The sequence below is a fragment of the Falco rusticolus genome, chromosome 3, assembly GCF_015220075.1.
Source record: "Falco rusticolus isolate bFalRus1 chromosome 3, bFalRus1.pri, whole genome shotgun sequence".
NCBI classification, from domain to species: Eukaryota; Metazoa; Chordata; class Aves; order Falconiformes; family Falconidae; genus Falco; species Falco rusticolus.
Genome location: NC_051189.1, coordinates 10,613,946 through 10,675,453, shown reverse-complemented (window position 1 = coordinate 10,675,453; position 61,508 = coordinate 10,613,946). Strand labels below are relative to the sequence as shown.

Genomic DNA, 61,508 nt, shown 5'->3' with positions numbered 1-61,508 from the left:
ACTAGATGTCCTCCCACAGATCCTTCCAGCTTGAATTGTTGTCTGTGATTCATTCTATGAATATTTTAAAACTACCTTGAACTTCCAGCTAAATTTATTTGTGATCTATTTGTATCCTTGAGTTCTTGTGCTTCTTAGGCTTGTTCTTTGCCTAAAATAAATTTTATTCTGCAATATATTAACTGAGAACAAGGCATGCTCTTCTAATTTCCTCATGTGAAATACAGTCACTACTCCTTTTTCATCCTGACATCCCCTCTCTGCACCTGTTCTGATTTGAATTCATCTATCTTGCATGTAGCTGATCAAAGTACTGCAGAACTGCACAAATCCAAACACAAGGTCATTGAAGAAATACTCATATACTGCACTAGGCACTCTTGCTACTGAAAACATTCTCCAGGAAAATACAGCCATAGATTTCATTTTCTTTTTTACAGCTGCACCCTGCCCGTGCTAATCCTGTCACTGTTGATCATTTCCTGATCTTGCTTTCTACATACAGAAACATGTAAATGCAGACACATGCAAAACTATTGGGCCATAGAAATGATTAATGATAAACCAATTCAACTATAAAAAAGGCTTTTCTGATATTTGCCCTAAGCATTTTTCTCACTACCGATTTTCATTACTCTGAACGGGACCATTTTTTTTCCCTCAAAAGCTGCTAAGTGTTCTAGACCCCTGTGTCTTTCACATATTTGTACATAGAGATCTTGTCCTCTCTTAAATTACATATATTGATCTTTTCTGGTGAGTCATTTTTTTCCAACACACTAATTATTTGGATGTGAATGAAAAAGATTTCTTTACAACAGAATGTTTTCGTATAATTCTCAATTTTCGTTTTAGGATGCTGTAAAAAGACCACAGAAACACTCTTTAAATCCCAGAGATCACAAGTATCTAAAAGGCATGAAGCATAACCTTTTAATGATATTGATCACAGAACGGTTTATTCTCCTTGTGTTTCAAGTGCTTTTTGAGATACTAACTCTGATCTCAATTTAGTCATGTGGAGTTGTGGTCATTCTGGGAAAGAAGGCTTCATTTAAGTAGTAATTAAGAACAATTAATTCCCAGTAATACAGCCGGTTTCCCCAGTCACAGTTTCTCTCATGTGTTTCTCCACACATTCCTCCTTTAAGGCAATCTAGAAGTGAATTCTCATAATTTCTCAATGAGATTGCTTGTCCTATATTGGTAATTTGCTGTGCAGGAGATAAACTGGTAAACTGGCTTTTTTTTTTTTTTTTTTGGAGACAGTATTTTGTTGTTCATGGCTTATGTACCTGCTTTTCACATTAATTGTTTAAAGAGCAGAAAGTCATCTGTAGATTTAGTAAGTGTAAATTTGAGCTTGTGAGACTGCAATGCAGAACGCTGGGCCCTGTGTAGAGTTCATTGGCTAAATGTTTATGAATATATAAAGAGCTCTTAGCACCAATGCTTAAATTATTTCTCTCATTTCCAAGTATAGTTACAGAAGCCTCCCGTGTCTGGTGTTGGCATGTGAGCCTTGTATAAAGAGAAGGCATGCCCTGATTCCAGCACCAGCCTGTTGACCCCTGAGAGGGAATTTTCTAGCCACAGCACTCCAGCTACTGCACAAAATAACTCTGAAATATTTCAGCCATTGGTTGCAACTTATTTTGAAACAGAAAAACTAATTGCATATGGGGTGCAGGTGCCCAGGCAGGTGGAGGCAGGAGCTGCAGGGGCAGCCTTTCTGTGCCAGACACAGCTGCTCCCGAGCAGTTTTCCTTGTGACTCTGGAGAGATGCTGGTATAGCAAGTATTTCCTTGTAGCCTCTGGAGGGAGCATGGTGGAGCAGGTATCTCCTGCAGCCCAAGGAGAGGACCATGCTGCAGGTGATATCCAAACGGCAGCCCCTGGAGGACCCCACACCACCGCAGGTGGACATGCCCTGAAGGAACTGTGGCCCATAGAGAGCCTACGCTGGAGCAGGTTTATTCTGAAGGACTGCAGCCCACGGGAAGGCCCCATGCTGGAGCAGGGAAAAGTGTGAGGAGGAAGGAGTGGCAGACAAGAGTTGATATGGACTGGCCACAGTCTCCTTTCTCCACCCTCCTGCACTGCCTGGGGGGAGGAGGCGGAGGAGCTGGGAGTGAAGGGGTGAAGCTGAGCCTAGGAAGAACGAGTGGGGTGGGGTGGAAGGAAGGTGTTTTAGGCTTTGTCTTTGTTTCTTACCATCCAACTCTATTTTAATTGGCAATAAATTAATCTTCCCCGTGTTGTCTCTTTTGCTCATGACAGTAATTGGTAAGTGATGCCTTTGTCTTTGTCTCAAACCACAAGCTTTTTCATCTTATTTTCTCCCTCTGTCCTGTTTAGGGGGGGGGTGTGGGGAGCAGCTGGTGAGGGCCTGAACAGCCAGCCAAGGTCATCCTATCACAAACTGTTTTATGTAAGCTGGTGCTCTCAGAGTCATTTTAGTCTTACTTTTTCATCTTGATCTTCAACAGACTTAATAATTAACTTGGAAATTATTTCCATTTCCATTTGATTAAATTATATTAGAATTTTTGCCACAAGAGAAAAACAGAGAAGCAAACTTCATAGCATTGATTAGCTATCATGATGAAGATGAATATTGGCCCATTTTTAATATCATGATTCATTACCTGGCAAAATTAAGGCTCTGCACTATTTCTACTTCAGTTTCCATTAGGATGACTTATTACTCTAGAAGTTGTAATGTACATTTCTTCTTTAAAGAAAAAAAAAAAAAAAAAGGCATGTCAATGTCCTATAGTTAGAATGGTACTAGAAGTTCACAGGCTGCTAAATTCAGCACCGCTGCTCAGGAGGTAATGTCACCTCTGTGCACAAGCTCAGCACCAGCACTCTGCAGAACTCAGAGACTCGAGAGGAAGTGCAAGACTTCTCCTGCCTGTGTCACAGTTGTGTCTGACATCTTGCATGTCCATGTGGGAGAGCTAAAGGAAAAGTTCGCATCCTCCCTTAGGTTTTGTAGAACACCCACTGGACTTTCTGCTCAAAGGCAAGGGACAATATATCCCTTACTTGCTTTCATACACCTGAACTGAGCTACAAACAACAACAAAATAAAGCCAGAAAAGGAAGAATACTTGACTTGTGTCAACATTATGTTTCGTTTTGGAAGAAGGTTGTTCAGTTTAATCCTCATGAAAGTGGGAAAAATAAAAGTAGTGGATTAAAGCCAGAGTTTAAGAAAATACATTTAAATATAATTTTTTACTTAAAAAATTAGTTTCCTTATCATTCAGAGACCTAAGAGTTAAACTATACTGCATACACATCAGGTACAAATCAACAAAAGATCTAATAAACCCGACTATATAAAAACCAAGAGACTTTTTTTTTTTTCCAGAAAAATGTATTTGTGTTTAAGTTGATCATATAAAAAGCATTAAATTTTAGAAAAATGTGTATATGTTTTTTCAAGTGTTAATGGTTTCACCATTCATTGTAACTACATTCCAAAGTCCTGTAACATCAGGGCACATTATCCTTATCTGTGTAGCACAGTGAGCATAATCTTTACACTGAGGTCACTCTCATCACTACTTCCCCAGAGCCGTTATCCTCTGATGAATCTTCCTGAGGTCTCATGCGGTTGAACAGATGTAACAATACGTAGCCACACTGAAATCTTGGTGAAGTTAACTGTGTTGGATGAACTAAACTTCTGTTTCTAAATGCAGTCAGTGGTAACCACAATGTCCTTCCTGCTGAGGATTCTCCTCGACTGCTCTCTTCTATGTCTGTGGCTTTATCGTAATTTAATACATCCCAGTGTAGATTCACAGCCCTCCAGCGCTTAAACACTCGATAAACAGATGCACCTTCATGTACTATCAATCCTGAAATTTAGAAAAAAACAAAAAAAGTTTGTACAAAACGTCGATGGGTTTTGAATGCAAATAGAGATGTAACACATTGTAATGAATATGGCAATTGCCACAGCCTACTAAATTAACCTGTAAATCTGATAATTCAAATAAATTGTACATATGCAGTGTAACTGGTTATTCATGTGTTTAAGATTGGGAGGCAGAGGAAATAAAACTGTTCTGAATGAAAGCTCAACATAACTAATACTAGAATAATCTGAGCATGCAGAACTAAATAAAGTATTTAGAGTTAAGTAAACCAATATAAAAGAACCTTACTGGCAGATTTGTAAATTGACCGTTTACACTAGTGTTATCCTTCTTGGTAAGTACTACTTATTTACTGAGATTTGTACTGGTTTCAGTAGATCTTTAAGTAGGTTAGACCTTCTGTAATGAACAGGATGGTCCTAAATTTGTTTAAGAGTGTCATGTAGAATTCAGTACAGACACAAACAAATCTAACTGTTTTCACATTCTTAGTAAAACATAGGAGCACAAAAGATTTATGAAAACCTGAAACAGCTGTAAGTATAATGACTTTCCTGTCTTGCTTCAGTAGAGCAAGAAGAAATTAAATGTTCTTATTAACTATGACGAGCATGGCAAGGATGATAGGCTTTCTTTTTCTCTTCAAAATTCAGTAGAAAAACATTGAGAAATATCTTTTTTGTTGAGACTCAGGAAATTTTTAAAAGGTCCTTCAAGGAAAATACAGATTATTTGAAGTCCTCAACAGCCCAATCTGCTTATGAACTTCCATGTAGCTAATACGTACGCTTATTGTATGCATTCAAGAAATTTATTTACTTGAATGAAACTCATTTTTTTGTATGTATGTATATGTGTGCATTTATTTATACACGCACTCTTTATGTGTAAGTATTTAAAATATGGATTTAGTAGGGAGGCACATAGGGCTTCAGCCTTCTTATTAGGTTTATCCTCAACCAGCCTGGTAACTTACACAGTTCTGATCAATGTCACATGTTTTCTCTGACTCCCTACTTTGGGAGGAGAGCAATCTGCCTAGACAAAAACAATTATAATATTTTTGTCCAGTGTGTGTCTTGCCTAAAATTTTCCTGTATATGGCCACTGCTATAATAGATCTGTGGTGTCACAGGATATAGTTCTTTATCCCAAGAGATTGCGTATCACATGTTCCTACACAACAGAATTGTCATTTAAGTGTTTGAGGTCTCTTAGCGTGGTTAACTGATACCAGAAAGGAGACATTCACAGATGGCACAAGCAGAAAAGATGATAAAAACATTTGTATGAACAGGAAACTTCAGATTCAAGTGCAATGACTCGCAGACAGCAATGTCTGCCCTGAACACATTTTTAAAGATCATTACACTAAAAGATAGAGAAACTATCTAAGATTGCTTTCAGAAGGACTTGATAGCAAATGTAGCATCTCTGTAAGGCTTTCAAGTTGCCTAGATTTCATGGAAGTATCCAATACAGCAAAACGAACCCAATATAAACTTAATTAAATGTTAAATTTTCTAAATGTATTTTGTATCAGCATAGCATCTCAGTGCAAAATTTTCTTGATTTCAAGATGTCTATCTTCATCTTCTCAGATATACATAAAGCAACCTGTCCTAAAAATTCAGCAGCCATGTTAATACATAAATGCACCTTCAAGACTAGATATATTGTCTTAAAAAGGATAAATGTGTTTGATCATGTACAGAATCCACAAACCAAATATGCCATGGTTTTATTGCTGTGACAAAGATCCTCCCCCCTCCCTCCCTCCCCCCCCCCCTTTTTTTTCTGTTGGATTTCCTATAGAAAGATAATGGAGATGAACATCATTTCCCCTGGATTATGGTATTCTTTGGCTCAATTTCCCTTAAGACTGTGATGAAGCAAAATTGAGAGAACCTATTTACCCTCATGTAAAGATTTTTGATATCTGCCTGCACCCCATTAGAACCTGAACAACATATTTCAGAATAGAGAAGGAAGCAGCTGAGAATGGATCATTAAGGTACATGATGTATATTTAAACAGTCAAAAGTATCCTCCCAAAATTATGACAGAAAAAGTCATAGGATGACTTCTTTTTGAGAGCTCTTTTTTACTGTTTTTGAGCTTTCAGGATTTACTGGAGTAATGTTTTCAAAAATTTTTCAACAGTGTCTATGAAGAGAAGTTTTCTTTAAAATAGAAACTATTAGTCATAGACACTCTAAAGGAGCTACCTACCAAACAAAGGATCAAATATTGCAAAGCTTGAAATAAAGTTGTCAGATTTGGCAATGCTGAAGGAGAAAAAGAGTACTTTCATAACTCCTCCCATAAAAAGCTTTATTTTCCATCTGATAAAACTACAGATTGAAAAAGACCTATGTAGAAGAGGCAAAAGAATTCCAATAGCTCTTGTCTCTTTGAAAGACATTCTCCAGAGGGCAGGAGAAAAAAACTCTCTCAGCACCAACAGTTTCAAGACCAAAAAGAAGAGGAAATCTAGGTAAGTTTTAAATGATGGAGATTTTCCAGGTCTGGAGAAGTTCTGATGCTCCAAATATAAGTAGTTAGTCACTAAAATGAAGCTGTAAGAAAATGGCAAAGAATCTCCTTTTTTCTTAAGAGTTTCACAGCAATGAATGAGCATATGAGAGAGAAATAAAGGATAAATCCATGAATAATACTGACTTGTTCCAAACACCATGATTTCAACAGCACAGAGGACATAGCTTCACAGTCCTAGGGAAAAAAAAAATTCCTTTTTTGACCCAGATGATCCCACGCTGAAGTGTTAGAATTCACTACTGTGAGCCATTCTGATGTTCTGTCTAGTTAATATCTACAAGGAACAGAGTTTTGGGATGATGGACCTGGCAAAATGTCCTAAGGCTCTGCGGATTTATTTTATTTACTGTTAAGATATAGGGACTGTAGTGGGACCCAGACAATAGGATTATGGAGAGATCATAGTTTTCTTTTATTGCCAAATACTGAGATTCTTTCACTCTATCCAAAGGATTTCTTACCCTTAGTCATAAGATCATTTGAAATTTTTCATACTGAAATGTCTTTGCAAGCAGAAAACTTGTCCTAGCTCATTCAGGTGTGGTGGTATTAGGTTCCAATGTTTTCTTATTTATCACAGTAATCTTACTTATAATCATTTTGGAATGTCCTCCCAGAAACATCACAAACTTTCACCAGGGAATTAAAAGACCCTTTTCAGAAACAGACTTCGCCACTGGACAAAATGCTATGTCTAATACTATTCTAGGGCCCACAGATATTACAAAATGCAACAAAATGCTCAAAGCATTAAAGTGAAATATCTCCACTCTAAAATAGCAATACAACTCTTTCTAGTCTATTTAGAATTAGTTCTAATGTGAAGAAAAAAAAAAAAAAAGACTTTCTGAGTAGGGAGGTATAAGTGCAGCTAGATGTGTTCATTCTAAGCAGCTTCAGCCTGTACATTTTTACAACTAAGGAGTTACATGAATGTTGCTAGGCATCGAGTTCCTTGGCAGGGAAGAAAAAGCCTTTCAGAGGGCTATTCACACCTCACGTTGGCTCCTATCTCTTACTCCGCTGCCACAGTACCACTGGCACCACTCATGTTTCTAGTGCAACGTTACAACTGCTTTTCACGCTCTAAAGGAGCTGTACTATTGCTCTGGGATTGCAAGTAAGCTGTTAGTATTTGTTGAAGCTTTTGTTCCTATTAGAACCATTTTAACTAAATAAGTGCACAATCATAGTAGTTATCATTATATTCCAGTGAAAATAGATAAAGTAGTATGACTTTGCTGTTATGAGAAATAATTGCTAGGTCTACAAAGCAGGATGGCAAAGGCTTGGTTTACTGTCCTTCGGTGGCTACATAAGGGTTTTATATTGTTAATTGATTTCATGTTAACTCATGAACTCTCTCCCTCTGGTAACACCTACATGGATGGCCTGATCCTAGCACTATCACTGCAATAGCTCTGGGTTCCACAGGCAGTAGTTCTACTTATTTAAAATGTTCCAGGTTTGCCTTAGGAAAACTTCTCTCAGCAAGTTTCAAAGAGAACAGCTTTACGCCCAGCTTAGAAGCAGGAAAGTACAAACTAGTGACTTGTAGGGTTGAAACTAACACTGATAAGTAAAAACTATTGTGTTAGGCAGTATTATGGAAAAATTTAGAGTGAAACAAGAAGAATGGATACCAATAGAATATGTACACTGGAATGAACAGAACATTATATTGGTGATCTGTAATCTTTGGGATATTTCTTTTGGTGAAAAGTAAAACAAGACCAAGAATTAAAATACAAGTCACATGTAACTTACTTGATAAGAAAGTGGGTGGTATGTTACGTGTGATATATAAATCAATCATTGGGAAAACAACATAATATATGCAAGTTTCAGAGACATCATGCAATGTCAGTACCTTTAGCCACACTGCTTTTAAAAATAATGACAAAAAACATTTCGGAAAGTACAGATATTTACACTTCACAAATAAATATTCATAATGCTTATGCAAAGCCATAAGGAGGCATAACTGAAGGCGATTCGAATAAGTTTTGGTTATTTGGTTAAGCTACCACCAGTAACTCAAGCACTTGTCTTGAACTATGTGCTGCACAGGAAAACCCATATGCCTACATCAATTTTTCATGGAAATAGAGATTCCAGTGGGAATACAGGTATTCACTCACTGTGAATCCTGTTGAAAATTAAGAGAATGCCATGGATAATTAAAGACAAATGAGAAGAGAGAAGATACTAAGTGATAACTATGGCTGGCTGTAAGCATTACAAGCTTTATGATATAAGAGATTGCATATAATATATAACGGTAAAATCATATGTTAATGCCTTTGGGAAGGCATCAGCATAATGGACAGTGCTGAGTTTTTTAGAAAAAAATTTGTAAGTAATAATTACATCCATCTATTAGAGAACTTCATTTGAATGTTTTAAATTAAAACTATCAATCTAAAATCACTTTATGATGAAAGAAAAAGATAAAATTTAATAAAGTTGAATATATTAATAAATATTCTCAAGAGTTACAGGAACTGCTGGTATTATAAACTTACAGAATGCAAATTACTTGAAATTATATGCAGAGTAAGTGGGCTAGATGAATCTGGACAATCAAAAATTTACGATTACCAAACCTTCTTTATACAGCTTTTTGAATTTCTAGATACAGTTTAGTAAACTGTTAAGTCACATCTGCACTGAACTTTGTGATTACAAAACAGTTTCCAAATATACTTAATTATAGTCAGTTTTACATAAAATTTTTCGTGTATTATTTATGATAGGACTATAAAATACACATTTATGTAATTACAGGCAAGTCAGTTTATCTTGTAGGTGAAGGCAGCTGCACATCTACTTTGCTTCTGCATGGTGCCAGTGAGGCTAGAAGCTCCAGAGCCATGAGAGGTACAAGTTAGTTCAGTAGTTTCCAGTCCAGGGGTGGCTTGAGACTGGCTGGTTTGAAAAGCAGCTACAGAACTGCATGTACTAACCTACTGAAGACTCGCCTTCCAATAGTTTACTTCTTTAGATAAATACACTAATATTTCTGATCACCCATAGCCATTCTCTACTGATCTTGAGATTAATTTGGTTTAGAGGTTTTAAGTCAAACACATGAAAAGAAATGGAAATAGTTTGAATAACTGCTTATACCAACTAGTTGATGCACAGAAAAGTAATTTTTTTACAGTTGCAAACTTTGTGAAAAGAACAGAATTCTGTATAAATTAAATATTTAGAATGCCTGAAGCACATTTTTTCTTCATTCAGTGTTTTTTTAAACAAAAGCAAAAACCTCAATATTGAGTGTTAAGCTGAAAAAAGTGGCGTTCAGGAATCAGCATGTAAGAGGACATGTAGCTGAGCCCTTTTTTTGTTTAAAAGCTGAGCACTTGTCATGAGTATTAGAGACCTAATTTCTGTTCATTTTTTTGTCTGAGAAGATTTGGGTTCACAGAAGAAAGCCTGTGTTCTCAAATATCCCAGAGTGGACTTCTTTCAGAAAAATAAACAGAACTGCTGATCCAGCTGAAATATAAATACTTTTACAGTAATGAGATGGCTTGAACAAAAGATGATATGGCTCTATGATCAAAGCAAAAGCCTTGATATTAGGAATCACTCTGTTTCTTTGCACCTTATTGAGTAAATTTCAGCACTGTCCTTCTGAATTCCCATATTTGAGACTGGGATAACATCAACATTGATCACTTAGAAATCTCAAAACAAATACCAGATAGCATTTGACTTCTGGATTTTCTTGGAATTGCAATTCTAAGAATGTGGTTTAATGTTTACTGCAATTATTAAACTTTTTGTGCAAATAAACAGCTATTATAACAATCAATTCAAGATTGTTTCATCAAATACGAAATTGATTTCTATTTACATCTGGGTCTAGTATATTTTCAGCAATTTCAAAACTGGTCAAAATAGCTTTGCAGTAAAATGTGTTTTCTTTTATAAGATTTCAGCTAGAGTTAAATGACTTGAGAATTTTTAATAGTAAAGTAAGTTACTATAGTTAGCACTATTAGAGTGTTTCGTAACTGTTTATGACGTACAAAGCGCTCATGCCTGTCTTCTCCATTCTTCTCTACTAGTAGCACAGTGACCTATATAAGTCTGTGCAACTCAATTTTGGATATGTAGTTTGAAGACATCGTCAAGGGTTTCTTCTGTGCTTCATGATGGTACAACCTAATGCAAAGTAGCATCAGTAAAAGATTTGACATGTAATTTTACTGATTATTTTAATAATGTCTTTTTCATCTGTTTAACTTCCTGAATTTTGCTAGCCATCTGTTTTTTCAAGAAATTGAAATTGATTCTGTTCTCACCACTAAGATCTCAGAGAGACACTTTGATTAATCTGAGAGTAAAGCTTCTTTGGTTCTTTTCTCTTTGCAGTATTTGTAACACTGTGAAAAGCAGTATTTGCCAAAGGTATCAGCTGAGAACAAATCTGTAAAGAACTGGAGTGATCAATTAGAGTGACCAATTAGAAAAATAGATATAGTCACAGTCTTAAACCACAGTCTGTGCTGTTTAAAGATTTTGAGCTTACCTATGCATACTAGATCCATAAAACCATACATTCCATAGCAGATTTGAAAAAGGATGTCCTTTCTTTGCCATACTGCATAAGGGCTGAAGGCTGACCATAGAAGCCAAGTCACACTTGCTACTAAGAACAGAGATCCTAGGATTACAGCAACCATCTGCACTTTCTCAACCAGTGTTATAGTAATGCTTTGCCACTAAAAGAGAAACAAAGTTGCATAAGATAAAAATGTTATTGTCTGCGATTGTACATTCAACTCCACTTTTTTCCTGAAATCAGAAATTATTTTAATATTTATACATCATAGGTCTTTACTAATATCCTTGATACTGACATTTTATATAACTTTTTTCCTATTTTGTTTTTATTTAAAGTGAAACTAACAGTTGCTTCCCCATCCCCTCCAGTGTCATTATCATCACCATCTAGCTGTGAACTTCACAAGAGTTAATAGCTTCATTTCTGTTTTGAATACATAGGCAAAAAAAAGATTTAGTCTTAGGAACCGTACTCAGCCTTTCATATTCATGGGCTAATGAACAGAATCAAAAAAATGTTGGGAAGACAATCTTAAGCATGTTTTAAGTTAGTGTGACAAGTTGAAAGTGACAACTTTCCTTTCCATCGCACCCCCCTAAAGTTTGAAGCCATTTTCCATTTTCCTGCTGCTCATCAGAGGAGTTCCAGACATACCAAAGGAGTTAGCTTTCTCTGCATAAACCACTGTTAACAGTACCAAAAGACACCTAGTGTGGAAGCAACCTGAAGATTCAGGGAGATAGGTAGCATGAATATTTCTTTTCAGTGCACCCCAGTTACGCCCGCCTTTCCAGGGAAGGCTTTATCCTCCATATTTAACATGACTCAGATTTATGGTGTGACAAGATTTAAATATAAAAGATTATGCTTACTGAATTCTGTCAAGATAAGAATAGAAATAAAATTCTCTTAAAACAGTCACAAAAGCAAAACACAACTTAGGGAAAGAAGCATTCTAGATTACCTTTAACATATATGGTCTTTCTTGGCCATAATTGTCTAAATTAGCTTGGCAGATTCCCCGCTTTAGCCCCAGCACCTATTCCAGGCCTAGTATGCAGACTTTGTAGATTGTCATCTTTCCTGTTCCTAATTTTGAACATACCTACACACTTCTACAGTTGCAATAGCAAGCAGGTGGAGAAAGCTACTGTAGTAAGGGCTTTATTACCTCTTCTCCCGTCTGGCAATAATTTTTCCTTTTTCCTGTTTATGAAAGCCTTCTCTTTTTACCAGCAGTTGGGTACCCAGTACTGTATGATCAAAAGATGATAGAATAATTCAGGTTGCAAAGGGCTGTGGGAGGGTTTTAGTTCCACTTGCTGCTCCAAATGGGGTTAATGATGAGATCAGATCAGGTTTGCTCAGGGCTGCATTCGGTAACACCTTGAAAACCTACAAGCATTGAGACTACTCAGCATCTTCGGGCAGCCTGTTCTACTTCCTGACTGCCCTCAGGTCAAAAAATGTTTTCCTTAAAGATTATTTTTTCCTATATCCAGTCTGATCCTCTTTTGTTCCAAGCTTACACACCCTTTCTTCCATCAATAACCACTGTGAAGAGCCTGGGTGAGCAATGAGGTCCTCTGCCTCTTTCTTCTTTCAGCTTTCCCATTAACTTTTCTACTGTTGCCTCATTTGAGATCTGGTACTGCATGCCCTCTCTTGTGGCAGCCTTCTGAAGATAACAGTACAAAAAGATAGCTGTATAACAATCTGTAAACTGTAAAAAAATATTGAAATACTATCCTTTTATAATGAACTTATTAAACTCCTGCTGGCTATTTCATAGAATTTTAGAGTTTGGAATAGGGCTATTCATATTGACTTATACCTTTTTTTATGGTAAATCAACTATGGATACTCATTTGCTTTGAATTGTTTTTTATAAGATCAAGGAAGATCACTAACAAGTGATGCATGGTGGAATGGTGTGAGCTTCGCATGACTCAGACATTACTTGTACACAGAATTTAAATGTCAAGACTGAAATTCATAGAATTCTCTTTAGACTCTATAGAGCTATGTTCAACAAAATCATTTTTCATTTCTCAGCTGAAGACACATAGTGTGACTTGGCAGAAAACTGTCAAAAATACTATTGGTTACGTATCTCTTTCTATCTTCTTTCAGTATCAGTGTGAGACAGACCTTTCATACATTTTTTTAGAATGCTTGAAATCAAAATACATTTAGATGAAATAAAGTTTTAACTGTCACAAAATATTAAACTGTTGAATTCATGGAAGAAGCTGGCAATAAATTGAAAAGACTGTTATACCACTGAAATAAAAAAAAAAGAGCTTTCACAGTGCAACTTCAGCAATGCAGAAGTTCCTAAACTCACTTCAGCTTATTTTGATTTTCTTTTTCTTTTTCTTTTTTTTTTTTTTTTTTTTACATTTAGATTGCTCATAATTATTCTGCAAAGATAGTACTGAACAAAAGGAAAAGTAGTCTGAAAATTTGGGATAAGTAATGTAATATCCAGTCTAGATCTAAAGCCCATCCCTTATCCTGGTGTTGTCTGACATCCAATTTCCATTCCTGTCTCCCACTCCAAACCTGAATCAACCACTCCTACCACCTTTTTCCATCTCATGAAGGCTTTTTTTTTAATTTCCCAAACTTTCTTTCTAGAAAAGCTTGACCTTGAAAAGTCCTAAGAAACGTAGATATGATCCTCACCTCTTCCTAGCATTTTCTCAAGAATCTATTCTAGTTATTTTCCTATTCTCCTGATCAGATGAATTGTCTGTCAAGAATGAAAGCAATTGAATCTCTCAACCTCAATAAATTCGGTAATCCCAAAGATTCAGTATATTAGCATGCTACCAGCCAGGAAGGGGAGCCACCCCAAATATTGAGAAAATGCACAAGCGTTCCCACAGGTTGTAGTTCCTAACACCTTTACCTTTAAAAAGCAAAGAACAGCTACGAATCAAGACAAACAAAACAAAAAAAAATTAAAAAATAAAACAACCAAGAACCCCAGGTTGGCTATTTTCTTCTATTACTCATCCACTTTGGCCTTGTGGTATTCACTGGCTTTCTTCTACAACAGAAACTATATTCCCCCACCCTCCTCAATATGCACTTCACAACAAGGCTTGTGGAGAGGAACTGGTGTTGTGGTCACAATGTTTTCTTCTACCTGAAGTCTTACCCACAACATAGTTAACATGTGTGCGTATACACTCCGAGAGGCACCCAGGAGCAGGATACTCTTTTCCTGAGCAAGATTCTTTTTATAGGATCAAAAGCCAGTTAAATTTTATTTCATTTCCCATAATCATTTACCTTATTGTATGCCCTGTTACATGTTGTTAAAATCATTTCACCTTTTAATGTCAAATTAACAGCTTACAATAGAGGTCACAAAAAATAATGTAGTAAAAATAATTCAGTGATAGTTAATGTTAAAAATTGCATTTAGAATTTAACAGACTGAATTATTTAACATTCTGAATCGAATGTTCTCATTATTAGTGTGTCGTAATTTAAAGCCATTATTTGCACAGAAGTGTTTCTCATTTTCTTCATATAACTTGTCTCACAACTCTTAACTGCTCATCATTATAAATTATATTGTGACTTTATAATCTTTGTCATTTGCTGACTATACATTCCATAATCGGTAACAGCTATTCTAGCTAAGTATTTTGCCAAGTTAGAAAAGATCTGTACAGCCTTTTAGTGTCAGCTTCTGTAAAGTACATGGCCATAGAATATAAATATTATAAGAAAGATTATAATTTTTGCTTAAAAACTAGAAATGGAAAGAAAATGTTAAATATTTTTTTATCTAGATAACTATAATATTACCATAAGTAATTTTTTCAATGAAAGATTCATTAAAACAATACTCATTTAAATGTCTATGAAATAGGATCCTACTTCATATTCCTTCCCAACATATCTGCAGTGTTATGATGTACTATGCCATCTCTGTTCCCCATGAGAAGAACACATTTTACTTTAATATACAATGATGATGAAATCTTCCTTTGAAAATGGTGCATTCATAAATAAAAAATAATTAATGCTTCTGATTTTAATGCAATATGGCCTGTCCCTTGAAAACTTCCTACACTTTTACTTCTACTGACACTTCATTATGTTTGGCTCTTTTAATCTTTTATTTACCACTGGTCTTCCTTTCATTAACCATTTAAGAGTCTATACATTAATGGTACACTATAGTTCTAATGCTGACTCCAGAAACATTGCTCCTCTTCTCTTCTAAGGGCTCTATCAAGCAGAAATACTGCATAATTTCTTATTTTTTGAGGTTGAGACTTCCAGAAGTTGAAAGAAACACATTGCTTTGATGGACTACTTGTTAAAGAATAAAGTTAACACAGTTATATGCATGTCCTTATTGACATAAAGATGAATATACTAATCAGAGATCTATGATCTTTGAGATAAATCAATATTAACTTGGTTTTTTTCAGTAGTGCCTTGTAAAAACCCACTGGTTATTGTAAAATACATGGCAGAACAGTGATCTAAAAAGTACTGAGATTGTGCATGTGCTTAGACTATGTTACATGAAAAATGTCTGCAATGAAACTGCAGGTTCTCCTATATGCTCATAAAGAACGTACGAAATTTCCTTAGAGATCTCCAAATGTGTACCAGCTTCAATTGTCCCAGTTTTTAATCCACCAAAATTCCTTATACCAAAGAGCTGCTGGCAGTTACCCCACTCTGTTCTCTCAGAAACACAGCTTATTATGGACGCTGCTGACTGAAGCCTCTCATTCCCTCTAGTCATTCTGGAATGTGTATTTTATTTAAAAGTAATGACAAATAATTGGCACTAACCTATTATAACACAATATGATTAACCTCATGACATATCAATTACATCAAAAAGTTTTTTGTTAGATTGCTCTAATTGCTCTGATTGCTAGAATCAGACAGCTCTGACGAGAAAAATTTCTTTCCTACTGTCATTCATTATGCATAATAGGATCTGCAATCTGTGTGTGAATAAAACTCTTACAACAGCAAAACAACACAACAAACCACATCTGAAATACCCTCTTCTTACTTTATCATGTTAGCAGTCTAGCTCATTAGATATTTACGTTTTCTAACATGTTTTGCAGTAAGCACACATTGACTACATGATTTAATATGCAGTGATATTGTTAACTTATTGACGAGCCTGGATAGAAAATGCATACTTTTGAGTGCACTCAGACACACAAACATTTGAAATGTCATTTTTGGCTATAAGCTTCTATTTTTATGTCTTTTATTTTGTCTTTTTTTTTTTTTTTTTTTTAATCAGTGCCATAAAAATTGCAGCTCACCATTAAGGCTTACCTATTTTGATAAATTATTAACACATACAGTGCCTGTAGTCATAATGCCTATTATCTTTTCACGTACCAGAAAGCTCACCAATACAGAAAGTTTGGCTTGTACGTGACTTCTCAGTCTGCTTGGAAGGCTGTATCAATATTTCACTTGGGACATTCTGAAACCGTAACATTTACTGTGCGGGTACTGTCCATCCATGCACCACACAAGCAATTTAGTTGATATAGTTCATGGAAGTGTTGGCTCACGTCACGTGTATGACTGAGTAGAACTTGTACACCTGCAGTGGATGCATCTTGGATTTCTCAGTGCCCAGAAACCTGAGCATCCCGAGCAACGTACAAAATCTTTGCATTCTATTACATTCACCTTTCAAAATCTTACTATTAAGCAGAATAGGTTAACACTTGATCTTATGATTTTTTAAATGATACTAGAATCAAGATCTTAGGCCACAAGCAGACCTGTGATGAAAACTGTGTTAGTCTTACATAATTTTTTCTCCGAGAAATTATTAGTAGTTATCTTTTGGTGCAGGCCAAAAAAAATAAAAGGAACGAGGCAAGACTGCAGGGCTGTGTGATGAGCTGATGTCGCTGGCCAGACAGAGCCCTGGTGGGAACATGCAGCCGCCCCGGTGCAGGCTGTGCCCTGCTCTTGCACCAGCACCGGCCGAGCACAGCCGTGGGAGGTGCGACAGAGCTCCGGAAGGGGGGGGTAATTTGAGGAGCATCTCGGGGGGAGAGAGAGATAATCTACTGGAATGGCACCCTGCCTTCCCTGAGGCAAGCCCAACAGGCAGACAGGACAAATAACATGGAGTCACCCCTATGCTCTCTGTCTGGCTGGACATGTGTGGAGGAACGAAGGCGTGTTAATTAACATTGATAATATACAGCTGTGGGCTGGCTTCAGGGCCGGCGGGGTGGATGATGTGGATGATGTGCAGCTGTGGCTGGTTCCTGCTAAGTGGTTAAATAGCTCTAAGGGGTAGGGAAGAGGTGTAGTCAGTGGAGAGAGACCTGGAAGAAGCAGAGGGAGGAGAGAGGGTGCCCTGGATGTAGGAGAGACAAGGAGAAGGATGCAGCAGAGGCAAGAAGCAGATGGACTGGCCTGAAGAGTAGGAAGAGATAACACAGTAGGTGAACCTTTGAAACCTTGTGGGGGATTGGTGGCCGTGCCAGGGCAAGGTGTTGGAGCTACTTATTGATGTTAACCTGGTATGGGTGGTAAAAGTCTTGTTGCAGCTTGAGTTTTGAGAGTGCTGTGACAGACATGGTGACTGAAGGAGTAGGGGGCAATGATGACAGGTTCCAGTGCAGCAGGTGTGTCCCCTTTGTGACTGCCCCATGTGCCCGGGCATAACAGTTATGAGGGTCTGCAAGGGGAACCCAGAAATAATGACACCAATGGTTCACCTAGTGTGGAAGTGTTGCAGAGGCCAAATCAGCCTATGCCCTGTGTCAAAACTGCTTCCTTAACGGAAAAAAGATGGGTCATTGCCACAGTAGACCAAAGCCGCCACTTAGGCAAGTCTGCTGCCTCCCTGGGACTCGGGATGAACATATGGAGAGATGGCTTCCTGCCCTCGTACAGCCATCAGATTATTACCCGTTGTTGAGTTCTCAGATAGGTAGTAATGAAGTTGCAACAAGATGTCTGAGGGTAATCAAGAGAGGCTTCAGGGCCCTGGCACAACTGGTTAAGGGATCAGGAGCACACACAGTGTTCTCCTGGATCCTACTAGTTACAGGGAATGTTGAGGGAAGAAACGGCAAGAGCCAGCACATCAACATCTGGCTCTGAGCCTGGTGTCACCAGCAGAATTTGGGGTTTTTTGATCCTGGATCTGTTTACACGACAGCAGGCCTGCTGGCAACAGATGGGATATGCCTATCCCAAAGCAGGAAAAGGATCTTTGTGCAGGAGTTAGCAGGGCTCATTGAAAGAACTTTAAACTAGATTTGAAGGGGGAAAGGGATAAAACCAGGCACACTGGAGATAAGCCTGGAAGCGGCGCATCAATGTTTGAGGGACAATGTGCTAGTGAGGTCCTTCAGTGGAGGTAGGGAATGGAGGTCCATGCAGGTGCAAAGATGCAAGTGTTAGAAACCACAAAAGCATCTGAGAATGGTCGTGTAGGAATTAGGGCTTTTCCCCCCCAAAAAGATGGCAGGATCAACAGTCTAATTGAAGTGCATCTACACCAATGCACACAGCGTGGGCAACAAACAGGAGGAGCTGGAAGCCATTGTGCAGCAGGAAGACTATGATACAGTTGTCATCATGAAAACATGGTAGGATGGCTCACAGGAATGGAGCGCTGGCTATAAATTATTCAGAAGGGATAGGCAAGGAAGAAGAGGTTGTGGGGTAGCCATGTATGTTGGGGAGTGTTTTGATTGTCTAGAGCTTAATGTTGGTAATGATAGCATTGAATGTTTATGGGTAAGAATGAGGGGAAAGCCAACAAGGCCGATATCCTGGCGGGAGTCTGTTATAGACCACCAAGCCACAATGAAGCAGACAAAACATTCTATAAGTAACTGGGAGAAATCTCACAATTGCTAGCCCTTGTTCTCATGGGGGACTTCAACCTACCAGATGTCTGCTGGAAATACAACAGAAAGGTAACAGCCTAGGAAGTTCCTGGAGCATGTGGAAGACAGCTTTCTGACACAGCTGGTCAGTGAGCCAGCCAGGGAAGGCACCTACTGGACCTGTTTGTGAACAGAGAAAGACTTGTGGGTGATGTGATGGTTGGAGGCTATCTTGGGCACAGAAATCAAGAATTGGTAAAAGTCTTCAGTTCTTGGAGAAGTAAGGAGGGGGGTCAGCAGAACTGCCACCTTGTTCTTCCAGAGGGCAGACTTTGGCCTATTTAGGAAACTGGTTGAGAGAGACCCTTGGGAGGCAGTCCTAAGGGCAAAGGTATCCGGGAAGGTTGGATATTCTTCAAGAAAGAAATCTTAAAAGTGCAGGAGCAAGCCATCCCCCTGTGCCGAAGGATGAGCCGGCAGGGAAGAAGACTGGCCTGGCTGAACAGAGAACTTTGGCTGGAACTCAGGAAAAAAAGGAGAGTTTATGACCTTTGGCAGAAGGGGCAGGCCGCTGAGGAGAGCTACAAGGGTGTCGTGGGGTTATGCAGGCAGAAAATGAGCAGGGCCAAAGCCCAGCTAGAATTTAATCTGGCTACTTCTCTAAAAGACAATAAAAAATGTTTCTACATTTGTAATAGCAACAAAAGGAGGGCTAAGGAGAATCTCCATCTTTTATTTGATGTGTGGGGAAACATAGTGAAAAAGGATGAGCAAAAGGCTGAGGTACTTAATGCTTTCTTTGCCTCAGTCTTTAATAGTAAGACCAGTTGTTCTTGGGGTACCCAGCCCTCCGAGCTGGAAGATGGGGATGGGGAGCAGCATGAAGTTATCACAATCCAAGTGGAAATGGTTAGCAAACTGCTACACCATTTAGACCCAAGTTTATGGGGCCAGATGGGATCCACCCAAGGGTACTGAGGGAGCTGGCAGAAGTGCTCACTGAGCCACTTTCAATCATCTGTCAGCAGTTTCGGCTAACTGGGGAGGTCCCAGAAGACTAGAGCTTAGCCAGTGTGATGCCCATGTACAAAAAGGGCAGGAAGAAGGATCCGGGGAACTACAGGCCTGTCAGTCTGACCTTGGTGCTGGGTGAGGTTATGGAGCAGATCGTATTTGGCAACATCACTTAGCACATGCAGAATAACCAGGTGATCAGACCCAGCTGGTATGGGTTTATGAAAGGCAGGACCTGCTTTACTAATCGGCTCTACTATGACAAGATGATCCACTTAGTGGATGAGGGAAAGGCTGTGGATGCTGTCTACCTGGACCTTAGTAAAGCCTTTGACACCAACTCCCACAGCATTCTCCTGGAGAAACTGGCTGCTCATAGTTTGCATGGGTGCACTCTTTGCTCAGTAAAAAACTGGCTGGACAGCTGAGCCCAAAGAGTGGTGGTGAAAGGGGTTAAATCCAGTTGGCAGCTGGTAACAAGTGGTGTTCTCCAGGGCTCAGTGCTAGGACCAATTTTATATTTGTTTATATACATATGTTTAATATCTTTATCAATGATCTGGAAGAAGGGATCGAGTGCACCCTCAGTAAGTTGCAGATGACACCATGCTGAGCAGCAGTGTTGATCTGCTTGTTGGTAGGAAGGCTCTGCAGAGGGGACTGGATGGGCTGCATTGATGGGCCAAGGCCAATTGTATGAGGCTCAACATGGAGAAGTGCCGGGTCCTGCCCTTGGGTCACAACAGCCCCATGCAATGTGACAGGCCTGGGGCAGAGCGGCTGGAAAGCTGCCTGGGGGAAAAGGCCCTGGGGGTGCTGGCTGATGGCTGGGTGGACATGAGCCAGCAGTGCTCAGGTGGCCAAGAAGGCCAACAGCACCCTGGCTTGTATCAGAGACAGTGTGGCCAGCAGGACAAGGGAAGGGATTATCCCCTGTACTCGGCACTGGTGAGGCTGCACCTCCAATGCAGTGGTCAGTGTTGGGCCCCTCACTGCAAGAGGGACATAGAGGTGCGGGAGCGTGTCCAGAGACGGGCAATGGGGCTGGGGAAGGGTCTGGAGCACAAGTCTTGTGAGGAGTGTCTGAGGGAACTGGGGTTGTTCAGCCAGGAGAAAGAGGCTGAGAGGAGACCTTATCACCCTCCATGACTACCTGAACTACATACTGGGGCTGTAGTGAGGTGGGTGTTGGTCTCATCTCCCAAGTAACAAGTGATAGGACAAGAACAAATGGCCTCAAATTGTGCCAGGGGAGGTTTAGTTTGGATATTAGGAAAAAATTCTTCATCGGAAGGGTTGTTAAGCATTGGAACAGGCTGCCCAGGGAAGTGGTTGAGTCACCATCCCTAAAAGTATTTAAAAGATACATAGATGTGGCACTTATGGACATGGCTTAGTGGTGGACTTGGCAGTGGTAGGTTAACAGTTGCACTCAATGATCTTAAAGGTCAACCTAAACAATTCTATGATTCTATAATTTTCACTCTTTTAGAGACAGAACATGGGTATTTAGTTTTAACAGTAGATGGAGGTGAACTTCCTCTCCACATTGAGGCATTCAGAGTTTCTAGAAACATCAACTCCTGATGATTAAAATAAGTATATTAATCCTGTGTGTTAACCCTCGGGTCTATCAGAATAAGGATTGTAATTCTATCCAGTGTCAAAAGAAAGGCTGGCCCTTTACTAATGAGCATACTTAAATCAGGCATCATTCCACAGTCACTAATATAATACTCTCAACACCCAAAAGCATATGAAACCTGTCAAATGTCCTATCTGCACAAAGTAGTATTTTTTCTACTTCCTGATTTCTGCTTTTCATTAAGAATTGCCTGAATTCACCAGGATCAAATTCTGCCCAAAATACATATCACAAAATAATTAATACTTATGGTGTGTTATAGAGATGTATATGTGAGAAATATGTAAGGTTAAAGTGAACTGTTTTCAACTAAGCTTTTGACTCGTATGAGACTCTAACCAACTAAGTTTAGCTTAATGGCTTAAGTTTGTCAGTATTTTGAACGTTCCATGGACATGTTTATATTTGGGAAAGCCAGTGAATGAAAACTACCACTCTATGAGAATAAATACTATTCCTACTGTAAAGCAGGTACTGTTCAATTTCTACTGCAGCTTCAGTGGAAATACTGAGTTTCATTGCAACCTAGCTGTACTCTTGACAGCATTATCTTGAAATTAAATATGAATGAATGGAGGAAATGAAAGCCTGCCATGGTTGTTGCATTCTCTGCAACTTAAAGATGACCTGCAAAATTAAACTGAAAACAGCTCAAGCATAGACTGTCATGTTATGGATAGGTCTGCATTGCTGGAAGAACACTGAGAAAAAACAACTATTCATGCTAATTACTCAGAGGAAGTATCTCAGCAAGATTATAAATCAGCTGTGTGAAGGACATATTAACAATTTTCATGCCACTTAGTCATTTAGGAGGGTTAACCATGTTGTGCCTATACAACTCCGTACTTCTCTTTGGACAGAAACAGATGGTATCAGAAAGGATTCTGGAGTTCCTTTTTCCTTCCCTCCCGGGAAAGGAGCTGTTAGCTAAATTCTAGCTGAAACTTTTGAATACTTTTAACTAAAAAAAAGATTCTGAGCATGAGGATAAGTTTGTGCAGCTCATGATATTAATGCATTCACTAAAGATGTGTAAAAAAAAAAAAAAAAAAATTGCTCGGCATGGAGGGACAGAACTAACCTCTTCTAAAAAAAATGCCCTGGCCACCAGTCAGTATGTAGAGTGATCATCTGTTCTTGATCATTCCTGATGATGTCTTCTTGTCAACCTCATTGAAAGTATTTAAGTACTAATTCCAGTTCATTTACTGAAACTCACATTTCATCTGCTAACTGGATTTCCTGAAAGTGCAGGCTATTCGTTCTCTGTCTTTTTGACTCTATGAATAATTAAATAATTTTTACAACCCATACAAGAGGAAGCACTGGTACTTTAGAGACCCTGACTCAAACCCATTGTTCAACTGAGTTCAAGCAAGGTTTTAAACTTCATCTCTAAAGATACTATTTTAATAACTGAGATTTATGTGGTATTCGGGATATTCAATAGTGGAAATCCTTCCAAGTAATTTATTGGAACACTTCCAGTTCCCATACAATACATAGATGTTCACTGAACCGAAGACAAAGCAAATGAAATTGATTATTCACATCACCTCCACAGGGATGAGTAGGGAGATTTTAGTATAGTGCAAAGCATCAGGAACAACCTCTGACTCTGGCCTATTTCAGTGGGTTCTGGATGCTGAAAAATAGGCCATGGAAAGGCCTTTTCTGGAAAAGAACCATATAAACTATGTGAAGGTGGAAGAAATGCCATGCAGTTGGAATTTTATAGTTCAAAGTTCCCAGTTCACTGAGACTGAAAGAAAGCTCTTCTCAAGCATTTAAGTAATGTAAAAGGAGTAGAAAACGCTAAGTATGAATGTGTTTTTCCAACCACAAATTGATGGTTAGATGATGGAGCCAAAGAATGTAGATGTACGAACAAATTCAATTGGATAAGGAGAGTTAAGAAGTTGTAAAGCATCAATTACCAACATTTTGTTTAAAGTACACAGTACTTACTGCTTTCCACTATCTGCTTCTAGGCAGTCTATGAAACCAAAGACATGAAATTCAAGTAGTGTATCACCATCTCTTGTCACTGGATTCCCCTGCATCCTGCGGCAACAATATTCACAGCTGAGAATCGGGGAGATCACAACAATTCTGGCACAAAATAACTCTGTACCCCTGGTTAGGCACAGGATCTGAAGAAGTGCCTTCACTGTCTGGTCTTCTTATTGCTATACGGCAATGATGTGTTTCAGCAGTGAAGGGTACAACCTCACCAGAAAACAACTGAGTACAAATACTGGCCTCTGACCTTTTTGGCCCTGAACAAAAAATAATTCACAGAATGGGATCAGAATTTTCATTTGAAGATCTCGAAGATGCACAACATGGGGGAAGAGACAATTCTGATTTCATGAGCTGCTTTGTAAGATACAAAACAAAGGAAACCAGACTTGGGGGGGCAAGAAAAAGACTAAAGAAACATATCCTGAGTTCAGAGGTAAGGTTGCTGCCTTGTCTAATCCCTAAGCAAGATTATGTGTATCTTGGGTGAAGGTTACAAGGCAGGATGATAATGTATTAAAGGCAGGATACCAATGTGTTATTTACTAGCATGTAATTACGAAGACAACAATCCTGGGTTCTGGCTTGTACATATTCTGGCAGAGCCTGCTCTAAAAGTCAATTAGAATGTAATTAATTATATTAGTGAATCAATTAAATTGATTCTGTAATCAATTAAATTAGCAATAAATCTTCACTTGAAGACAATGTAGTCGTAATTATAAAATTTTAGACTGTGCAATTGAATATGTTAAATACATACTGCTTGAAAATTTGGCCCAATAGAAACTTTAACTTATTTATTGTAATTGTTTTATACATTTCATATTATGTATAATTAAAACTTCATATAAAAAGATGCATGATACATTATATTAATTCTTATAAGTGTATGTTTACTACAGTCAGCAATAATAATTAAGTTATTAATTTAAAAATCTAAACAGCAAAATTTTAAAAGTAATTTGCCTTAGTTTTCTCAGGTACTGCTACATAATCACTAAACTACAGACTTTATAAAAACTACAGAGTAGTAGGTACTGCTGTTTGAATGAGTAATCAATTTTTTTCTAATAGTTTGGGGTAGCCATGATTTTGATCACCCAGTTACTTGTAAGACTCCATTTTTAAGATCTGGAAACATCTAAAATGTAGTGTTTAATTACAGCAACTAATTTAGATACTAAGTATCATCAAATATGATAGTTCTATCTGTAAAAAAAGAAAATAGTTGCCTTTATAGTCTACGCAACACCAGAAACGCTATTTTTCTATCTAATCATATCATGACTATGTCTGAAATCCCTTGGAGTAATTACATTAAATAGCACAATATGCTTTTGAACACTGAAAATACCTAGCTTTCTGACTTATGTTGTGCATCGGAATTCATAGTACTGCAAGAAGCAATGGTTAGAATATCAAAAACTGCAGTATTTATTAATTGTGTTTGAAAACCCCTGAACTATAAATTGTTCTTGGCTTAATGGTGCTTATATGACTTACACATAACCAGTGTACCATCTCTTGCAGTACAAATGCAGACATAAAAATAAAAATACCCCCAGTTTCTCTCAAATATAAGAATCACTTGAGAGAATGAAAGATATATATGTGCTGTCCATATGGAAAACATGCTTATCAAAGAACCACTTACTCTTCTGCAAATTGTTGTTCAAGTTTATGTCTATAAACACAGTCACTTTTTCTTGACTCGCGACTATTGTGTTGTATGTATGTTGGAGGTATTGGTATAGTCATATTATGTATGACGGAGGTATTGGTCTTTTCAGAACAGCAGCTCTCAGATTGCTCTGTCCTACAGTCAGCACTATTTCTGGATTCCTTAACAATATTAACAATAACACTTGAGCTCTGATGGAATTATTCAGGGCACTCTTGGAAAAACATCTTCATAACCGTATAGGATATAAGCCCTGAAACAAGTTGTTATCCACTTGGAAAAATTTTTGCACATAGACCATGCCCTTTTTGACCTCTCTGAAATGGACAGAAACAGGCAAGTAGATCTTCAAATGGCCCTGGTTCTGCCATTGTAGTAAGACAAAAATTTATTGATATCCAAAGTTTGTAAGCACCTCATCCTTACAACGATGATGCCTAATGAAAAAAGCAGGGAAGGTTTCTCCACTTCAGATGGAATTCTCACTCACTCACTAGACTCTGAGAAACATCAAGACTGTAAGATGAGAAAACGCAGGGCATCTAAGACTGGTGAGTGCGGACAGAGAGAATGCAACATGTCTCAGCACTGTGAAATAACTAGTATAAGATCTCATAGCTCAAAGCACGCGAAGAGATAACTGGCTCAGATATGGGAAGGGGAGGACCTAATACTCTTCTCCAGGTAGGTTTGCCCAGTCAGACTTGGCTGACTGTTAATAACTTACCCAGAATCCAGCTCTGAAGTAGAGAATATTGTCAATGGCTCAATATCCAAAAAAATTATATGAAAAAAAAAATCAGGAAAATGGCCAGTATTCTGACACCAACAACAGACAACTTTTGCCGTGCTGTAGTGAAAAGAACCCTTTCTGCTGTATTGGCCTTAACTCATATTGGATCGTAAGGGAGAGATCAAAGGAAGGAATCATCATTTCTCCAGTCAGGGAACTGGGAATGAGTGGGCAGCCTCAGTGCTGAAGGAGAAAGGTTGGTATTTTTGGTGACTGTGAAAACAAGCGTCAGCAACTTTCCAATAGAAGAACAGCTTTTAGAATGCCACTTTTGGATGCCTGCTCATGGTCCACCTAAGTGAAACAGCTCAGGCTCTCAGCCAACACGTTAACTAAGTCCAGTGGTGGAATTCTCCAGCAGGCAGCTAAGCAGCTGCTATTCTGGACACACAACACCCTGCAGAAATGCTGAGTGCCACAGACTGACTGAGCAGTTGGATAGCGGCCTTCTAGCACATACAGAAATTTTCAGAAAGTCCTTTGTTTTATTAATAAAAATAATCATGAGATGCAAATTAATCACCCCTTCAGAGCAATGCAAATTCCAAAATTAATCTGAGTTTGTAAATGAAGTCATTTAACTACATAAAGTAATTTTCTTTTTCATATCATAAAACATTCTACGAAACCTTCTTTCTCCTAAGAGGACCTACAGGAAAGATGGGGAGGGAGTCTTTATCAGGGAGTGTAGTGAGAGGATGAGGTTTAATGGTTTTCAACCAAAAGAGGGTAGATTTAAATTAGATATGAGGAAGAAATTATTTACTGTGAGGGTGGTGAGGCACCAGAACAGGTTGCCCAGAGAAGCTGTGGCTGCCCCATCCCTGGAAGTGTTCAGGCCAGGCTGGACGGGGCTTTGAGCAACTTCATCTAGTGGAAGGTGTCCCTGCCCATGGCAGCGGGGGATGGAACTAGATGATCTTTAAGAAGTCCCCTTCCAACCCAAACCATCCTATGATTTTATGATTCCCTTAAAGTGAATTGAATTAAGCCTTGATTACCAGAAGAAAAAAGAAAAAAAAAGAAAAAGACAGTGTAACTCCTCCTGAAGCAGGTCTCTATCCCAAGAATCTTCCTGACTTCTGTCACAATACTGGAAAAGGAGTGGTCAGTATAGTTACTGGGGGGAGTAGAGAAATAGTGAGAAATTTAATGTCATAACTAAGGGTCACATCCTTAAGAATTCATATATCAGAAGCAGCAATGGTTCAGTACTTAGATAACCCGGCCAATTCATCAGCAGAGTTAAGAAAAGATGGAAAGGAAGGAGAGAGTGACGCTGGGACAAAGGCATGGCTTCTTAGTCACACTTGAGATATGCAGGGTCCAAGAGGGCATATGACTGTGGAAATACTAGGTGATTTTTAAGTAAACAGACTTGAAGCCTGTACCTCTGGACCCAAATGAGGAAGAAAGGAACCTTTAAGGTTATCATGAGGACCTGATGCATGACAGTTGTACCATGAAGAAAAGGATTCACTTGTGTCACGTGATAAATACCAAGACATCACAGAGTAACTTTAAACTACTGAAACTACTTTCTCTTCTGAAATAGGCTAGGCTAGAAGACTGAAGTGGCTAGGTTCACAACGATTGTATCAGTGACATATCTACAAAAGCCTGAGGGAAAGGCCCAGAGGAAAAAGAAGTTTCTCAAATCCCCACAGCCATAAACTCTCCCCCATGAACGCACAGCAGCTTTTCCACAAATTTCTATACATTCAATTACATGGTAACAATATTGACTGTCAGTGGAGAAACTCTGAAGCAGGTACATTTCCCTAGAATACTCATCAATTTCATGTATTTTCTAGATCTTTTATGCAAGGCTATAGGAAGGAAAGGGCAGACTGAAGCAGAAGATTTTGAAATCCCGAAGATGCATTTGATGATCTTCTCCTTATCATCCACTGAGCAGTAGACGATACAAAGACCTTTCCCTGAAGTTTGACAGATATCAGAAGGCATCAGTAATTAATCAAACTTCTATTTGGTGCAAGCACCCAGAAAGCAATGAGATGATACGCAATACTCTGTAAATGCTACTGGAGGAGAAAGTGACCCTCTTCATAAAGTCTCAGCAGAATTTAAAGTTATCATTGTACATTTAAATACAGGCAAATTGTCCTTTTGGGAAGGTGACGCTGAATGGAGCTTCTGATGATTCTCGTGGTCGCTAAAGAAGGAATTTATGTGGAGGACAGTGTTGCAAGTGCAGGAAAAGGCTGGAAGCGTAAGACTCTTATATTCTATTCATATTATTCCGATATGAAACAGTGAGCTCACATCAGTGTTATGCTGATTCTTTCAAGCAGCTCTGAAATTGAGATGCAGAATTTAGTCATCCAAGGAGGAACACAATGTGCTGGGAGTAACCACAAGTTATAGTAGATTGTAAATTGCAGATTGCTTAGATAATAGCAATGAGAGATACATAAAGCATTCCATTAAGAAGTAGACTGTCTGTCTGTTCTTGCCTGGTGAGCACAGGGAGCTTCCTTAATATGAAAGGAGAGAAGGCATACTGAAGTTTATTCTTATTTCCTACAGATACTGTTTCCTGGATGCCAATTTTATGGAATTTGCCTTTTTAAATATCCTTTTAGCACTTGGAATACTCTTCCAGCATTAGCAAAATAGCTAAATACACATGAAGCTACCAAGTATTTCATCTTGATGGTAAGGTTCATGACTTTCTGAAACTACTAGGAATTATTTTTTTATTATATCTGTTCTTTGGGCATAAAAGACATGAGAAATGAGCCCTAGCTTTAGCTCAGGAAATAGCCTCCATCCAGTAATATACTTTATTTGGGTATCAATATGATGTATTCCTGTGCTGGAAATTTGCTTATCACAGAAATGGCAAAATTCAAGACTGCCCTGGAGGGAAGGCACTGCTAGAAAAATATGCAAAAACATGGGGGGTGGGGGTGGGGGGGTGGGGTGTGGAGCACGGTGGGCAGAATAATAAGGAGAAAGGAAACAGCATGTGGCTAAACTGGAATAGTCATTCTCCATCAGCTTTACTGAAATGTAAACAAAAGAAGCAGGAAAAAGAAATGTAGAAATAAAGAAAATAAAAGGGAAAGATGAAATAGTTTAAAACGAAAAGCAAAGAACCCTATGGAAAAAGTCATGCAGGCAAAACTCACAATGAGAGTGCTCTGACTCAGACAAATACTTCAAAAGAACTGAGGTCAAATTGTTCTTTCGCTGTTGCACTGCTGGCATGAAAGGAGGAAGGGGCTGCCCTCTGCACATTGCTGAAGCAGTAAGAAAGACTTCACTGAATACTAAATATCCAATTTGAATCTATATATGGGACAAACATTTTAAAAAAATCGAAGTGCAATAGGTGTAAAAGCTGTCTCCCCAGTTGAACACTTTAAGAAAGAAGTATGTTAGCACAACTGTCAGTCATTCAGATGAAGCACTGAAGTCCAATGCAAACTGACCAACATTCAAACCCAAGAAGCATTAAAAGGAAGTTTCAAAATGAATTTAATAAAACTTTCTTTGACAAATTTCAGTTGTGGAAAAGACTACAGTGGCGCTTCACAGTTGACGTAGCATGACTGGTAGAGAAGTCAGGAGGTTATGACAGTACTTGGAGCTCAGGGCCGGCTACTTACATTGTCAAATAAGCATGAGCTAAGGAATCATAGACAAGAGGTATAAAAGCAGTACACTAGCATTTATTAACAAGTTTTCATATTAATAGAAGCAGCATGCTGGAACAACCAGTGCTTGATTACAAAGTTTTTCACTAGTCTCTGTTGATAGGAATTAAAGACCTGAATAATCAGGATTTTGGACATAAGACGAAAAGACGAAAATTTGCATCTGAAAAACTCACAAATCATTCATCACTAAATAAATCTCATCAATTTTAGGCTAGAAGATCAAGTTGTTGGTAAAGTATCCAATCAAACAGACAAAAAAATTACAAAACCCAGGAACTCAAAGGTTCCTCAAAGCAGGTCCCTTAAGATATCTTAAGCCTTGCATTTTTACTTAGATAGCCTAAGCATTTAAAATGGCAGTAACTATGTATATGTAGCAATCTTGATTCCCATTCACACTGCCCTTTACTTTTGGATGTATTTTTCTAATGGCATCTGCTGTACATACATTGTTTATCCTTATAATTCCAGTAATAACTGCTACTCAAGATATTTTGAAAACCTACTCCAAATAACAGCCTGGCACCATGTTTCATGCTAGTCATTTTGCTCCATGAAAACCTTAGGTGCAAAGGAATCCAACTTAATCCACTATTTAATACACCAAGTTAATGACACTTTTAAAATCTATATCTATATACCTTACTACCAGATCAGGATGACACTTGTAATTAAAACTTTATTTCCAAGTACAGTTCACACTTTAGAATGTGCTAACTGTTGTTTCACACTGTTCAAGCAGTCAAACTGCCCTGAGCACAACTTAGGCATTCCACAGGTTAAAACAAGAAACAATTGCTTTTTTAATAAGCTATGGGAAGTAAAAGAATAACATAAGAGGGGCAGGCATCCACATACCTTCAAAACAGGCTCTGTTTTTGTGTAGGTATTTGATTACCTTAGTATATACTTTAGAAGTCCAAAGAACTGCCTAAGTGAAAGTAAGAGAACTAGTTTAAAATCACTGTACACGTTAGTACAAAATTGTTCTCTATGCCATAATCACCATTTCTTTGCCTAATTATTTTAGTGGTAATCCCCTATCTTAAATAGGCAGATGTGAGCACCGGAGTGGCTTGCCTATCTCCCTGCATGCTATAGCTGATGCTCTGACAAAAATAACAGATTTCCTGAGTTCTATCAGTTGAGATGCCATTTTTGACCAAATGTTCCACCTAGCAAAGTGTGAACACACAGAGAATCAGGAAAGCGGATCTCAGGTGTTTGCTGGTGGCACTCCAACCATTGTCGCAAAATCCCAGATATTAACTACACCTTCTAGATCACTGTTTCCATCTTGGTCCCTTCCAACCAGCAAGAAAGCCTAAGTTTTGCCAGACAATATTAAAATCCCAACTAGACTAGAAATATCTAAGTTTCTTAACTGAATCATAGGTTTCAAACAGTTGGTTTCCAAGTTTGGGCAGTTCTGACCTAAATCTTCGCCCCCTTCATCACTCTCCGTTCTTTCATATAGGACTCTAATACAAAATCGGTCCCCTCTTTCAAGCTTCTATTTTCTGTGCACTTAATCCCTTTCTACTTCATCTTTCCAGTTTCAATTCTTGACTCTCTTTATAATCTCCCATGTTCCTTCCTGATGGCTTCAACTCCTATGTTGATGACTGCTGTGACCCCTCAGATGAATATAATCTCTCTTTATCAGACTTACAATTATGCTTCAGTGTTCATAGTCAACAAATGGCTGTTCATTGTTTTGACTAGCTTTTCACCTAGGTCTGTATCTAGCCTTTTGTTATTAGCTCTTCTTTATCCCTACTAAACTCTCACTGTGGTATGACTTTGACAGAATCAGTTCATTTATTCACATATGACTCTTCATTATTTCATGACTTTCAGATCATTGGTTGGTACTGATGATTCTTCCATCCCATTCCCTCTTACTAGTCATTAGTTAGCAATTCTCTCCATCCTTCTAAAGAGTCTACAGTCTTGTTCCTCCTTTCCACTGTGATGTTCATCTTGCACTCTTTCAGCTCCGTATGCTACCAGCCAGATATTTTGGCCCTAGGATGCCAGTAGTACACCAGTGGCCTGCTCACTTGCTCCGTGACAAATTTGTTCTCTCACTTGAATGGCTAACCAAATTTATTTCTCAAGCTTAACTGACTTTTGTCTCCACATCTCTTTGTTGCCTTTATTTTTCAACTGACTATTCCATTTATCTGAGTCTCTCTGTGTGTTAATTACAAGAAAACAAAGATAACATCATGCAACATGAAATTCATCATCCCCTTAGCATTTTCTCTCTGATGCCTTCCATTTTTGCATTTCTGTCCTTTCCAGCAGTAATGAATTTTTTACTGTCCTCTCTTCTTCTATATTCTCTCTACCTTACACCAGTGACATAATTTTGTCCTTACTCCTGATCCACCTGCTTACCCCAACTCTCTTTTTCAGTCTCTCATTTACCTTGAGATTTTTCCCAGAAAGTACACTGGAAATATATTTTGCCTTTCCCACCACAGAAAAAATCCACAACTTTGACACCACTGGCCCCTTCAACAGCCCTGCTATCCTTTTGCTTCTAGACTCATCAAGCACGCTACTTAGAACTGATCGTGATCACGAGCATCTACCTAGTGCATGTTACTGAAACTACTCAGAGTGCATCAAACTGAAAGGTCTATCTAGTCTAGTAACTCCTCCCTAGAAGTGGCCAAAGTAGGTGCTTAGGAAAAAAAAAAAAAGTGTGAGTACAGCTACTGTATCTATGCTAATGACTGACAAATCTACTTTTCTGTTTCAGACTTCTCTCTCCTTTCAAAACTAAAACATTTGTCTGCTTCTGACACCTTTTGTACAGATCTTACCGTACATTTAAGTTCATTAAAATCTCTAAGATTTTGATGCCCCAGCCTTCCTCAAGCAGTACAGATTCATCCTCCAATTTATGAATCTGTCATGTAACCCAGGAATTAAATGTACATATCTATTTGAATCGGCCTGTTCACAGTATTTCTAGAACTTGCATGTGCTTTCCATGTAGCATATCTAAGACTATTCATACATTAAAAATTAATTTCTCATCCTCGCTTTCATCTTATGTTTCAGTTACTGTAACACAGCTTTTAAGCTCATGACAAATGTAATTTTCTCAGCAACCACAAGACTGCTTCAAATACAATTTTTTTTAGTCTCCTACTTTGACCATGTTACTGCCCTTCTTTCTCTGCTATGCTGGATCCTCTCTTCCCCATCACATCAAATAAAAAATATTTGACTTGATTGTTTAAGTCCTTCCAGGCTTTTCATGCCATATTAATTACCTTCTAATGACTAGTCAGATAATGAATCTCATTTCTGTTCAGTTCACGATACCTATCTCAGCCAAGTGGTTTATTTTCTAATAGCCCTTCCATACAGCCTCCACACTCAAAGGGTGTCTGCAAAGCTTCATTCTTTTCTTTTCAAGAGGCACCTTAAAACTCATGTCATTTGAGATGCCAAAAACTCAATGATAGTTAAAAATCGTTAGTGTACAGACACCGCTGGTTTTACATATCCCCATAGACTTGTCCCTTACCCCTTGTTCAAACTTCTTTGTAAATGGTCCAAGACTGGGACAATCCTTTTTGTTCTTTGTGTACATTGACATATTGAACAGCACAATGTATTCTCCTGATCTTCATTACAGGCAATTTAACAGCAGCAACATTAGTAGATTGTTGTTTAGTACATAGTGTGGTTTAAAAAGCACAATTAGAGATTTGAGCCTTCTCCCTTTCCCCTTCTTAGTTATGCCTACAAAGAGTAAATGCATTCATCCAACTGAGCAGAGTCATTAGCAATTTACTAAACATTCATTATGCATATTTTCTGGACACTGGCCTCCATACTGAAGTATCTGAAGAACTTGACTTTTGCACTTTTTAATATAACATGCATGTACGTACACGCAGTCTGCTATAGTCTGGCTCATGCTTATCTAATTGATGCTATTGAGATTACTCACATGAGTGAGGGCTACTTACATTAACAAGAGTTGAAAAATTGAACCTGTAATTCATGAAAACTGTTAGCAAGAGTAATTTTTATGCTGAACATGTCACATGTTAGTAATCGCAATTTGGGCCACTGAAAACCACTGAACTCATGAGCCACATTCCATCTCCAGTAACTACATATTTGCTTAAATAATACTAAGTACAACCTTAATTTATTGTCTACATTAAGAAATCAGACTTGATAATTAAGAATTTACTTTTTAAAATAACTGCTCTGTGATTTTCCTGATGTCAGATAAGGTGTTGAATTGCTACACAATTAGCTCTTAAATTAGCACACCAATCTACTGTATCACTTTTGGAATGGGTCCAGTTCATCTAGAGTACCAGAATATAATGTTTCAGTGAACAGAAGCACAGGATATATTAAACATCTAACAGAATACTATTTTATGACAGACTACAGTAACAGTCTGGAAAAGGCTTTTCTCTAAATATCTTTATTGTTCACCTTTATAGAAATGATCGGGTTTAGCACCAAAGTCTATTTTCTCAGCCTTTGTATGACTATATTCCACTTTAAACAGTATTTTCAAATCTTACAAGAGAATTTACATTCTTTCATATACATTCATGCTTAACTGCAAGCCTACTGAACTAATTTGCTAACAGCTTAATAATTAAAAAGCAGCAATAAAGCAATCTGTTTACATTTCCTTTAGGAAGGAAATCTGTGCAAATTATAGAGCTTAACAAACAAATATAAAAATATTTCTGCTTGTGCTTTCTTTCTCTTTGTTAATCTAAAATGTAATTCTAAGTGGGTTTATCTTGCAAGTCAGACATTTAAAGTTTGTCCCTCTTTTTTAAGTGGTTTCAAAAACCTTCCAAAACTCCCTGCTCAAACCATCAAAGCAATATTTATTCCAACTCCCTTCATTATAGTTTTGGAGGGGTTCTAGTTATTAATATAACCTTGCCTATTATGGGATCAAATTCCACCCCACCGTAAGGAGCAAGTCCAGCAACATGAACATGCGCTTCCATTAAAAGACTAGTGCAATTTTAAATGTCTTTCTGATAAGATCCTGAGAAGGATACTGAAAAAAAATCAAATCTGCATTTCTTTGTGAAACACCGTATCAAACATCATCAACTTGTTTATATGCCCAACCTCCACTATTAGCCCATCGATTAATTTGTTATTTTTTATGTTTGAAGACCTATTCCTATATTTAAAGTCTATGCGTTTCCAGGATCAGGCTCTTAAAAGTGAATTAGGTGGTAGTTGCTGAAATATAAAAAGTGACACTGGAAAAATTTCTATTGGAATAGTCACTTACCATAATAAATTTTGTTCCTTGAATGTACTGCCTCCAAAGAGGCCCCCCTTTGGGATTACTTTCCCTGCCATGAAGCAACAGAAACCATAGAAAATGTTAGATATTAAATGGAATATTCACATCTATTCCAGTGTACTGGAAGAAAACATAGAAAAATCTCCTATTCTTAACTCCCTATGCATTGTTCCATTCCATAAATACATGATGCAAAAGTAAACCTGAGGAGCTAGTGTAAATCTGCATAGAAAAAGTTATTTTGGGAAACAGCATCCTTGTTCTCTTTTATGACACTGCCTACACAGATCTAATAAGTAAAAGACTGGTAGCGATTGAGAGCATGGACTGAGGCAGACTACTAGCTGTAGAGAGAGTGAACTACTCCTGTCCAAATATTGTATCTAATGTAATATAAGAAATCTTGCTTGCTTGGGAACTTTAAAGTACATTAATACCTCAATGAAGATGTAAACTGCTTCTGTGTTGTATGGTCTAGGCCTTAGCTTTCTAACAAACCTGGCCGAAAAGTTACCTTAAAACAGGCTTTTGTGTAGTCAAGCAAATGAATCAGAACGTGCCCAAAAGCTTAAATCAAGACAGCTGTTAAAAATGGCCAATACTATCATACTTAACAACATGGGAGAAGAGCGAGGGCATTGTAAGACTGATCACCCTTATAAAAATAAACAGATGGCCACAGTTTTGAGACTTCCTTTTAGATTCTGTAACTACAAAAGGAATATTAAGTGTAGGAAAATGAGAAAGGTACTGCATGACCCTTTGGGTGTCAGGAATGTATGCCTAGCATTATTTGAGTATGCAACTCCATGAAATGTTTTTGCATGCTGTTTTTTCAAGAATAAAAAAGGATAGACTTAAATAATTTACATTAAAAATGAAAGATGGGGTTAAGAATAAATCAAGTACTTTTTAAGCTATTGAAAGAGAAACACGAATCTAGTTCCCACCCCTCCCCAAAAAGTGCCATAACTCAGGAAAAGAATGGCATTTAACTTTTGGTTCTTCAGTTTCTTTGTACTTCGCTTTGGCTTGGCCAAACATTGTTGTCTACTGTGTCACCTACTGATGCTTTCTTTCTTCTTTGCTTTTGTTTTCCACAGAAATTTAATAGCTGTTTTTCAAACTGGGGCTTGGTTCTGTTGTCCACAGGTAAGTGTCCAATGACATTTCAGAGGTCCTTTATAATCTCACTTGGCTTCCAGCTGCAGTTCCAGAGTTCCAGGTCATAAGTTGCATCATATCTGCTATCCTGTGTAGGCATTTTGGCTACCTTGTGACATCTCAGAACAGTACTAGATGCCTCTTTGCAGGCAACTGTGTCAGGTCTTTGCTGTCAAAAAAACAATTTTCAGAGACTACCATTGCAAACTGTTGGTAATATATCCTTTGCTAGGACAAGGATGAGATTGTTCTGGATATACAAGAAATAAAGATTTTTTAAAGATTAAAATAAGCCAATAGGCTCAAATAGAATCCCATGCCAAACCACCAGATAAAGTCTATGTAGAATCCACCACTTTCATTTTCTGGAGCATTTTCAAATCCATTACTTTTTTACATCATAAAGATTCTATCCAGGAAAGCTTATCAAAAAGTTTCCTTTGTGGATTCATGAAGGAGAAGCTTGAAGTCAAACTGGGTCTGAAAGTACTTGCACCTGTTCTAAACAGCTGTAAGCAAATATGTCAGTTATCTTACATCCAAGGAATGCTTATCATGCTCACACAACTGCCATTCCCATCCAAGTTTTCTATAAAACTCCAATCAAACGCAGGCACAGAAGAATGGCCCGCATCCTCTGGCCTTCAAGAGCTCCACCAACGCTGAGCTCATAGAATCAAAACTGGAAAAAGATTCAATTATCTTACTAAATGTGTTCCTCCGATCTTATGAAATACAATTTCTAGGATGGAATTTTAAGCCTCTAAAGAATTCTGATATGCAAAGTGGTATCAAGGCTTCCCTAACAGATTTGCTGAAGCTTTGAGTTTTCCCTCCCCTCTCCCTGAACACACTACCACTATAATGTTCTAACTTCCAGCTGCACATTGTGATGCTATTAAAAGGGAGCTGTGAAAAATGTTACTGCATGTTTCAGCTTCTGAAACAGCTATTGGTGGACAAACTTAACAGAGCATTTTGCTACTCTGGATTGTGCCAAGACTGAAAAGTCACTTTTACTTTTTTACAACAGATGAATACACAGGCAACAGAAATCTTCTTTGCCTCTCTCCTCTGGACCCAAAGCTTGAAAAATGAATTTCACAATTGAAAAATTGATTTCACAACCTCTGACTATTTAACAAACTATGAAGGCATGTTTAAAATTTAGAAAGTGAATCAGGGAGATCTGAGTTGTTCTGTCATGTCTCAGTATGACATCTAATTAGAGAATTTATCAAACTCTGAAGACCATTTCTATGGCAAGCCAAAAGCTAGAAGAATGTAACAGAATCAAACGACTGCACATTTTAATAAGTGACTGGTCTTAAAGCTAACTTCAAGTGGGTGCAAGTGCTAACTGGTGAAGTATACAGGCTCTTCCACTGTATTTTCCAAAAACTTTGAAATAAACCTAAGAATCATTTTGATTTTAAAAATGACTGGAAAGACATATTTTTAAAAACAAACAAACAAATTACCTGGCAAGGCTTTTTCATTTTAATTGCTATAACATGATATCTGTAACAGCAGAGTTCACAGGTCCATGACCCTCTTTCACTTATCCACTTTAACAGGCAAAGCTGATGTGTGTATCGCACTGACCCGTCACAGCGGCACGGATTTAACAATTCACCCTGAAAAGGCAACACAGAAACATTCATTTTAAAGGAATCTTTTATGTACCTGCACATTCAATACCAAAATATTTATAGGTGTATAACAATGAACTGGTCTAAACTTTAATACGTGAAAAAGCATGTATATACTCAAAAATTAAACTGTCTTAAGAAGTCTAAGTGCTTCTAATGAGGCAAAGCCAGAGAACTGTCTATGCATGTACACATACATATGTGAAACAAGTGAAAGATTACTGCGCATCAAGCAACAGTAGCATTAGCCCTTTCAAATACCTCAAACGGTACTGAAAGTGATTACATGCATTGTTCCAACTGTTATTTGCAGTCATCGCTAGGAGAGAAACGGGTGACGTCAGAGAACCGTGCTCTTGGAGCCGGGCTCCGCACTGTCCAGCTAGCCTGGCAGCACCCCAAATAATGTAACTAAATACTTCCCCCAGTAGTTCACATATTTCTGAATTACATAAACCAGCTTTTCTCTTTCCTCGGAAAGATATATTTTTTTAGCTAAACGACAAGACAAGCTACAAAACGCTAGCTACGGATCCACCACTGATATCGTGTCCAGTAATGCAATGACAGAGGAGATACCTGGAGGTCTTCCCAGCACTACCTGTAAGCTAACACTCTCATTTGAAAGTCTAATGGACACCTGAGAAATTCGTATTGTTTAAAGTCCCCGAAGGGACAGCCAGCGAGCGTGATGGCAGGAAGACTACACGGCGTGCAAGCCAGCCATAACACATCTCGGAACGGTCCTGGAGCTCTGCGCCGGCTCACAATTGCCCCAAGCGTTTGTCACACCGCCTCGTACAGCAGCTGAGGCTCGCAACGCCCGCTTCGGGGAGGGCTGTCCCCGCCAGGGCGCCGGCCGCGCTCGGCAGGCAGCACGGCGAGGGCGGCAGAGGGCAGCAGCCCGGCCGGCGGGGCGGGCGCGGGGCCGGCGGGGCGGGCGCGGGGCCGGCGGGGCGGGCGCGGGGCCGGCGGGGCGGGCGCGGGGCCGGCGGGGCGGGCGCGGGGCCGGCGGGGCGAGCCCTGTCCCTGGTGCTGATCGCTCCCCGACGCCCGCCCGCCCGCCGCCGGCCCCCGCCAATGCCGCCTCGGGGGCGGGGGGCGGTGAGGGGAGCGGCCCGTCCGCGCTGGGCGCGGGGAGCTGCCCGCCCGCCGCGCTCTCCTCACCTGCTCGGGGCCCTGGAAGCAGATCTTGCAGATGGGGCCGGCCCCGCCGGGGTGGCTGCCGCTGCCGCTCTCGCTGCTGCACACCGAGCGGGTCTCGGGTTTGTCGCCGCCGGCGGCCCCCGCCTCGGCGCGGCCGCTCTCCGAGCCGCCCCTCCGGCCCTCGCCAGCGCTGGGGCCGCCGCTGTCTCCCTCCTCCGGGCTGTCCCCGCTCTCGTCCCCCGCTGCGGCCGGCAGCTCCAGCGGGGCGGCGCGGTCCGGCTGCGGCTCCCCGGGAGGGAGGACGACGCTCCCCTCTGCGCAGCTCATGCCCGCGCCGGCCCGGGGCATCCGCTCACCCGGGGCCGGGCCGGCCCGAAGCGGCGGATGGCGGCGAGGGCGCCCTTCCCGCTGCCAGAGGCCGGGAAGGTGACCCGGCGCGGCCGCCTCTCTCCGCCGCGCTCCGGAGCCGCGCCGGCGGCGTGTGCGTGTGAGGGAGCGTGACCGCGTGTGGGTGGCGGCGTGTGTGGGTGCGTGCGTGTGCGTGGGGCTGGGGGCGGCGGGGCGGGGGGGCGGGGCGGGGCGGGAGGGAGGGGCAGGTCCGGCACGCGCCGGGCCGGGTCCCGCCGGCGGCAGCCGCCCCCGGGCGCCCGGGAGAGCGCGCGCGGGGACCGTCACTGGGTCCCGCCTCCCCCGCACCGGCGCGGCCATCCCCGCTCGGGCCGGCGGGGACACCGGCACCCTCGGCGGCTGCCGGCGCCTGCCCGGCCGGGCCAAGACCTGCCCCTGCCCCGGGCGGCGGGGCCGCGCCAGCCCTCCCGCCGGCGCCCTGCCCCCGCCCCTCAGCGCCGTGCGCCCCGCGCCCCAGCGGCTGCCTCCCCGGCGCCGCCGCCGCCGCCCCCCCACGGGCACGGCTTAGCGCTGCCGCCGCCGCTCCCTTCGTGGCCGCGGCTCCGACCCCGGCCGGGCGCCCCGGCGGGCCGGTTCTCGCCCCTCGGCCCTGCACAAGCCCCGGGCCCAGCGGGCGGTGGCGGCACGGCAGCGCTCGCGGGGCTCCGCCACCCCGCACCCCGGCGCAGGGCCCAGCCCCTGAAGGGACACGCACCTACAGGACTTTTTACTTTACCGGGTTTTTCATTGCAGAAGATCGCGCTTGTACAAGCTCAACAGAACCAATGTGCAACAGTTGTTCTCTGGGTGTGAAACAGTGGTCCTCCTAGTCTTTTGTGGGTGGCTTTTTTTTTTCTGCCAAAATTCCTTACATCACCTCGTTTTCAAAATTAAATCTGCTAAAGGCATCATGATCAAATATCTTAAAAAAAAAAAAAAAAGAACCTACAGTGGTTAGAAATTCTTTAAAGTTTGGCTGGGGCTGCTAAAGGAAAGTATGTGTGAATTTGTGAATTTCAGCATCAAATATAACACCAGTGCACATTTCATCTCGTGAAAATGACAGCAACTGTCTGCACTGGGAAAGAGAAAGAAATAAAACCTCAAAACACAATTGCGAAGCCATATGCTCTTCCACAGCCACATTTAGATTCCAAGTATGATGAAATCACCCATCTTCTTCACTGGCTGCTTCATAGCTGGCCTCAGGATGAGGGTGTACCAGGATGGCTCAGCCACCTCCCGCACCAGCCACCTTTTGATAGCAGTGGCTTCCTTGGTGTGGGCATGTTATCAGAAGAATGAAGAAGCACAGAGAACCAAAACGGCACTCGTCGGCCTGTGACCCTGTGGCTGTCCAGCTCTCTGGAGAGGCTTGCTGAGCATGCACCAAAGGCCTGGTCCAGCCCCTCGGCCTGGCTGGAGGCCAGCTCAGGCGGTATGCTATCTGCACAGGAGCAGCAGCCCCATGTTGCAGGAGAGTGATGTTCACGCTAGCTGGGGCAAGGTGCAGTTCAAGCCCTTTCGGTCCTCCTACAGTCTGCATGTGTTATGGAGGCCAAGTGATAGATACATTAAGGACAAAACAACACTTGTGTTTACAGCATTGCTCTAAAAAAGCGCATATTCAGAGGTTGTCTTCCTATAGTGGATTAAGAGGTAGTGTTATCAACTGAAAGAGAGCAGTTTTAGATTAGATATGAGGAAGAAATTACTGTGAGGGTGGTGAGGCACCGGAACAGGTTGCCCAGAGAAGCTGTGGATGCCCCATCCCTGGAATTGTTCAGGCCAGGTTGGATTTTGAGCAACCTGGTCTAGGGGAAGATGCCCCTGCCCATGGCAGGGGGGGTTTGAACTGCATGATCTTCAAGTCCCCTTCCAACTTAAACCATCCTATGATTCTACGATTCTACCTTTTCTTATCATCCACTAGTTCCCATTCTCACGAAAAGCTTTGTTCTGACAGCTCTGCAATAGCTAAGCCAGTGCTGGCCATTAAGCTTGGCATTAGGACAAGATGCTCCAACCCTGAAACTACTTTTGTTCACAAGGTGTTTGTGAAGTAGGTAAGTAGCATGGATTCATCCAGATTTGGTAATGTAAGACAAAAATTGTCACACTGACAGTGACATTACTTCAGGATGCTGTGAAGGTAAGAAATTCTTCTATATATAATTTTTTCATAGCAAAGTAATATGTGAAGAGGTTGCCAGAGAAAAAAACCAGAACTGGAGACAGAATTAATCAAATAAACTAATTCTAAGGAAAGAAGGGGCAATCATGAAAAAAAACCAAAAACCAAAACAAAACAGGACATGTCAGAACAAACAGATGAGTCCAAAATACTGGTTAGGAAAGAATTAAAGCAGAACCAGAAGGAAAAGACAGTGGAACTAAAGTAGTGAAGTGAGAAATGAATGCTAAAAGGTTACTCATCTGCATCAGAGGAATACAGCGTGCCCTTGCCATTTGCTGTTTGCTGGGGATTATGCCATTTTTCTTTCTCATCCTTTTGTTTGTCAGCAAAAAATCAATAAATAACATGGCTTTTGGAAAGGATAAAAAGAGAAGATAAAAATGTCAACACAGAAATGGAATGACTTCTTAATGACAGGAAAAGAAAGAACAATGTGGCGATAGAGAATAATAGTGTTAAGAATTAAGGTCAATCTTTTCTACTTAATCCGCCCCAAATAAATGTATAACATGACTCTTCAAAGGGTTAACAGATCTAGTATAATTATAAGAATTTTTCTTTCACACATATGTAATTAGTTTGGAGAGCTGATTGCAAGTGGGTATGTCATAGACATGAGGTTTTTAATACATCACCTGTTTACATGTCTACCAACAGCTTACTGGCACACTAGCTAAAATAAAATTGCAAAGGCTATCGATCCCCATGTTTCAGCGTACATTAGCATTGTTTGGCATGCTGGGGGTGGGAGGAGATGCCAGCAAATGAGCAGGGGGGGGTGGTAAGTGTTATATAACACAGCATCCAACCCAAGCGGCGTTCAGCCTTCTGCTGAGCGAGAGAACAGAGAGCCAACAGCAAAGATCGAAACAGAAAGAAGAAAAATTTAAAGCAGGAAAGGATATTCTGCTTCGTAACAGCAGTAGTGTAGGTGGTTGGGAGAAAGAAAAAAAAGAAGCTGAAAAGAGGAATTAATTTGTGATGGGGACAGTGAAGTGGAGCTCATGGGATTTATGTTCAAGCACAGCTTTGCCATGCGCTCTTTGAACAACCTTGAGCAAGTGACCTCCGGTGGAATGCAGGCATCCAGTCCCCCAGACACAGCAGCTAGTCCTACCGCCAGCTGGGTGTCCAGCAGCCTCCGGAGGACTGTGGCCATCACCTCTGCTGTCTCTTTTGGGAACCGTGGGGCATTCAAACTGGCACCAGACTTCTAGATGCAGGCACATCTCCCTTAGTCTCTCTGTCTTGTTTTCTACGTAAAACTGAAACAATAATGTTCACTTTCTCTGTTCTTATTCCTGCCTTTTCCATTAGAATTTGCAATATTTTACTGGCAGATTCAGGCCGTATTTGTACAGTCTTGATCTTGGCTGAGGTACCTAGGCATTGTAACAAGGCAAATAAAAGGAATAGTGATACAGATAAAAATAACACCAAGGTGATAAGACTGTGGGACAGTGAAATTAATTGCATTTTCAGCAGGCAATGGAAAAGGCAGGAGAAGTACAACCCCTGAGAGAATGGAAGTTGTCTCTCACCTATTTTACTCTCAGTTCTGCTCCACGTACAGTCTTTTTCCCACTCCACCAGCTCGGCACCGTGCAATTTTTTCCTCTAAATAAACCAACGAGAAGTCAAGCCCATTTTTTTACCTGAGGACAATCAGATGTAGATAGAATATCCAGAAAGAAAAAACAGAGGAAGGTGTTTGAATGGTGGGGAAATGTTCAGGGAATGGACAGAACAGGGTTTTTTGTTATTTTTAAATTATTATCTATCAAGATAAACACTGTAAGTACAGTTTTGTGTACACAGAGGTGTTGGTTGCACAGGAATAAAGGGTAATACTCAGGGGATGTTATAAGAATGGAAGCACTGTGTTACTGCACATTTAGAAACTAATCCCTGCTCTTCTTTTTTCTCAAAAAGTTTCTGTAATGCATTGGTCTGTACCATAAATACAGTAACAGTTCAGTGATGGGTTTGTTCCATTTTGCGGCTTCCTGTATCTCTGAAGAAAACAAAATGATATAGTTTTAAAATATTAATAAAGGAGTAAAGGGAGTAATTTCCAGTGTATTACATTCAAAACAAAAAAACCCTGAGATAGTAGAAAGCGAAATCCACTTGAATGATAATACAGACACATTATTATTCTATTTACTGAATAGCATGTATATGTCCCTTTCAGAATAAAACTCAGGTTAGTGGAGATCCCATGTAAACAAAAATAAGACATTTCAGCTGTAAACAAATGCCTCAGATTAACTGGAAATGCATTTTACATGTTTAATGCAACATAAAAAGTGCTTCTGAGTAATATCCCCATCTGTCAAATTTCCATGCTCAACTTTATTACACTAAAAGACCTGCACAGATGGTTAATAGCCATGCTGGTGACTGTGTATTATTTGCTGGTTCACTGAATGTGCCTGATTTTTGTTATGAACACACATGCATCCTGCGGTCGAAGTTTTTACAGTTATGTCAACCAATTAAAATCTCATGCGGACAGAAACCTCTTGGCTAATGAAAATCTTTATTTTCATATTGCTCTCTTTCTTTTTTGGAAATGCATACCTAGGTTCCCATCCTACCCAATATTGCTCGAAACTGATACATCTCTACATTGCAAAAGTGTCTAGTCTCTAGCAGCTACAGATGTTTCTTGCTCAAACCTTCACAGGGATTTCCCATCTCCGTGGGGCCGTGAGCGCATCCCCCCTCCCAGGCAGTTGGCTCCCAGGTCTCAGGACTAGCTCAGGGACGGGGCAGCCACAGGCTGTCCCCTTCCTTCCTTCTGTGACTGGGCACGGCAGGGGAGCCACAGCCTGGGCCAACCCCTGACCCTGGGAGCTGTTTTAAGCTGAGCCTCTGCCACTTGGGCCCTGCCTGAGCTACATCTCCCACCATATCATAGGACATGCCTGGCCATGGCCACATAAACTTGGGCGCAGCCACGGGACCATGTCCCATCTGGTCTCATCCCCACCCGCAGAGAGGTGCCCAGTGCCCGGGGCTGGGCTCCCCCAGCTGCCCTGGCCACCCAGCCCTGCCATCACCCACGCAGGAGCCCCTGGCACCCCTGGCACAGGAGTCTGCAGTGCCCTGACCGTTCTCTGTATTTTCTTTTGTATTTTGCCTTTTCTTCTGTATTGTCCAAGAAATGGTGAATGGCATCCTTGTCCTTTTACAGGAGGCTTCTGAAAACATGCATCCACTAATTATTTTAATGTGCTTTCAGATGCTTATGTGGGTGATCATAGAAAAGTTTAAAATTTTTATTTTAATATAGTTTTCCTTCTTGGAATATTATACCATTCATAATCACTATGTTTTACTTACTGAATTCCCATCTTATTTGCCAATATGCTGTCTTTCTTCAGACCTGCTAATTTATTTTTAAAACATTTGAAACTACCTATGATTAATTTTTCTCCACCGTGAAATATAGCTTACTGTGAAATATAGTCTCCCTTTTGATCTTTAACTGTTTGGAAGTATTTTTTCTTAACATTTTTCCTTGTACCAGTTGTTGAGGGGGAAAAAAAGGCTTAGCATACCTCATTCCAGAATGAGGTAATCTTTGTTTGCAAATAATTTTAGTTCCTTGGTTTATTTTGGAAATAGATCAGCTGTCATGGATTCTAGAGGGCAGCATCACTGAGTTCGGTCTATTGAAACAGAAATGACAGGATGTCAATTAGCTTTTCCATTACAAGTTATATGAACAAAAACTACCATGCAAGGCCAAAGTGAATTTATTTTAGTATCAGCTGAACAGATCCCTTTTTATCTGTTTACAAAGAAAAGAAAAATAAACCTTTTTTTTTTTTTTTAACAGGCATTTTTCTTCGATTTCATTGTCTTTAAGCATCAGAATGACTGTAATATGCGATATAGGGAACCTCAAACCTTTAAAAGTAGTGTTGAGACACCAAAAATAATCTAACAGCTTCCCAAATATTTACCCGTTGGCTTTTAGCCTATTCTGTATGCCTCCAGTGTATGTCTAACAACTTAAAAAGATTTGAGATGTTCATTCCTGGCAGAGGAAGCATTGGTCTGGTTGTTTCTCACACCATAGGCTGTTCTTGACTGTTTTGTCTCCAAGGGCTCAATCTCATTCTGGAAATAAAAATACGAACCCCTGTATTTGAACTAAAGACCAGATCTTGATGTGGCAGCAGTTGTAAACTTCTGTGTGGTCTAAGCCATAGAAGATGTCACAGCTATGATGAGTCAGTGTGAATTACCTAATCTAGTGTTTTCTGAGACACTGGCAAAAATGCGGACTTCCAGGTTTACCTCCGGTTGGACTGCGTGTTTTGCAGGTCTACCAGAAGTGACCTGTGGACGTTATCTGCTAAAAAGGAGATCCAGCTCCTGCAGATATGAAACTTTGCTTCCTTAAGGGGTTCCAAAACAATGAGGTGAGTTGTTGGAAGAGCTAGAGATAGAATTTATAATTTCAAGATTGCAGCTTGACTGTGCTTTTCTGTGAAATAGTTTTGTTCTCTTCATCCTGCTACCCACCAGCCCTCTCAAAAAGAAAAAAGAAAAAGAAAATACTATCTCATGAGATCGCCCATTATGTATCAATAGCCAAAATGGTGATTCTTTTGATGAATTTGTAACAAAATATACAATAGCCACCACAGGCCATGCTGGATTAGATTAGGAAAGTGTTACATCACTGAAGAGGGTATTCTAGTTCTTACAAAATCTGCTGCATTTGCCAGTTAAATAATCTTGTTTCAGAATGACAGTTACATAAACCAGAAGAAGTGACATCTTTTATGCTTCTCTAAGGGGAAACAGTAAATACTCTCTTCTCACCGATCCCACCCATCCTTGACTACCTTATCGAAATAAGATGCTAGCTAAGTCTGTTTTTAGCTTTTTGGCTCCGTTTCTTCCTCTGAAGACACTTGCAGAAAATGTGAGGTAATGCAGGAGCATGTCATCTGCTGCGGGAAAGGAAAAGGAAATGATTGGTGTTGGTGGAAGCTCATGAGTGTTTAATCAAGGTCTGTGGCTTGAAATCTATAGCAAAGGAAATGCAGGATTTCCTGTGCATTGGTGATCAGTCCTGGAGGTGACCGTCGAGTAGATGTTTACGCAGAGAAGTGAAGGATAGCGTTTAGGAAGGATTCTTTATTTATGGCACTTTGCAAGGGATACTTTGCAAGCAAGGTAGGACAGGGCAAGGACAGAAAAGGGAACCGTGGACACGCCTATGCTGCAGTAACAGCTAGAGCTGCCGTGTGGCAAGAGTTACTGTCTTTCATTGAACTTATTTCATGCATGTACTCACAACACACCAAGTACACAAAGGGTAGAGCACAAATCCATTGGATACCTGCTTCCTTCACTGCACGATTTTTGCTTTCACTGCAGGAAGGCATGCTAGGGACAAGCAGATACAGCTTCACACTCGGGGTGTGCAAGGTTACTGAGGTTACTGCAAAGAGAAACTGGACAAAAAATGCTAAAGAGCTGCAGAACCGGTGGTTCGTTAACTGCCCCTCCCTGGTGAACTGTGCATTGTCCAGCCTGAACCTGAACACTACACTGAATAAAAGCTGCAGAGATGAACACAGAGATGTGTTAGCTACGTATGTGACCCTTTTGAAGCACAGCTGCAGGGAAAGGATAAACTGGAGGTTAGTCCTGCAACTATTCTGAACATTCCCTGACTGCTAAAGCTGCAAAATGAAACATGCCTGAGTGATACCAGACATTGTGGAGGCACCGGGACAGGAGTGGTTTCAGATCCAGCGGCAGATACTTCAGTGAAAACTTTGAGTGTACTAATCTGAAATCTGTGTCCTTTGGATGCAAGCTATCATTGCATTCCTCTGAGACATTCACACGGAGCATGCAGATACGCTGTAGGACCTATAAGAAACCCATGCCCTTCTGGCGAAGCATCTGGAGGTCTGGAGATCAAGAAGGATACCTAAGGGCATTCAAAATGGCACCAAATACCTACGTGCATGCAACTAATTAAAACCTGAATCAACCACCGCTAGAGAAACAGGAGGTGGGCAAAGTCAGATTGGTCAGACTGCACTTGAGCGCATCTTAACCTCTCGCTATTTCTCTAGACTTCTTGAGAACTAAGGTATTACCGCTCCCACTCCTGTTTCGGCACAGTTCCCTTTCTGTCTGTCATTTGGGGTGGCAATGGTGGAGAAAGAGATACGTGGGCAATGCTAAACTGGATGAAGAGATCCTGGATAAAAACATCCCTAGATTAAGCCTATTTCTAATCATGAATATACAGTTAGCGAGCTTGATCCTTGTTCTCCTGGTAACAAACACTTCTTTCTGGAACAATTGCTTGAAACAGCAAGCAATTGCCTTCTTCTGTACATTTGATTACTAATTTCTTATCAGAACAATAAAACCCAAGTCACTTCTCTTCCAGTCCTCATATTATAATTTCATTTCTGCTGCCAAAGCGTGCCTGCCTGGCTTCTGCTTTGTATATTTGATGTGCAGCTGTGGTAGGAAGCCACAAATAGCAGCACAACATCTTTAAGAGCTGCGTTTCCAAGGGTAGAAGGACCCTGCAGGGCAGCTATTCCAAGGGAGCCAGGGAGCCATCCAAAATGTTTGGGAAGTAGCAAATCACGTTGTGATGAGAAAGGTGCAGAATTAACCAGAAAGTGTTATTCTTCCAACTTTCCCATTGCAGGAAAGAAAGTGGCTTTTGGCCAACTATACACAAAAGAAATCGGTACCCTTTCTCACTAGTTTGAAAGGCAGATATAGGCTGCTCTAGCTGTGTTATATATTTATGGAGGCATGACAAAGTATGCAAGTATTATTCCATATATTGCGCTTTTTTTTTTTTTTTTTTTTACCTGCTGTAATAGATAAGGGATACTTGCAAAGCAATCAATCTGTAGGATGCCTTAGGATTAACTAAAAGGGTTTTTTTTCATCATTTACAATAAGGATGGACACATGGCATTTATTTAACTGAAGAACCTTATGCACTCAAGAGAGGAAGGGAAGCACCCTTAAGCTGTGCATACTAGAATCTAATTGCTATCCCTTATTGTATTCATATGCATGAATATGCAGGGATGTCCATGTCTGTCTTCAGGTGAAATAGGACAGCCTTTATAAAGCTTACATGGCTGGCTGTGGGCTTTTCAAATTCTGGATGCTCCAGAGCTTTCTGTCTCTTTTTAGCCAAGAGCTGGAAGCATAACACTACTTGAAAGATAATCCTGGGTGTTTAATTAAAATCTGAAGAAAGATATTTGAATATGTTACCTTAAATTTCAGCCCTGTATCTATTTTCATCTCATAGAGGCTTCTCCTGACAGCGTCGGCTCTTTTGAAATTGGTCTTTCCTTGTTTATTTGTAATAAGCATTCCCAAGTTTCTCTTGATAATATTGCAATGAATCGTTCAAAGAGCAGAGCGAGTTGGATTATTTGGTCCAGAGTAAATTGTAATACGCAGTGATTTTTATGTCTGGGTCATATTCACTTGAATCACAGGGAAAATGAGTTTTAGCATCTTTAATAAAAAATGTTCCCCTGGGATATATACCCAATTTGCAATGATTGTCAGTTAGAACAGCTGATACAGATACAAGAAGTTACCAGCTAACCTTACTTAGCACTTCAGAGCTCTAGATCCTGGGAACAAAGTTCAGTGGTACAATTAATTGATCTTTCTGTCTATTTATGTACTTTATCTTCTCATGCCTGTATACATTCACTAGTAACTTCGATATCAAACAAAAAACATTGTGCATAAATTCTTATCCAATTGCGTGCCATTATTGACTTTTTATCAAATTTATTGCATTCTGAATAAGCATGAAACTGCAGCATAAAAATCTTTAGGGGATTCCAGGGCAAGTACATGAGCAGAAGCCTGTCGTAACTTCAAATATTCATAGGAACATAGATTTCAACAAGCCAGAAAAGATCAAGAGTCCAAATGTTGAAACATCCTGCCCCTGGCAATGGTCTTTAATTATCTTTCAAAGAAAGTTCACATGGCTTATTTCCACACTGGGTCAAGCCTATCTGGGTAAAAAAACCTGTTCAAATGCTAGTCATATGGGTGATCTGCTTGTGCCCCAAAGCACTAGATTTGCTTTCCCAAGCCATTCTAATATGCATTTGCTCTTCTTATTGCTCTCAACCACACTCTAATCTCATCTTTGATACTTGGGAGAAAAGTCAACCCAAAAAATGAGATTCCTTTAGCTAAGTCTTTCCACATTATTTCCCTCTATTTATTTATTTATTTTTCATTAATACACCGGCTTCATTATAGGACATGAAAAATTATAGTGACACAGAGTTTAATTACTGTGCTTTTTCTCAAGGGAACTGCATTGTAATCTGTATCACTACTATTACTGCCTTAACTAATAACTAAAAGAGGTCATGTTCTAGGTTAATAGCCTGCAGCTGCAATGTAGAAAAATCTGCAGTACTAAATATTGCTGTCTAAATAAACTAGATACAGCTAATAGTGCTATCCAACGACAGTGAGTATTTGCACACAGATGTTGACATTAATCTCAAGTGCCAGTTCATTTCACTCTACTTGACTTTATTGCATTTGCACCTACATTGAAAACCAAATCAGGTCTGGAAACAGCATGTTGGTCAAATAATTCTTTCCAGCTGAGGAATTTCTGAAGGTGTCCAGCTGGAGAGAAAGTTATTCAAACCAATGAGTTACAGGTGGTCTCAGCCATCTTGACAGTCTTTACTTTAGACGCTTTTACACTCACTGTCAAAATAGACTTTGTGAAGACTTCTTCATCTGTCCTTTCAATGGAAAATAAATCACAAATCCCACTTTGACTTCAACAATACTTTAGAATTTTTAACAGGGACACTGATGGTGTCCAAAATTATGCTATACTCAGCACTTGTAGAGTACAGCACAGTCAGTCTGCATTTCCTTCCCTGTCAAACCAAACAGCCAAATGTCTATATATAACTGCTTAGCTATCAGGAGGGGGCTTATAGTGAGAGCATTATGGAACAAAAGAATTTTCCTCCTATATCTCCTACATCTAACATGCCCGTCTGGCTCAGTTAAAACATTTCACACAGTCTCTTGCTTGTGTCTTCACCATTTGTTATTATACAAACAAATTGAGTCTTTGTTGTATAACCTGTACATCATGGCCACACTAACACAGATGATAAAGCTACTGATGTCTCTTGCATTTGCATTTCATACATGAGAAACGGATGTAGGAAAGTACAAGAAACTGACTGGAAAATTCAAAATAAAACTTGTATGCCTTAGAGTTATCCTGTAAGGTGGTTTTGCTTTTGGTTTTGAATTTAATTTAGCTAAAAGAGTTACAGTATATTTGGTTTGTGTATTTGTATGTTTTGATGTCTTCTGAGGAAGGATTGCCACCATTTCTTTGTTTATACAGATATTTTGCAATCCACAATTCCAACTATTCTACGCAGTGGTGCATCCAGAAACTGTTACTGAGATTAAAAAATAAGACTGTTGGAAAGGTGGCACAGAATCACACTGAATAAGAACGAATGAGATAAGAACGTGAGGAATGGGAGCTATGTTGGTTATTCATGTGGGATATTCTTCACACCCACTGACAATGGTCCTAAATGAGTCCTGACACTCAGAAGTCCCAGAATTCTGGATGTCAGCTTTGATGATGATCCCTATAAAAGCATGAAAGCCTTGTTACTACAAACCTCTCTGCAAGTGTCTAGCAGAGACTAACAAACTTTGCAGCTCACTGCTTCCCTACACCCCTGCCTCAGCTGCTGCCTGTGTAGTCTGGTCAGAGGCTGGAGACAACTCCAGCAGAGCTGGTAGGCAGGCTTAGACCTTACCCACTGCACAGTTTTCACTCCATAGCAAGAGAAACAAGTATGAAATGAAAATCAGAAGGGCACCGCACCACTGATTTTCCTTGTCTTCTGTTTTTGGTATATTTCACAGATTGTGCTTTGTTATTTAAAAAGCATAACTCATTACTGTTTGCAGCAGATGATTTGTCTGCCTTGTTCTTTTCCTTTCCTTCCAGAAATTATTCAAGGCACACAAAACTATGATTGCCTTCCACTAACAATTATACCAAAACTCCCCCAAAATTATTAAATTGGCATTACCCTCTTTGGGAACTGTTGGGAAAGAGCAATACTCTACAAGGTATGGTTTTGTAGCATGCTATGTAACAAAGCAAGCAAACATGGAGTCTTATTATATAATAAGATATTTTATCCAAGTAGAGATTAGCATTCTGATTGTCTGAGACATTCAGAAATGCAGCAGAGAGAATAAGATATCAAAAGTATCATTTTTCTGGGCAAAGCACATACAATTGCAGTGCATTATTCATTAAAATCATTGTACCTGGCAGAGAAATGAACACATATGGCATTACAAATTTCCCTTGCCCCCCAGATCCTAATGTAATATTATTTATATGAGTACTTTCTGGTCGTACAAATTAGTCTGTCAGTTTTCAGAACTTTCACCATATGGAAAGAGTCACTTATAACTTTACAGATGTTGCACAGAGCACAGATGGCCACACACACAAAAATGGTGTTTGTAACATTTACAACCCAGGTACTTTGGAAACACCACCATCTTTAACCTTCAAAATGTGCACTCTACTGTCACTGTGCAGCTACTAAGAGAGTAATTAAATTTTCCGTGTGTCTTACAGTGCTACAATAAGATTTTGAAATCAGTGATAGCAGAAAATAGGAACACAACACAATGTTTTATTTCATAGCTGTTATCCCACAAAATAGTCACAATACTTACACCCTGGTGCAACAAGGTGGGACGGAAAACATCACAGTCTATCCAAGCGTGTATGTGCCTCATTTCTTCATCATCTTGGTGGCATTCTCTGATATATGAGAACTGATGAACCTGCCCCTACAGAGTCCCAGCGTTATATTCTCAGTCCCATTCTAGGGCTCGGTCAAAAGTCGTGAATGTCCTGTCATCTTCCCAGCAGAGTTTGAAAAGCCTGTTCTCTCAATGGCACAAATTGATGTGCCCCAGTCTGGGAGTAAATGAACCTCACTGTAGCTCCAAGGGACCTGCACCATCATCAGAGAGCTGGTTGACTTACTACTGCTGATGAGCATTGCTAGCTGAGTGGTCAGTGTCAAGGCAAGTACAGCATCTTTGCATCCCAGGACACATACTGAAGTGGCTGATAAAATTTCAGCATTGTGAAAAATAATCTTTGAGAATTCATGGAGAATGGGTGGCATTTCAGATAATGGGAAGAGTAAATATGTTGTGAGCTTTAAAAAGAAAGGAAGAAAATATGGCCAGTCAGCAAAGCTTCTGTTTCTGGAAACAGAATTACTGAAACAAGTAACTAGACAGACTTCTTGGAGGATAACAAGGAGAGAGTAAAAAACAATGTCACTTTTTTTGTGAGAAGAGATTATATCAGAATAATCCACTTTCCTTCTATGATGGGTAACAGACGCTGCAGACAAAGGAAAAGCAATTGCTATCATATTTCTTGATTTCAGAAAGGCTTTTGATGCTGTTGTTCATGACATTCTCCTCGGTAAATTAGAAAACATGATGTACATGAGTCTAGAAAAGAACAGATACAACCCACATTGGAAAATCCATTCTCAGAGACAGAGAGGCTACGGAGGGGCACAGTCAATGTGGAAGTTTGTATTGCATGGGTTCCATGAGGATCCAGTGAAATGCAAGTGATATTCTGCAGTAAGATACTGCAAATTAATTCCTTGGAAATCCTTCCTGGTAAGGGTAAGAATAAGATGCTAAATACCTCTCAAGATGGTGATATTCTCATTAGCAGAGCTTTTCAATAACAAACTAGAAAAAAAGTATGTTGAAAAAAACACAGGTAAGCTGAGTATCGTAACCTCCTTAGCATCAACTTTAACTGGCTGTTTTGGTACTTAGGGACTGGGGCAAATACATCTCAGACCCTCTTAAAGGCTCACTTGTCTTAGTGCTCTGACTCTAACCATAAGAAACAAGGCAAATATGGACTAATGCATAACTCTGTATATGCCTCTGTTGCAGTTTCCCAATTTTTTTTAGCTGTTTAAGGCCTGTTTAAGGATTTCTCAGGCTGGAGGTTACATCTAGAGCTGATAGTTTCTAATGCATTCATGGATTTTCCAAGGCTTTTGTCAGCCTGCTTGTACTTTGACCTGACACCATGCAGAATTACTGAAATCCACAGTTTAACCATGTGTGAAAATGTATTCCTTTGTGTTTATTTTTAAACCTGCTGCCTGAAACTTTCACTGAAGTCATTTAAACCTTATTGTACACAGTAATAGAGGTGTGACTTACCTCAGGCAGAGGTACTGGAGTTACTGCTACTTACCCCAGACGGGCAAGGAGAGAACTTCCTTTGTGTTGTGTTTGTTCAGCCTTTCAAGAAACATTAGTGCACACCTGGTAGCAAATGTCATAGTATCAGCTAAAAATGTCCCTAATTTTTCAGCCTCATTCTTTGCATTTCTTACTCCTGTGTCTCACAAATTGAAGTGTCTCCCTATCTACAGCACAGATAGTTCACCGTTCACTAGAGCAGCTAATGGAGTCATGAGTGGCAAGGAGGATCAGTTGTTCATTGTCTTTTCCGAGGCAGGAATTAGGGATTATCAGGTGAAAACAGCGGGTAAGAAGTCCAGAGCAAACAAAAGGCAGCGGTTCTTCACACCAGGTATTTACACTGGCTGTGCAGCTCCTTCCTACAGGATTTTGCAGATGCTAAAGCTTTTACACTGGTTTAAGTGAGGATAAATCTATTTCATGGAAGAGAAATACCTTGAGGATAACTAAATACACAGGAGCCACATTTGGCTTTAGGAGTCCCTGATTCTCAAATGGTTAGAGGCTGCAAGTAATACTAAGAAGTATAATAAGCTTGTCCAGTTCTTACACCCTTTGCAAAGCATCCACATTTGATGATTAGCAGAGAGGCCACTGGGCTAGATGGACCTTTAGGCTGACCCCTTATGGCTGTTTCTGTTCCTGTAAACTGGTACAAAAGTAAATTATCAAGTAGTATGAAAATAAACCTGCTGTTGGATTTGTCTAAAGACAATGTCTAATAACGCATTACATATTATTTTCCATAACAGCCTTGCTGTTACAGTGACGAGGCACCGAGTCCTGCCCCCAGGAACCCCAGACATGACCACTGAGAGACACAGTGGTGGTTTCTGTGCCTAAGGAGGCAAATGCGCTCCGCAGCGTGTCTCACAATCTTGCTCTAGTGCTTGTTCAGATCGAGGTGCTTGTTCAAACCAAGGTGCTTGTTCAAACCCAGGTGTTTGCTGCTGGGTGCTGCACCTGCCTTCCCGCCTGCACTCCTGGGTCTTTGCAAAGGAAACCAGATGTGCAGGAGGAGAAGGGCTCATCCTGATACTGAATCAGGCTACTCCAAGAAGTTCATCTTTTATATCCAGCCTACATTGTCGGCACCAGGCTTTGTGAGCGATATAACCACTGTTTGCCACATATGACGATGTGTTCTAGCTGGTTAGAAGCCTTCCATCAGCAGCAAGAGCAGGTATCTTGCAGTGTTGACATATCCATAGTTTTGGCTTGCCACAAACAGGTTTGCTGCCCCTATGAGAGTGTTAATATTCCTCTTTGCATCTACTCTATGTCTCTTCATTGTACATCTAGATTAAACCTAATCAATGATGAGCACAAATACTTCTGTATTTGTAATCTGGAAATAGTTTTGCAATACTAATCTGGTGTACAAAATAGTGACTACGCTGCTGCATATTATCATTTCTTGGAAGTAATTTCGGCAGAGCTGTACAATGAACTTCGGGCCAAGCCTTAGCCCAGAGTTTCGCTCCTGTGCCAATCTATGTGAGGCAGCCATTCACATCAGTAATGGTCTGCCAGAGGCTGATACCAATCAGTGTACTTTCATAAACTTTGAATTATGACTACATGTGGCAGATGTAGGACTGGTCCTGTTTATATTTGCCATAGCTTTTAGCTAAAGTACTAAAAAACCACCATCATAATATCAAACTTTTACATTCCAGAAATTCCTTTCTGCTTGTAAGAATACAGTGTTACAACAATTGTAACAGCATTCAATAATACATTAATAATCTTAATTTCATTTTGAGAAACCAAATTTTGCCACTATTTCAATGAGCAACTCCTTGTTTTCTTTTTCATGTTTTTGTTTGGTAATACTGACAGAAAAAATGTGACTGAACAGGCATAGGAATATCAGAACCTGGACCACTACAACTGGTAAGAAACCTAAGCTTGTTGCAAAAAAAAAAACTTAAAAAAAAAATCAAGATTTGGTATCAAGATAGAATTTGTCTAAACCTAATGCACAGTGGAAATCTAAACGTGACCGACATTTAGAAAAATTACAGCTTTCATTGCTCCCACACCCTTAGACGCTTTAGTTTTGTGGAAAGGTTCCTTACAGGTAGAAGTGCATTTCCTGCACAGGTGTAACACGGCTGCTTGGAGCGCTGCAGACAGACACCGAACTCAGGCGTTACACCACCGAGTTTCACAGCACAGAATCATAGAACAGCCCAGGGTGGAATGGACCTCAGAGGATCATCAGACTCAACCTTTAGAAAAGGTTGAAACAAAAAAAATCTCATTTTTCGAATTGTTTTTCCAACAAGGGGGCATTCGAACAGTATTTCCACATTTCATTCAGAATTATCCAAGCTTTATTTGGAAAGCATTGGAAAATGCTGACATTATTAAAAATAGGAAAAAAAAAAGGTTATTAAGTATGCAACTGCAGTCATCATATATTACAGCCTAGCGGCCTGAAATCATTAAAAACACATTTCATTACTTTAAATATTTTGGATCAGCTTTCCATGTTAAACATCATCTGACTAAACCAGGGCTATCCATGTAAGAGTTTGCAGAATCTGCTTTACACAGCTCCTGCAGTACTAACCCTTTGAAGACTGCTGTTGTCAAATGCTCTTCCCAGACAACATGAAATAATTCAGTGAGAAATGATGGATGAATGCCAGATGACATAAAGTATCAATGATTTTTTATTCCAGACTTTGAAACATGTGTTAATCGCAAGAAGATGTGTAAAATTGGTGAAAATGTGGAAAATGCAGTCTGCTGGGCTATCCTGTACACTGATAAAATCTATATAGAACTAAGACATGTGTCTTCATTTAATCTTATAATTGCCAAAGGCGGTTCATAGGCCCTCTCCAATTCTCTTCACCTCTTTCCCAAAATTCTTGGGCTGCAAAACCTGGCATGTATTCTGTTCTGCCAATTAGAGCAAGACTTGCAGAACCTTTATGTTCTGACTAGCAATATCATATCATGTTACACCAAAGACACGACATTTATTAATGCCAGAAGAACGTTGTACTGTTAAATTATATCATAATTGAAATATAGATCTTAGTGTGTCAAAGTTCAAAGATGAGTTCTCCTCATTTGGTACATTTCTATCAAAAGCATTGGATACAAAAGCTACCATTCTGACCTGACAGTGCTTCACATAGGCAGCAAGGACTAAGGTAAGCTTGGTCTGCACTCTGCACTCCTACCTCTTTCACCAGGGAAGTTTTCTCCTAATTGTAGCCATACCGGAAATAAGTATGGAAATTAAAATCAAATCATTTTACCAGACATCTAAGCTTAATCTGAGCAGAAAAAGGTGCAAAGCGGTGAAAGTCTGGGGCAAAATTTCTTGTCATATTCCTGAAAAAAAAAAATTGCAATTTATTTTTCTCCTCTCATTTTACTCCTCTTAATCATCACGCTGAGACAGGTCTTCTTACATGTTTGCAGAACCTTCTTTATGAAACCCCTATATCACTGACCCTTTGAAATCTGTTCTTAAATATGTTTGCAGATCAGCGTGAAGGGTCTGCCTGTGCAACACTGGTTTTTTTAATTCAAAAGAAAAACTTGTATCTCCTTCAACATGTTTTCAAACTCTACAAGCCGCTGACACCTTCTCCTTCAAGTACAGCTTCTATAGCGTGACCCACAGGTCTTTTCTTCCTCTTGCACTTGCTGTTCCCTTGATTATGGTCCCATAATCAGCACAGTGAAGAACTGGCAAGTATAAAGGCAGTGAGCCCAAGGACATCACTCAAGCATTAAGATAGTGCTGCTTGGGAAGGTGTAGAGAAGTGGTGTCTGACCTTACTGAACCACCTGCTTATGAGAATATAGTTTAGCAATAGGCCTTGTCCACAGGCTCTACCCAGCTCATTTTATCTGCTCTTTGCAGCTGCTGGCAGTCATTGTGACCTCTGCCATGTTCCTACTCTTCTCATTCTCACTCCAAGAGCCAGATCACTTAGTGCCTTGAACACACAGCATTCATGCAGTCCTAGATCTCCCCCCTCCCATTCTGCCTCCATTCATGGGACCTCAAGCAGAAGTCTCCTGCTCCAATGAGATGGTAACCAAGGGGACATTTTGGCATCCTAACTAGGCCAGTCTGGCCGGTGGTCCTCACAGAATCACAGAATGGCTGAGATTCCAGGAACCTCTGGAGGACATTTGGTCCAACACCCCCTGCTCAAGCAGGGCCACCTACAGCTGGTTCCCCAGGACTGTGTCGAGTATCTCCAAGGAGAGAGATTCCGAAACCTCTCTGGGAAACCTGGGCCAGTGCTTGGTCACCCTCACAGTGAAAAAGTGTTTCCTGATGTTCAGAGGGAACCTCCTGTATTTCAGTATGTGCCCACTGCCTCCAGTCCTGTCCCTGGGCACCATGGAAGAAAGAGTCTGGCTCCCTCCTCCTCTTTGCACCCTCCCTTCATTTACTTATATGCATCAATAAAATGCCCCCTGAGCCTTCTCTTTTCCAGGCTGAACAGTCCCAGCTCTCTCAGCTTTTCCTCATAGGAAGATGGCCTAGTCCCTTCACCATATGCGTGGCCCTTCATTAGATTCTCTCCGCTACGCCTATGTACCTCTTGTGCTGAGGAGCCCAGACCTGGAGACAGTATTTCAGGTGTCACCTCCTCAGTGATAAGCGGAGAGGGAGGATCACCTCCCTTGACCTGCTGGCGATGCTTTGCCCAGTGCAGCCCAGGATACCGTTAGCTGCTTCTGTGGCAAGGGCACATTGCTGGCTGGTGTTCAACCTGGAGCCCACCAGCACCCCCAGGCCCTTTCCTGGAAAACTGCTCTTCAGCTTGGTGTCCCCCAGCATATACTGGTGCACAGGGCTGCTCTTCCCCAGGAGCAGGACTTTGTACTCCTCCTTGTTGAACCTCATGAGGCTCCTGTCAGCTCATTTCTCCAACCTGTCCAGGTCCCTCTGGCCAGCAGCCCGACCCTCTGGCGTGTCAGCCACTCCTCCCGGTTTGTCATCAGCAGACTCGCGGAGGGTACACTCCAAGAGTGTGCCTCCTGAGTGCTCCTCAGCTAATCCAGAGAAGATAAAAGAGGACAAAAGATATCGGAGTCCTTGAAACTGTGATCCTGGGTTTACATGCGATTTTTCAGCTGCTTTGATCCGTAGTTATCCTTCCCCATATTGCAGCTCAGTAGATCCTCACCGTGTTCCCTCAATAGAGAAAGAATTTTTGTCCTTTTTTACTATACTCTTTTTTTCATTCATTTTCTTTAAAATGCATAAAAAGGCTCTTAGTTACAAAAATATGGACAGGAACATGTATATGTAACTATGTAAATGTGTTCCCTGAGACACACAAGAGTAGCTTCTAAAAGCTTAAAAGACAATATTAGGACCTCTGCTAAATCTCGGAAATTTCAGTATGTGTAAGATCACAAGAATAACTGTAGCTATGGTGAAAATTAGTAAACGATATAATTATTGCTATGTATTTTATATATGTCACCCTGCTTATTTCAGTCTAAGAGTAACACAAATACTTCTGCTAAGCCCAGCCATACGGATAGATGCTTAATGTTTTTCTCAGAACAATGCCTTGGAGAGGGGCTATGTGTTCCAGAAAAGAAAGCAGTATTTGCTGAAGTTCTGTAACTACTCTGCTACCTGGCTCTTAATTGCCACAAGTTACTGAGGAAATAAAAGCATATGTAGCTTCCTCAGCTTTTCTTCCAACTTTTCTTCATCCAAAGGGAAAAGCACAGTTATCAAAATCAGTTTGCCCACATCCCCAGATGTGGTATTATCCTGCCAAGAAACAATTTCACATGAATTATAACTGATCCCATAGTTCAGATAATAAAATCTCAAGTACTTGAAGGCAACTACTCCAATAGCAATAGGAAGAAGAAGGAAGCAGTTTGATGAGCAGCTCTATCTGAATGTGACTGTGATGGAGTGGTCACTCATAGCCATCCCGAAAGGTGGCTTTTCCGTTGTTAGCAATGGGACTGCTTACAAAGTAAGATGAAACACCACCACAGGGAAACTATTGCTTTAAGGGGAATGAGACCAAATTAATCTGGTTTGTATGTTATTCATTATAAATATTTTTCTCAGCTCAAACCATGGTTTTTACTAGTGCCTCTTGTTAAATCTATTAGAATATTGAGATGATGAGTGCAGCACAGAGAGGAAGCATTATGTCTGGTTTTGTTTGTACAAATAAATGCTTTCCAAAGCTCTGTATGTGAATCCTGGAAAAGAATGGTTTTGATTTTCCCTTGGGAAATGGGCTGAAACATTTTTGTCAATAGGCGTCCTTTTCAGATAGAAACCTAATTCATTCTGGCCCTGCTGAATCGTTTCAGAGCCATGCACCCTGGCAGCAATAATACTGTCAGCTTTACTCTCATATTAAATTCACACTTGAGGAGCTGTAGATGATGAATTTCAGATTGCTCTAACCCTCGATGCTGTTTTCAGATTTTGAGTAAACTAAAGCAAAAGCTGCTTGCTGAAGGAAGTTGATAGAGTCTGTCGATAAGAATCTGAGCCTTGGGGTCATATAGTAAAACATTTTAAAAAAAAATATATAAGCATTGTATCAATCTATAGGTAGCACAATGGCCTTCCTTTAGGCCAGCTTAAATCAGACATTTTAACCTTCTCTCTTTCTTTCCTTCTAGGTATGTATATGTACTACATTATATAATAGTTCAGAAATCCTCGAAGAGAACTTATGTTGGGGTCAATTAAATTAACCAAGGAGGGATCTGGTAGTCCAAGTCCAGGACAACTAAGTCATTGAAGTAATTTTCAGTTTTAATCCTAAACTTTAGAAAAACAGTATCTTTATCCAGTCTGGTATGCATTGATCTCAGTGCGGGGTGGGAGGGAAGGCAATTTCTGTGCCTTGCATGTTTATACAATGTCTTGAACATTTAAACAAGATGTGCCTGTTCAAGATGCAAGCATGATTGCTTTATTGCTTTGCACAGTGTCCTTGAGCTCTACATTTACTTTTGTGGAGAAAGCATCAGAATGAAAGCCCAATGGTCAAAGGCTTGTATTCCAAGTAGGAACTGGCATGGGAAGAAGAGCATTCAGCTTTGGTGAGGAGTCAGAAAAGCGAGTAAGGGGCAATTCTGGCAAAAAAAGGGCTCAAGCACAGTTCAGAAACAGAGGTTTTCCAAAAAGGAATTTGTATCCTGTTTGACTTTTTATTCTTGTGCATATTGGCATGGCGCCAGTAGCCTGTACATAGCTTTCCTAGCTCAGCTGGCATAAGTAGTCTCTCCTGAGCATAACTAGGTTATGAAAACAGAGGTAAGGTTTGGGGTCTTCCCACTCACCAAGGAAAATAGAAAGAAAAGACACATCGAAAACATCTGGTTACCTTAAGGTCCTGCTCAGCAACGTGCTTCTTTTCCCTTCTCCATACAAGCCACAAATTCTCCCAAACCTTGACAATGTCTGTTCAGCTGATCTGTCCACCAGACATTTCTTTTGAACT

At 40.2% G+C, this 61,508-nt stretch overlaps 1 protein-coding gene across 1 annotated transcript; it reads right to left on the bottom strand.

The window, feature by feature from the left end:
• Nucleotides 1–3,391: 3,391 nt before the first annotated feature.
• Nucleotides 3,392–39,566, bottom strand: MARCHF11 (membrane associated ring-CH-type finger 11). The gene is made up of 4 exons (XM_037382214.1): nucleotides 39,063–39,566; nucleotides 37,725–37,880; nucleotides 10,997–11,189; nucleotides 3,392–3,873 (listed from the first exon to the last, which is right to left on the bottom strand). The coding sequence occupies exons 1-4, from the start codon at nucleotides 39,387–39,389 to the stop codon at nucleotides 3,551–3,553; spliced, it is 999 nt and encodes a 332-aa protein (XP_037238111.1). The 5' UTR covers nucleotides 39,390–39,566; the 3' UTR covers nucleotides 3,392–3,550.
• Between the last annotated feature and the right edge of the window lie 21,942 nt (nucleotides 39,567–61,508).

Coding starts and splice junctions, on each gene's coding strand:
- MARCHF11 (XM_037382214.1), bottom strand. CDS start 39,389: ATGCCCCGGGCCGGCGCGGGCATGAGCTGCGCAGAGGGGAGCGTCGTC. Junction 11,190..37,724: donor AAATGAAAAAGCCTTGCCAG/GTAATTTGTTTG, acceptor TTTCTCTTTTAG/TGGCAAAGCATTACTATAAC. Junction 3,874..10,996: donor TATGGATCTAGTATGCATAG/GTAAGCTCAAAA, acceptor TCTAAATTTCAG/GATTGATAGTACATGAAGGT.